This window comes from Mauremys reevesii, linkage group 10 (assembly GCF_016161935.1).
Source record: "Mauremys reevesii isolate NIE-2019 linkage group 10, ASM1616193v1, whole genome shotgun sequence".
Lineage (NCBI taxonomy): Eukaryota > Metazoa > Chordata > Testudines > Geoemydidae > Mauremys > Mauremys reevesii.
This window is the reverse complement of record NC_052632.1, coordinates 3,736,651-3,788,688: the sequence shown is the minus strand read 5'-3', so window position 1 is coordinate 3,788,688 and position 52,038 is coordinate 3,736,651. Positions and strand designations below refer to the sequence as shown.

General features: G+C 42.6%; 1 protein-coding gene and 1 long non-coding RNA gene across 4 annotated transcripts; one reads left to right on the top strand and one right to left on the bottom strand.

Moving 5' to 3' along the window:
- Nucleotides 1-2,124: 2,124 nt before the first annotated feature.
- ANP32A (acidic nuclear phosphoprotein 32 family member A) lies at nucleotides 2,125-28,796 on the bottom strand. 3 transcript variants are annotated; one of them, XM_039492050.1, is made up of 7 exons: nucleotides 28,572-28,796; nucleotides 8,926-9,075; nucleotides 8,644-8,766; nucleotides 6,547-6,745; nucleotides 4,878-4,975; nucleotides 3,691-3,751; nucleotides 2,125-3,485 (listed from the first exon to the last, which is right to left on the bottom strand). In XM_039492050.1, exons 1-7 carry the CDS (start codon nucleotides 28,623-28,625, stop codon nucleotides 3,424-3,426), a joined length of 747 nt encoding a protein of 248 aa, XP_039347984.1. In that variant the 5' UTR covers nucleotides 28,626-28,796; the 3' UTR covers nucleotides 2,125-3,423. The 3 variants fall into 3 exon arrangements, with proteins under 3 accessions (XP_039347984.1, XP_039347986.1, XP_039347985.1); XM_039492052.1 differs by lacking the exon at nucleotides 28,572-28,796 and adding an exon at nucleotides 26,302-26,424; XM_039492051.1 differs by lacking the exon at nucleotides 28,572-28,796 and adding an exon at nucleotides 25,666-25,780.
- An 879-nt stretch (nucleotides 28,797-29,675) lies between these two features.
- LOC120374052 lies at nucleotides 29,676-35,306 on the top strand. The gene is made up of 3 exons (XR_005585861.1): nucleotides 29,676-30,057; nucleotides 30,420-30,617; nucleotides 32,330-35,306. It is a non-coding gene; the product is annotated as an uncharacterized LOC120374052 (long non-coding RNA).
- Nucleotides 35,307-52,038: the final 16,732 nt, after the last annotated feature.

Genomic DNA, 52,038 nt, shown 5'->3' with positions numbered 1-52,038 from the left:
GACTCCACCTCCGCCTCTCACGGCGCTGGAGTACAGGAGTTGACAGACCACCCAGGGATCGATTTATCGTGTCTAAACTAGACACGATAAATCGACCCCCGCTGGCTCGATCGCTGCCCGTCGATCCGGTGGGTAGTGTAGACATACCCTAAGTGCGAAGTATTCTCCATATGGTGTGTATGTTTGAGGTACATAAAGAAAAGCAAGTCCATGTAAACTCTTTGAAGACAGAAGATGCACGTGTGACACTCATTTGATGATCTGGAAAGCGTTAGTGTTGGTGAGTTAAAAGATAGTGATGTCCCAACTATGGAGCTGACCCAGCACTCCCTATCTAGGCAACAGTCACTGAAACCAATAGGAACTCTGTCTTGTTCACAGGAACTGCAAGATTGAGACCCATTAAATATAAGTGTTTAGCAGGAAGATTCAACAATTGAAAAACTTAAGATCTGAGTGACATGAAACTGCAGGTCTTATTTCCACCAGTAGAACTTCAGGTACACATGGTATTTCCCTGTTGAAATCGGTTATAGTAAACAAGGGGGAGGAGATTGGGGATGGGAGGGTGAGAATGATCCTGCTAGCAAAGTCTGGTAAAAATCTATTTACTGCAATCATATATACAATATTCAGAAAACAAAAAACACCACAAACATTTTACTAAGTTTGCCAAGATCATACACTAGGATCTGGCTACCAAATGCTCCACTCGCTGGCCAAACTACTGTCTCTTTATAAGATAAGGACACTGCAAGATATAATACAGTGAACTCCAAGACATGTCACAATACTTTTTCAGATAGATCTTCTACCCTTCAACTTTAATGGGTGCAGGCCCAGACTAAGAAAGCGATTGGGTCCCCCTTCCCTCCCCCACTGTTGTGGAAAGCTTTTGTTTTTTTAAAAACAGACCTCAACAAGTAACTGGAAATGCAACATTTGGTGCATAGGAACATTACTTCATGTGCCAAGTAATAACCTCAGTACATGTTTACTTTATGGGTGTATATATGCAATGTACATCCTCTGGCATCACAAATCACTGGGAATTTCTTACCTCTGCAATGATTTCTTAAAAATTAATTTACTTTCCAAGAGAACGAAGTTTGGTAGGTGCACACAGACTACTAGTGGAACAAATAAAACTGTGACTTACGTCCTATCGCCCTTTATAAACTCTGCTTCTGCATAACTCCCACAAGTCTGTTCCATCATGAAACAGCCAAGAGGAAGGCAATTAGCTTTAGAAGAATGGTGTAAAGTTAACAGACCAAATTCTGTTTTACTGGTGTAAGGCCATATCTACACTAGGGAACTTGACACAAGTATCTCCACTGATTGTCTGTCTTGATCTGGTTTTAGACACAGCAGCTGTAGTGGAGATAAGGCTCCGGAGGTGTCTGGTGTTTTGTTAGCTAGACCTAACAACTGCTCTGGTTGGAGGAATCTTTAAGAAACATCTTACAAACAAGTGCTGCAAATAGTGCAGTTGCCTACCTGCAAATATGCAGTTTATGTAAAGCAACTGGCACATTCTTAAAAGGTGACTAGGGTGCGTGTGCTCTTCTGTAGCTTGCATCGTTCTGTGTGTATCCCTTTTATGAACATTGTATGCCATGCATCTATGGTACAGAACCCCTTCCCAACAGAGGAAAACCAGGAGATTTTGCTTTGGATCTTCAATCAAAAAGATGACCTCTAGGAACCGTTATCTCATTCATTAGCAAGCAAAAACCACACCAACGTTGCTAAATAGATGGGCCTAGAGCCCTGGTAACTAAAACAATCAGAAGAAAGCCAAAGGTTCTCTCTGTTGGACTTGGATTAATATGGCTAGGACAGACCACTGATAGGAAGAATTAACATGCTAAAAATGTAAGAGTCACCTTATTGGCAACTTAAAAATAAACAAACATTCTGAAATAAAGCTAGCATACCATCATTTGCATTAAAGCGAAAATATCCCCGTGCTTTCACCCAACCATGGCTTAGAGCAATTTTATAGAAGAAAATGTATGAAGCAACTACTAAAAATACCAGGGAATTCAACAGAATATTATCGTTAAAGGTATGCAGTTCATTCCCAGTGGCCCATTTTACTCAAATAAGCCACAAAAAAAATTGTATAAAAAGATTTATTGAAATTCATCAATGACAAACAGACATAAAACTCAAAAGTTTGGCTCTTCTGGGAAAAAAACTTGCAAATGTATTTATACAGATGAAATATTGACTAGGAAATACAAGTCACTTCTAAAGCTATTTTAAAGAGGGATATGAAAGTAAAACTGTACATTCACTAGGTATTTTCAGTCATTTTACTGACTTCCACTAGGTAAGAAAATACAATTTTGTATTAGTATTTCGTGCTTGAGTGTATGAAAAGAAACCTTCTACACTACATGCTGTACTGTCTCCTGTATTTAGGTTTGTAAAAATTTTCAAAGTATATAGCACAAGTGGAAGTCGTTTCTCATCACTTCAAATTGACTAAGTGTCGTTATATATTACAGACCAAAATAGTACACACCTTATTTAAAAGGGTTGAAACATTTTTTATTACAATTTTCAAATTAATTTCACTAGTAACTCAGGAATTAGGAACACTTTTTTATATATATTTATATATATATTTAAATGCCTGCCATTTTCAGTGTATTGGCTGTACCCCAGGCCAAAAAAACCCAAACAAACAAAAGGGGAAAAAAAAAAAAAAGAACCCCCCCCCCCAAAAAAAAACACAACACACAGAGGGGGATTGCAAAGTAGTCACCCCATAAACCAGATCCAAAGGAACTCAACAAAAGGAAAAACAAAAAGAACACATTTGGTCACTATTTACAAACAGCAAAATAAGAGTTACCTACAGAAGCAGGGAAAGCATTGGCTGAAAATGGCAGTCATTCACAAACAGGCAACAAAGAAATCACTTTATCAATATGCCATTCTCACTCCTGTTGCTGTGGACTGGATGCTTTGCCTAGATCTGCAGCATCCCCCCCCAAAAAATGCTTACAATATGTTTAGTGACTGGCAGAGATGGTAAATCCCAACAACCAGACATATTTAGCTGTCTCAAAACAGACTGTATGCCTACTTTGGATATCCTCTAGTGATCTTAAGTTTAAGATGTCAAACTATCCACTCCAATAATAAGAAACAAATTGCCACTTGGTTTATACTTACTATTGCATTTACAGTCAGGAACTAAAAGGGACAAAAAAAAATTTAAAAATGAAAAGTAGGAGTGGCAGTAAAAATAGTATTTTCCCTCGCCCACCCAAAACACTTTTCCCTCTCATTCCCACAGCAACATTACAATCAGAAAAAAAAATAAGTTGGGGGGGGAGGGAGGGGAGGAGAATACAGGGTAAAAACAGTCAAATCACAATAGGAAACTTTCAGAATAGGTTATTCAGTTTAATCATCTTCATCACCCTCGTCTTCGGGTTCTCGTTTTCTCTTCTGCCCCTTTTCTTCTTCTGAAAAATAAACATGGACTGGGTTAGGTGTGCACCTCGGTGGACTATCCTAGCATGATCGTAAAAACAAAACAATTCACACAAACGGCTACATTAGGAACTGGCTTAGTACCACAGCAATATATATTCAGATACAGTTCTGCTTTTAAAAAAAACAGTACGTTACTACTTTTGTTCTGTACTAAAGTTTGTAGTATTGCCATACCAATTTCTTCTTCTTCTTCATCATCATCTACTTCACCATCATTATAACCTTCTTCATCTTCCTACAGAAAGATTAACAAAGAGTTTTGTTCAACATCTTTCCCAATCAACAACCTTCAACGGTATCTTGAAATTGAGCAAATCCCTTGAAAGGTGTCTTCCCCCCACATAAGTGTGCAAGTTTATTCCCTAAAATACCTTCCTACATTGGATTCTGGCCCACTCTTCACAGCAGGACTCAAGAGTAGCCATTCGGCCTCCTCTCAATCTCAAAGAAGAAACCGATCTTCTCACTATATGGCTTTAAAAGCCAGACTGATATGTAAACACAAAAATTTAAGTCTTGTTCAGTGAAATCAATGGCAAAACTTCCACTAATTTCAATGAGATCAGGGCCCATTTGTGGAAACAAAACACTAAGCTTAGTTCTAAGCATTCCAAAGTTACACACTTAAACACAGGATCTCACCACTTCTGTTACTACTTTAACAGTAGGAGGGAAAGCTGTGTGTGTGTGAGAGAGAGAAGGGGGCGAGGCAGGGGGAAGAGAAGTCAGTTGTTGGAACCACATTGAATTCTGCTTTCCATTTTACCCATTCAACCTCTCTGAGGTTAGACTTAAGGAAGAATCTCTGTACTATAAAAACTGGCACCTTTTTATTTTTAGATAAAGACCATTGACAAACACTCCCACCCCGAGTCTGAAGCCAACAGTACTTTGTTTTCTACTTTCAGGCCAATCTTATTCTCAAACACTGTGACTGAAATCTTATTTAAATCAGTATCATTGTGCAAAAAAGTCTGGGCTCAGTTTTCCTGTAAGCATCTGCTTTTTGAGACATAGGTTCTTTCTCTCAATTGTTCACAGAGACTTCAACTCCAGCTTTTAATAGGCTGTGTGTGAGAAAAGTGGCTAGCTTTGGGAATGTTAAGGACAGAGCTGCTGAAAGTTACATCTGTTTTCAACATGATCCCAAGAAGCTGAATGATTTATCACTGGTCACTAGATGGCAGCTGGCTCACAGGCAGATGCTCTTCAAAACCTGTCCCCATTTATTTTCATTGCATCTTAGATGAAGGGGGGGGGGGGGGAAGTGTGCACTTAAAAAGAAAGGTTGTGATGTGGTTTACGTTTCTATGCAGGTATTCAGACCTGCCACAGATGTTCCCCCTGCCACAAATCCTTACCTCCTCTTCCCCGCTCACATCCTCCTCTTCTCCTTCCTCCTCCTCCTCATCTTCCTCTTCATCTTCTACTACTTGAGCATCTTCATCATACTCCTCTTCTACACAAGCAAGCAAGACTGTTAACTGTCTACGGTAAGCTTAGTTTTCAAACATTACCAGCCAAATCCTGCCTTCCCACTGATGTAAAAGGCACACACACACACACAAGTACTGCTTGAAGGCAGAATCTAGCTTGTTGCCTTTTTCCAGGTGCAAGGTACAAGGCCAGAGTGAATCCTGCACAGAGTGGTGCAATGGTGGCTTAAAGCCACCTGTGTGCCTCCCAGATCCTGAGCTGCTGGAGGAACATGGGTGGCCTGGGCGTAAGTCAGAGCAGACCGGGGGCTGCTCTATTTTATAGCAACTTCCTACTACTGGCAGTGGGGTTCCCAGCATCATGGAATGAGAGAACACCTGGTGGTGGCAGGGAGGAAGGGGAGGGAAAGAGCTGCATATAGCCACCCTGTCCAGTCCCCGGTGATGGGAAAGTTCCCCCAGAGGCTGCTCAATCCTTGCTAGGCTGCGAGAGCAATGTGAAGGGGGACATAATCCAGCGACTTGTATGGATTTTTGAGAAGAAAGTTAAAGCATTTTCACTCAGGTCTGCATTTATACTGTGCTCGAGAGAGATTTTTGTCCCCACTGAACCCTCTGCCTTGTTCTGTCAGTGCACCCTTCTGCCAGGCAGTGCTGCAGTGTTTACTGTATCACAACACAACAAATTCTGCACTCGAGGAGAAAGTGCATGTCCAGCTATTCTGTGTGCTTTGCTTTTCAGCTTGGTTTGAAGAGTCTAGCAAATTCCCAAAACCCAGCCTGACATTGGTCCAACTGGTAAGCCAGATGCCTCTGAATGCAGGCTGTCGGGGTGAAGCAGAATGGCACAATAGACCCCAAGAGAACTGGCATGTTAGTTTTCCTAACATTCATAAAGTTACTCCCTGCTTCTGCAGTGCCTTTGACAGCGCTGGCCCCAAGCAAACTTCAGCATGTGCCTTCTCTGCTCCTTTGATCTATCTCAGCCGTTGTTTACTTTGTTACTGATAATTCAATCTCACACTTCCCTATTAACCAACCCTTCATCCTCACTCACTGTCCCCTAATCTGGTTGCTATCTTCCATTCTCAGTCTCCCTTCCCCTCCCCCTTTAGGAAGGTCTGTCCTATCAATCTTTAATAGCTACATGTGCTTTGCTTCTGTCCCTGCACTTTTCATTCCCTGCCACAGCTTTCTCCACTGGAAATAGGGAAAATGCCTTGTTACCTCCATCTTCCAAGCCTCTTACAGTTAGGAGAGCAATACGCATGTCCTTTCAGTTTCTCCCTTCTGTCGCCTTCCCCATTCACTGCCCTTGTGCTTGTCTTGTTCCCTCTCCTGGCCAGGCCTCGCAGCACTCTCTGACTGAAGCTAAGAGTGCGCGTCTCTTTTAGGCCCTGCCTGGGCTACCCAAGTCTAGCTTTTCCTCAGTCTATGGAGGAGCCACAGGTACATACGTAAGCCAGGGAACTGGGTGCTGGGAGAACCCTTCTCTCACCAGCAGGTCAGGTGAATGGGTTGCTTTTGGAGAAGAAAGGAGCATGCACATCAGTTGGCTATAATCTAAATATGCTAAATGGAGCTAGTAACATACCATCTTCATCCTCCTCTTCATCATCTAGGCCCTCCACATAACCCTCTGCATCGGAATCGGGGGCTTCTTTGTCATCCCGGTCATAACCGTCGAGATACGTGAGTTGTGGGAGGAGCTTGAACACATTTTCTCTGTAGTCGTTCAAGTTGGTTACCTCGCAATTGAAAAGATCTAAACTCTTCAAGTTTTCTAATTTTTTCTGTAAGTAAAAATGGAGGCTCCATCAGAGACCTGTCTTGGGAGGACTTTAAAAACGGAAGGGCAGCCAGTTAACACCCAAAAGGTACATATCGCGGCACGTAACTTCTAAGGATAAAATGGAGTGTTTTAAATCAGTACTCTTTGTTCACAGATCTCAAAGCACTTTACAAAGCTCTGTATCAATACTGCCATGTTACAAATGGGAAACTGAGGCATAGAACGGGGTAGTGTCTGACCCAACGTCACACAGGGGCCAGTGCCTACATAACCACCAACAGCCAGATGAAAACCAGGGGGGAGGGGTTCCAGCTTATGTTCAGCTGCACAGAATTTTTAGGTGGGAAAAGGAAGCAATGGCACTTATAAACTAAACGCAATAAAAGAGAAGTGTGGTGGCTTAAGGGTTTGCCTTGGATGCACTGAAAGGTTTCCCTTTAAGAGCTTAGTCTGAAGGCTGTAGAGCAATGGTCTCCTATGAAATTGTGAAGGTTTATTAGTTTAGAGCCCTGAGATTGCAAGCAGGTGGCAGAGGCTCATGGCCACCCTGCCCGTCGGGTATAGCTAGCGATGGATCCCAGCGACATAGGAGAAGCCTCAGGAGCATGAGATTTTCATGGAAAAATATTAACGGGGTAAAAAGAGTGAAGGTAAAAAGGTGATAAGGGCTATGAGCAGGCTTTAATTCCTAAGCACAACAGTACTATCGGGCAAGAAGTGAAGGGCACGGGGCTGTGTTCTGAAACTGTAATCTGATCCACTTTTAACCCAATGGTTGAGATGTCATGAAAAGAAGAGATTTAAAGGGGTCCAACAGGAAAAGAGGGGGTAGTTATGAGCTCATGCTGCCAGGGCTATGCACCAGCTGTGCCAACGGGACAGCTCAGGGGGAGTAGGTGCTTCTGTTAGTAGAAGCCAGCCATGAACAGGGGTAGAAAATGGAAGAGTCGGGAATGGCCCACAGGTTTCCAAACCAGGGACCTGTTAGCAGAACTTTGTCCGGTGGAGGAGTGGGGCTGAGGGACAAGGTCCATGGCACCAAATACTGTAAAATAAAATGTGTCTTAGTTCTTCTGTCCTGACGAGCTACGCTGAAGAGTCAGCTTGTTCCCACTTTTAAAGTATACAGAAATGACTGGCAGCTGCCTTTCACGCTTCCAGAGCAGAAGTGGGACATTGATAGGTGCCCGGCTAATGTGAGGACACCCTTACGGTAAGTCTCAGGGCTCTTGATTAATTCCAGATGGGCAGTCCTGGAGACTGCAGCCCCTTCTCTCGTCTCAGGACAAGCGGAGTATAGTGAGCCACCTGTGTGTACATCCCCCCCATCCAATCTCAGCCATTTCTTGACGGTATCATTTTTGGGGCAGAGAACGTAGCAATGGTAACCTTGGCCCTTCCAGTTCTTGGGTTTTCTTTACACAACAGGTGTGCTAATTAGTATCAAACACAAATGGGGAGGGAAGAGGACTGTGAGGTCACCAAATTCCCACCAGAAACTGGACTGAGCCCACCAACACCACTCATGGAGTAGCCCAATGAACAGCCACCACAGAGCAACTTTCGATTGCAACTGTCTGCACTAGACTTGCACTATCACCTTCAGGACTAAGGACTCCATATCCCACTACAAATTCCCCTAAGCCACACCCATTCTCCACCCCTTCTGCCTCCGCCCCACCTCACTCTATGGATGTGTACTGACTATCTGGTGAGCACTGGCCACTAGAGGGAGGCGTTATCACAGACACACAGCCAATATATTACAGCCTGCCTCAGTTAGATGTGGACAACCTCGCATTCTATTTGGGGTGTCAGCTTGTAAGGGACCTGTGGTCACATACAGATCTAGGGGTTTTAACTACACTTAAAGCACTTTTTGCTGACACATTAACTCACCAGAGGTTCTATTGTACTGAGATCTTTTATTTTGTTGCCGCTTAGGTTTAGATGTGTGAGGTTTGGACACTTTTCTGCCAATACTTCCAGTCCTCCTGAGATTCTGTTATCGCTTAGTTCGAGCTAGAAGTCAGACAAAGAAATAAAAATTAAAGAGATTTTAAAACAAACGCAACTGAGCTGGTTAGAGGAAGTTCTTATGTGAACGTCTGTTTCGCACTTAATATATTGCAAGAAAAAAAGATAGAGAAATACAACAACATGTGGCACTTCTTTATTTACCTTCTTAAGTTTGTTTAACTTTGGTAAGTTTGCAACTGAGCTTAGGCCTACGTTGATTGTACTTAAGAATTCCAGCTCTTCAAACTCATCTGTGAGTCCTTCAATTTTGCCTTCATTTGACCTACAGTTGTCAAGAACGAGTTCTTTAACCTGGAAAAGACAAAATTCAAATGTGTTAAAATGTTCGTCCTACAGTCAGATACATATAAATGTTTAAACAGTTCGTTAATTCACAAGCAAAGCACAATAAAAAAAACTTAAGCTATGGAACTGAATACAACAGCGTGTTGTTCTACTTTGCAACTGTGCCGGATAATGGTTATTTCCAGCTTCTGCCATGCAGTGTTGTTTACAATGCTAGCTTAACGTCTCACGATGGATTTTAGCTACATCTCTCAAACACGATTATTAGAGAAAGACAAATGAAGCAAACCCGAACATAGATGGCATTCTGCAACTGGCTTAGAATCAGTTCTATTGCATTAAAGCTAGTTTACATGATTTACTAGTAGTTCCTAACAACTGTTCATCAAAGTTACTGCTAAAGACATTTTAACAATAGCTTGGAATATTCAAGACTTCATTAAAAAGAGCCTACAGCTCTGATAACTTCTTGCCTGTCAATGCAATACATCAGTCATTTAAAATACCATTTTCTGCATTAAGAAATGATCTCAATTTATTTAACAACCTATTCAAAGAAGTAAACTTTAATTTTAGACCGCTGGCTGCAGAGATATTTTCTGAGAAGTGAAACAGGCTGACTAATACTATGGACAGCTACATTTTAGGGAGCGCCTCACTTTCCATGGCACTTTTAATCCTAACTCCACTACGTACTCTCGGAAGTCTCCCTCTCAGTATTCTGCGGGCTTCAGAATTCTAAGGCGAGGTTTTCCCCACAGAGGTGGGTTTTTCTTGAAGAGTTTATAAGGCAGGCTTCAGATGTTTCTGGAATGGGAAGGGGTAGTGGATATAGCCTGATTCTCCTGCGCTCACCTGAGCATATATGGATCCTGTCCCTTCTGTCTCACCCTCCCCTTCCCCCCATACTGTAGAGAAAGAGCGGGCATGGAGGGGAACAGAGGGGGGAGGAAAAGGAGGATGCAGGATTTGCCCATGTGGTTGACCCTGCCCCATTCAGCAAAAGCTGGGATAAATTACTGTATGGGAGCTCCTTGTTGATAATCAGACCTTAGGAAGGTGCCACCTTCAAATGACACAGCTCAATGCTCAAGGAAGGATGCAGCCCTTTAAGACGAAAAAGCCCCACTACAGCGATTAAAGAATAAAAACAGTTCATTTTTAACCAAAATCCTCATGCAGTCTTACAACACTTAGTACATCCCTGGTAGAAACATGAGCAGGATACACAGCATGAACAGTGACCCACTACAGTTAGGAATCTACAGTAAATCCTCCCCCATTTTGCCAGAATAAAGAGTGCAAAAACTCCCCTATCAACGGGCAAGTTATGAGAGCAAGTTCTCCCACACTGAGAGACGAATACACCCCTATGACTGCATTACAGAGCCCTGCATGATATAGGTTGTCAAGGGGTACCACAGACCATTGACACTCAGGGTGGGGGAAAGGCTGGAGGCAGAGCAATGTTCCAAAACTCAGGAATAGTCAGGTCCCCCTACTGTGACACAGAGCCTGAGAAATCTGGAGAATCTTTTGTTTTAAAAGCAAAGGGGATAGGACCCAAGAGAGTTTGCAAGAACCACAGAGTTAGCAAGATGATGAAACCTTCCTTTGCATACATGAGGCAGTTAATATGCAAATGTTTCTTTTTTTGAAAATGGCTATTGCCGTAATCTCATAGCAGGAGATTCAAGTCAATGTGATGTGATTTGATGGGTGCATCAAACAGCTATCCTAGATATTTAACTCCATTTTATGTTGAATCACTTAGTCGCCATTCTTGCAATGAAATCCATGTGCTGAATTCAAGGGGGCTCCGTTCAGGTGAAGGGAGATCCGAGATGGTATAGGTTCACAAGTGATGCACGTAATCAGAGTTTCAACAGGAAATGCAATTTCCAGGTTTCTTTTCCCCAATATCTTCCCCAGAAGAATGATGGTAAGCAAGTGTCCTTGTACAAGTTTTGCAAAAGAATCCACACACAGACCAGAAGACTCTATTAAGTTTTATGTATTATTTCCTATATAAATGTATCACTTTAATTTTTATTTTTTTTTAAATTAAGGCAGGAGCAACAAACAAACCCAGAAGTATTCAATAGGCAGATCCTTTTGCCACAATACTTCAAGATACTAGGTGGAGCCTGGTTAGTACCTGGATGAGACCAATCCAGGGGTAGAAAACTCCCAAACAACCAGACTCCCGCATAAGGCAGTGACGGAAGCTCTGCTCCAACACAGGTCTAGGGTACTGGTCAGGACAGACTCTGAACGGTTTGACGTGCTAACTTGCAGATGAGAAGTAAAAAACAGGAGGTTGTAGTCAACTGTGCTCATTTACAAATAATCACATAAGCACTTTCAAAAAGAATTCACCCCAGTGACTGGTTCAAATTCGAATCTGAGTAGCTACATCCTTCCAGCCTACCTAGTTCCTCCTGCAGTTTCAAACTAATCTTACAAATCTTCACTTCCTGTCCTAAACTAAATAAGTTTCTACATTTAGTTCACAAATGCACACACTTTTCAAACGGCTCTTCTTACTCAAGCCCAAGCAAGAAACTCTTACATTCACACCCCTCGATTTTCCCTTTATCGGATCATGTCCTTGCTGAGCAGGGCCTTTGCCTGCCCCATTTATCCCCTGCAGCCTGCCCACCCACCGGGCACTAAGTGGTTTTGGAATCCACCTTTAAAAGGAATCTCTCCTACCCCTCTAACCGCGAGAGCAAAGGAAAGGTCTAATGTGCTGAGCATGGGGCTCCTTTTCCCATCCCCCCCTCAGCTGGGTGAGCTGGCCCATCTCCCCCGAACTGTTTGTAGATTGCAGCCTCGGGCTTCGCCACTGCAAAGCGCACCAAGGGTAAAGACTCTCCATGAGGTCCATTTGGATCCAGTTATCGGAAGGCTATTCAACTGCAGGGGGTGACAGGGACGACACAGCCTTGCACTCCAAGGTGAGAGTCCAGGCAGAGAGAGAGAGTGCCCACCAAGGTTAGGGGTAAGATCTGGCCTGCAACCCACTTAAAGGGAAAATGGTGTTTAAGTCTGAAGCTGAGCGGGGAGGGCAGACACGGGACTCTAGAGTCTCTTCCCTCAGCAGTGAAGGGAGGGGATAGGGGAGTGAAGTGGCAGCAGAGGAGCCGGCCTGCCTCTGGCTTAGTTGGGGATCTTGGTCCTTTTCTCTGTGAGAGAAATTTCATTCAACGAATTTTGTTAGTGCAACATTACAGTGGCAAAGTTAAAAATCATTCTGAAATTCAAAAGTGAAGGATCCCACAGCAGGGCTGGCTTCACCACAAATATACAGGAATAGAAAATACCACAGGTGGACAATGGGACCAAGGTAACATGGCTGCATGACACCATACACTGTGAACTTCCTGACTTTTTTGTTTTCAGTGCATTAGTTTTTCATCTGCACTTTTACACACAGCAGCTGACGCAACCAGCCTGCAAATTTTCCCACAGGTGCTTTATACCCCGTGGTCGTTTACCCTCCTCCTGCCCACGTATACTTCCTCCTCTCTTCCCCTTTCCATTCCTTTCTCTCTTACTCTGCCTCTCCTTTTATCTTTCCCTTCTCCAGAGCTTATCCCTTTTTGTTAAGGCCTTGGCTACACTGGCGCTTTACAGCGCTGCAACTTTCTCGCTCAGGGGTGTGAAAAAACACCCCCGAGTGCAGCAAGTTACAGCGCTGCAAAGTGCCAGTGTAACCAGTGCCCCAGCGCCAGGAGCTGCCAATCCCCTCGGGGAGGTGGAGGACCTGCAGCGCCGGGAGCCGCCAATCCCCTCGGGGAGGTGGAGGACCTGCAGCGCCGGGAGCCGCCAATCCCCTCGGGGAGGTGGAGGACCTGCAGCGCCGGGAGCACTCCCGCGGCAGCGCTTTGGAGGTTTGAGTGTAGCCAAGCCCTAAGAGTCCACACAGCTGAGGTGGTCTGACAGTGACCTCCCATCCCTGTTTGGGAAGACACACATATCTAGCATATCCTATTGCCCAACTAGACCAAAAAAGACAATCACCATTGGAGCCCCAAGATGTTGGGCACTGCAGACTCCCACCCCCCCAGGCTAATGGGAGTTACATGTGGACTAGGGCAGGGTGTAAGATTTGACACTGTATAGATAGTTACATACAGTGACAAAAAAGGCAGGTTTACTGAGAAGGTTCATGGAAGGCCAAATAAGACCCCACTCCCATTAAAAGTATCTGACTAGACTAACTATCTACAGGCATGACGGAGATTTGCAGTCTTTTTGCACTGGATTATTTTCTAAATGAATCTGGGTAGTTTTGTGCAAACTGGTCTCAGACAGAGCGCGCCTACCATACTTCCCACTGACCAGGCCGAGTGTGTCACTGAGCTCTTTGTTTTCACACGCAGGACTTCTCCTCTTTTGTTTCACCCCATTAAAAACACACCAGATAAGCATTTCTGGATGGATGTAGTATTCACCACTCAGACCCTAACCCCCTTTACAGGGCTCGTTATACACGTCAGAACGTGATGAATGGGCTCTAACCATTATGAATGAAGAGCGTGGGAGTCTGCCGTATCATATTTGAACCAATACTGTCTTACTAGAGCCCTGCAGTTCAGTCAAGCTAAGGAAGACACTATCACAGATGAGAGGTACAAGCTACCCAGCGCTTCTCGAAATGTGGCTACCAGGGGCTTTTTGTGTGGCCACATCCTCCTGGGCAGTAACGGGGGGGAGGGGAGGGGAAGAAGCGTCAAACATACAAATATCACTTTTCACAGAAACAGAAAAAAAAAAAAAAAGCAGCAGCAGCAACAACAACAAAACAGAGACAAGAACATGCAAAGCACATTATTTGTTTCTATTCTGTTTAGGTCCAGTAATGAAGAGAGAAAACTGTACATTATTTATTTTTGAGTCTCCAATAAAAATGTACATAAATAAATTATAATGATTTGAACGTGTATATGTGCATATGTTTGTTTTTCCTAACAGTTAATTATTTTAGGAAAAACCTGTCAGCAGCCACCAGGAAGAGTTGGTGGCCACAGTCTGAGGCCACCAGAAATTTTCTTGTGAGACCCCCTGAGCTAGACTATGGAAGTAAGTTTCCAGAAATCATTTTTACATGGTTGTGTAAAAGGATGGGAGACCCCCAGTGCTCAAAGTCATCTAGGCTCCAACTGTTCTGTTCACTGCATGATGCACAAGCAAAGCAAACTACTGGTGGTAGTGGGCTCCACAAGAATCTAGACAGAAGGAAAGGTACAAGTTGTGATCTCTTAGAACAATATTGCACATCACATTTCCCCCCTCCTAAGCGTCCCATAACGGCAGTATAGCAAGGCGGCATACCACCATGCACCGCACAGAAAAGTGAGCATGCCACATGCTCTCTGCCCAAAAATAGTTGATGTGTTCTGGGAAACAATGCAAGAACAGCACGCTGCAGGCAGGTTTAACCACCGAAGAGAACACTATCCTTCACCATCTCTATATCGAAGAGGGTTCCTGTCCATGAGCCAGCCTCATATGGCCACTCAACTGCCAGAGCAGATGGGTCACACACCTGAACTGTGGCAAAGGAACATGCAATAAGCCCAGTGGAGAGGCGGACAGACAGACTGGTTCACTGGGATCTATGGTGTGGATTGTTAAAGCCTCTGCCTGCAATGCAACGTGGTGCATTTGGGGGGCGGGACAATGACTGCTGCATGGTTGGGACTGTCTGCGTATCTGGTCAAGGTATGCAGAGCCCTAATTGGTTCTGAGGCTCCATCTCGTCTCTATGTCCCAGGGGTCTGCTCTGGGTGTTCCATTTCCCCATTCTTCCACTCTGTGGCCCGCCAAACTGCCACCTGCTGTGCCAGGTGCTTCCTGGTGGTACACACACTGCTGCTTTTGTGTTATTCTGTGGTTTGCTAGTGTCAAGGCTTGCTTTTGTGTGGTGTTCCAAGAACCAGAAATAGGTCACTGCTCCCTCCTCACCTGACTCCTTATTTCAGTGGCCGCTCCAGTTTCTATCTCTGGTGTTGGCAGACTCTTCCAGACTGACATCACCTTGATGTCTGTCCACTTTGCATGCCTAACTATGGATTACAGTGTGTCCTGTATCTCTCCGTGCCTTGGATTACATCACCCCTTGCAGTACTCCATGTTTGATAACCAACAGAATCCAGAGTTTTCTCATACAGATACTGCTGAGCTGGAATTGATATACAAACTAGATACAATCAACTTAGGTTTGAATAGGGACTGGGAATGGCTGAGCCATTACAAACATTGACTCTATCTCCCCTTGTAAGTATTCTCACACTTCTTATCAAACTGTCTGTACTGGGCTATCTTGATCACTTCAAAAGTTTTTTCTTACTTAATTGGCCTCTCAGAGTTGGTAAGACAACTCCCACCTTTTCATGCTCTCTGTACATGTATATATATCTCCTCAATATATGTTCCATTCCGTAGCCCAAGAAAGCTTATGCTCAAATAAATTTGTTAGTCTCTAAGGTGCCACAAGTACTCCTGTTCTTTTTGCGGATACAGACTAACATGGCTGCTACTCTGAAACCTCTCACACAGATACTGTATTAAGCTGTATTCGTCACTGCTTATGCGGCATTCTTAATGTACCCGTGGTTTGCACTGATGCTCATTTCTCAGTTAACGGCAGCCCGTTGTATGCACACAGGCACTGTATTCCATGGGGACACTCATACTCAACTTTCATTACACATTCTCTGCACAGTTTATCTGGCACAATTTTTCTCCTTGCTTTTCTGCATAGGTGACAGAGACCCTAACACAGGTCAGTTTACTTTTCTGAAAAACGAATATACTTTGTCATACTAATTTACACACATGCTATAGAATACAGACATGTACATCAGTATTTTCCAATGGGTTTGTACTATTGTACTATATAGTACAATAAGTACAAAGTTACTGCTCCAAAGAGCCTACAGTTTCACTCCTGCAAGCACAGAGCAATGGTTCAAAGGCAACTAGGCACTGCCAGTGATTAAATCCCTGACCTGTAATCCATGACAGATCATCAAGACTAGAAGAGCGACATAAAAGATATTACAAAAACCACACCGTTAAGGCTCCGTTTTTAACAGGTTAAATAGCAAGTTTACTAGTAGAAAGCCAAGGATCAAATGCCACACCGCTCCACTGACATTGAAGGTAGGGACCTCATAGATTATCAGGTCATCACACACGTAAATCCCACCCTGTATATTTGTCTCCTTTGGGACAGAAAACGGCTCCCATTCCACATGGCCACGCTACCCACAGAGCAAGGGGAAGCACACTCACTCGGTACCACAAAGCTCTTGGCCAGTGTCTGGTCTACTGGAATTAGCAATTGCGTTATGTCCCTTCCTGTCTCCCACTGCCTCATCTCAGTGCCAGGTGCTCCCTTCTCTCCATCCATAAGGAGAGGGGAAAAGGTCTGTGACAAATGGGAGCCTGCTCAGTTCTTTAGATACATCTGCAGAAACTCTATTTCTCCTCCAAATGCGGGAGCACATCCCTCTGAGCTTTTGGGCCTGGCAGGAAGTCCTGCCCCTGCATCACTCATAATTAATGATGGACACCCATCCTTTTAGGCTGTCAAATCAGATTTCTTTCTACCTCCAGCACTTAATTCCAGAGCAGTGATCCTGTGGGCTGGGGATCCTCTGGCAGAAACCTACCAGTTTGTTCACCCCAACTGCAATAAACTGTTCTCTGGCACAATCTGTCATCGCAAGCAAGAGCAATTATCCTTTAACATATTCTATGAAAAGGACACAATACATTCCACACTGAAAGTTTTGGTGTGTTGGGGAAGGGTGAATCCTGTTAAACTGTCCGTAAGTGTAATGAAAGTAGGACAGCCCATCAAAGGCACTTCACAGAAAAATCAGGGGAAAGAAAAAAAAACTGATGGTGAAGAGCTTTACATTCTCAGTGTTTACAAGACGATCTTCTCCCTCCAAGTTACTTTTGCCACACCCTGGCAGAAAGGATTAAATTCTTATGGATGTTCACTTCAGATACTATCTGGAATGTGGCATCAGGACAAGCTTGAGTGCTCAGCCTATTAAACAGGCTGCACTAAAGCTGCAGCTGCTGTGAAGCTTTGCAAACTCTTGGTGCAATTATGCAAACCTCTGCACTTCCTGCTCTAAACCAGCAACCAAAATGAAACCAAGCGAGGTCTGGAAAGGTTGTTTTCTCTTTTAATCAGTAACTGTAAGCGGCATACATGCCATTTGGAAAATACTGGGCATTCAGAGGTGGATCCTCAGAGGTGCATTAGCTCTGCTTGGCACACCTAAGGAGGGGTGGCAGAGGGGCATTATACCACCTTTATACACCGTTAGGGGCAGCCAGGACCCTGTGTGGCCCCCAGGTCAAGTTAGAGTAGCTACTGGGCTATTAGAATATATGCCAACTAGGACACACCTCCTAGGGACTGTTCTGCCATTCCAGGATTGCCAGAGCTCAGCAAACGCTGGCCATGTTCCTCTCCCATCTCTGGCATTCCACCTACATGGAGGGAGTAGGGGTGGGGGGAGAATGGGTCGCCTGGCATACAGTGTGCTGGTGTTATGCCACTAGGGATTCCCCTATAATGGGGTAATCCTCAACTATTCCTTTAGCACTGCTCTGTGTCTCAAAGGAGACACAGCCTAGGCTGGACTAAATCTGAGATTTTTCTAACCTACATTTCAACAGATACAGGAAGGGTTCTGATACTTGGAACCTCCCCCAAAACACAGACTTTTTAAATATAACCACTCTCCTCCACCACCCCCCACCCCCAAACATGAGCATGTTACTAAAGATGTGTTTTTTATCTGAGTCAGGATAAAACTAGTAATTTTGATATTTCAACCACCAGGCCTTTGACAAGATGAAACAAAACTGGTTTCACTCACCTACTTATCAGCAAATATCATAAGCGTTTTAAACAAACGATTAAGAAAATTGGCTGTAGGAGTGCCACTTACCTAGCACGGAGCCTGGTCAATGTTATGCAACACAAACGCAGAGAACGCCACATATCAGGATGGGACACTTCCCTTCTGGGAAACCACACAGCACATACCCCTCCCATCCTGAGCAACGAACAGGACACCTAGCAGCTGAGGCAGCGACTCCTGGACTCAGTAAGAGGGGACACTCTGAATGGGCCTAATGTATATACTTTAGAACAGGGCGTGGCAACCTTTCACAAGTGCTGTGCCGAGTCTTCATTTATTCACTCTAATTTAAGGTTTCACGTGCCAGTAATACATTTTAACATTTTTAGAAGGTCTTTCTATAAGTCTATAATATATAACTAAAACTATTGTTGTATGTAAAGTAAATAAGGTTTTTAAAATGTTTAAGAAGCTTCATTTAAAATTAAATTAAAATGCAGAGTCCCCTGGACACGGCCAGGACCCGGGCAGTGTGAGTGCCACTGAAAAAATCAGCTCGCGTGCCGCCTTCGGCACCCAAGCCATAGGTTGCCTACCCCGCTTTAGAACTTTGGGAGGCATTCAGCTACCACATTATGGAAACTGTATGAACAGAGAGAACATCCCAAAGACATCTTCACTATGGTTAATGTCCTACTGACTTCAAAGGTGCTCTTTAAAAAGACAGATTCAAATCCTATCCAAGATGGAGATCACCAACACACTAGGACTAATTTAATATATGGACTTTTGGTGCTGCCAAGTTCATGAATGCTGAACAAATGAAATCACAGACAACACTGTAAATAAAAATGACCCATTCACATCTCAAGTTATTTTATTCACTTGGCACCTGTATTCATTGAGTTGGAATTCTGAATCTTTGCACAAATGTCATATGAAACATAACACTGGACTTTAAAAGCTTCTATCTGGGGTGGTCTTTGAATGGTGCAGCCCCATCAAACTTCAATATGCTAACACTTACACATCCTTTTGCTTGGAAGCTCCCTGTACTATTTACTTAATCCCAAACTACTACAACCAACAATTTCAGTATGTGCATATTTCAAGAGCTCACTAACTTTCGTATCATGTTGGCATAGTTCTCTGCTTACTTCACTCAAGTTGTGAGTACGTATGTGTGCACAAAGACCCCAACATTACCCTCTAGTGCACTTACGTCTTTTTTTATAATACCATAATGTTACGCCACAATGAAATATTTGAGCATTACAAGTTCATTAGTAAGAAAAAGCAGTTTCAGTTACTAGATCAACTAAAATAAAAATACAATATACCAACACCTTAGCTCTAAACAATTATCTCAAATCTTAACCAGCCTAGCATTTTGTTTTTGAATTATGCATTGTGAATACGGAAGGAAGGCCCATAGAAAGTGAGTTAAGGATTCAGATTGAATGACTAGTCAGCAGGCGTAGGATTCACAGGTTACCATTTTCTGTTGCCTGCGAACAGCCTGCAGGGGCATCCAGGCAAAGCCCACTCTTCCCTGGCCACACCCAATGCACGGGGGCCAGCAGAGTGTGTGGAGGAAGAGCCACTTGATCAACTCTACCAAACTGTTCCTATACATAGGGGAAAATAATTCTCCACTAGCCAGTTGAACTGGGTTAAAGGTTGTGCCATCACTCTGGTTCATTAGCAGTAAATTTCCACTCTATAACATTCTGTACAGTGTGTCACCGTCAGCCCAGAAACCAACATATACATAGAGAGTCAAAGACAAGATGTTAGACCTATGTTCCTATAGTGGAGTTATAAGAAAGTCTGAAGTTTCAAATGAAATAGGAAAATGGTGGGAGGGAGGGAGGAAGAAAGCCAGTGGTATACACCCCATAATCAAAATTGCTGAGACTAACTACATAGCACCTCCAATCCAAAACTTCTAGGGAAAAAATGATGACTTTAGTAAAACATATATTTTTAAGAATCATGTCACATGAGAGCATGCTTCCACTTGAAACATCTCAGTAACTACCTGTATATACACAAGAATATGCACCATGCTAGTCAATAAGTCAAAGAATACTGATAAAAATGTAGCAAGCCCCTTTATTCAAGGGCATATAGGCAGGTTTTTCTAGTCTGGTTGTTTCTTTTATAAAATTACTTATAGACCAGCACAAAAGCCTTAGAACAATGATACTGAGACTGAGCCTTATGAGCCACAAGTGGCTCTTTAATCCCTCTCCTGCAGCTCTTTGCAGAACATGATATTAAAACTCTGTGTGATTTAATTATTAATCTAATCAGGAAGCTTTTACTATGTTATTAACCAATTGTAGAATACTTGGTCAGTCATTTTGCTGTGAAAATTACATATATATGTAAATGAAACAATGAATTCACAGGACTGTGGCCCTTTTGGGGAATACTGATCGCTGATTTAGCTCCTGAACCACTGAGGTCTGAACACACTTAGTTTGAGGGGGCCTGGCCTAAACAGTGATAGGGAAGTGATTAAATTGATTGACTTTCAAAACAAATGCCCCCCCTCCCCCCGCCTTTTTTTTTTTTTTTTGGTGCTCCACTTTGAGGTTTGCTTCCATCTCCATTTCCTGGACGCAAGATGTCCTAGCGGATAGAGCACTGACTGGGCCACAGGAGACCTCATCTCTCTCTCTGGCTCTGCCGATGGCCTGCTGGGTGACCTTGGGAAAGTCACTTCTCCTATCTGTAAGATAGGGATAATGATGCTTACCTCCTTTGTAAAGCATTTTGAGATCTACCAGTGGAAAATGCTATAGAAAAGCTAGATATTATTAAATGACCTCAGCGCCACACAGTAAACACACATTCAAATACCTTGTGCACATCATAGCTAATTTTAAAATAGTTTAATTCCAAGTTAACGTTTAGCTAGACTGCTGTACACATTCTGTGGTCATTCAGTACTGGAGCAATCATATCTGCTACTCTCATAAACTTGGCATGAAATTTATTTCCTGCCTTAAGTCAAAGAAAAGTTTCCTAAGAATGTTAGCATACTAATCACTAATATTAAATCAATATCTTGTCTGAAAAGTTGTAGGTACTGAGTACCATGCAAGTGAAATGTCCCACTAGATTTACTGGGACATGCTGTTTCCAACCTTTTTAATACCTGGAAGTGCCCGATAGGCCAGTTTGACTGAAAAATTAATGCTCCAATAATGAGTCTGCCCTGTGACTCTTGTTATACAGGTCGAAGTGAAGACATGAAGATTGACAGTAGGTTCAAATCCTGAACCTTGTTTAGTTTTCTCTCGGACTACTCATGTAGGTAAGGGCTGCAAGATTGAGCCCAAAGAGTTATTAATTAAAAAAAAAAAAAGAGGGAGAGAAGAGAAGAAACACAATATATTTGCAGAGAAGCATGCAGGAAATGAATCCTATAGTTAAGGGAAAAATCTAGCAGGAAAGAAAGAAAAGCAAGGTTACTGAGTTAGGCAAGAGGCAGAAAATATGAGTTTACAAATGTTGTCTGAAGAATGGTGGGGTGAAAGGATGGCAGAGGAAGAAAATGAAAATGGTTTGTATGTTATTATTGTAACAAGTTAATAGTCAAGTAACAACCAGCAACTCCAGCTAGGCCCATCAGCAGAGAGTAACTGCTAACTGTTCTCATTAGGGATCAACCATACCTGACTACAGACATTTCATTTTACCTGGCCAAGGTGTTTATCCCCCAGTCTACTGAGACCTGCCACAGCAAGAAAAGTCTCAATGTTAGCGTCAAGTTATGCCAGCTCTGTTACCTCCCAGTCCGTTCACATGGAATTCCAAACACGCTTCTTCCCACACCAGAGATTCTGGCTGGGGAACCAGTTGAGTTCATCGCACCACTCATATCTAAAGCTTTACATTGGTTAAATCATTTGAAAGTGGTTCACACTTGAAACGTAAGTGGTTACATTTTTATGGGCCCAATTCTTACCTTTCTCCGGCCTATACGGTTCCATTAGAAATGTACTTACTTATCCAAAGAGGTGGAATTAGTAAATCTTGTCCATGTCTATGATTATTCCTAACTGAGGTGAACTACATACAGTATATCTGTTTTTAAAAGGCGGCCATCATCCTTTACGCTACAAATTCAATACCTTTAAAGATGTACGTATCTGTAGACAATACAGTCCTTAGGAATTCAAGATGAATGAAGAGGGGAAGAATAATGTACAGTAGGCCCTGAACTATTACCTCTAATGTTGCATTTTGAAGGTCCATATGGTTAAGCTCAAAATATTGGCACATCTTGGTGCACAAGTAGGGCAGCGCAGCAGACAACAGATTCTGCCCATTGATTTCCAAGATTCTGTGTGTGCAGATCTGACTGTAGGACAAGTTATCAGATTCAGGCTTAAGTCAATTATATCACGTAGGCCTTCAAGAGTCCATACTAGTGAGCTGTTCTTCCCGCTGTGTGTCTTTTTTTCAGCTTCTGGTGTCTTTTTTTTTCCCCCTAATAATTATTTCTTCATGTGACATAATGCAATTCTTTATACCATTATATGGAGGCTTGTTAACTAAAGCGCACTATTTTTGTTCTGATAACTTTATCAAGAGAACCATTTTTCAAGTTGATGTTTTCTTGTTCTGTACACACATGAATCATCCTACACCTTACATAAGTATGACTGCATTTGAGATACTGATAGCCGCAGGGGAATTTTGAACAGTTGAGGGTGAAATGTCAGGATTAAGCCACACAATAAAAATCTAGAAAATCCATCAGATAATGGCAACACTATGGACAGATTAGAAAACTTGCTGCCTAGCTTTCATCTTGTACGTACATAGATCCCTTCACATGCTTACAACCTGGTCAAGTTTAAAAAGGAAAAAAAAAAAATAATAATGTCTAGACCACTCACTATGAATCGCACACACAAATTCTGTACCTGTGCATGTTTATTCTCATCCATGATTCTAGATCAAATGAGGTACATATTTGCCTCACTATGTTTCCTTCATACCTACCTGTTTCCAATATAAGTTGTTCCAACACAAACAATGTATTCACTTTACTAAAACACCCCTTCTGGGGATCCAGCAGTACAGATGCAGAGATATATAGCCCCAATATAAACTTTTGAGAACTTCGCAGAATACCAACAGGTCACAAATTCAGAGAGGCTGCTAGTAACTGCGTAAAATAGAGTACCTTTCATTTTTTATTACGCATAAGAGAGAGAAAATTTAAATGAAGACACTAACTTGGATTATTACAATGCTTTTACAAGAATGCAAATCTTTAAAGAGACACCAACTTAAGCCAGTTACTATTATTGCAATTAACATAGTAACCATAAAGGACTAGAAGGGAAAGTTATATTTTAGTTTACCGTCTGTATTTCATAGGACTTTATAAGTAGTCATTTTCACTGTTCTCCCTTTTGTTTGTGTAGGTTTTCCACACAACAGAAGAGAATGGACATAAATAAAACTAAACACAAGTTTTTGGCAGGGGAATCAGAAGCATGTGAAAAAACTGAAGTAACCTTCAACATTTATTTTAATTGACTAAATTTCAAGTGAATAGTGTCCCATTTAGAACAAGCATTAAGTCTTTGGACTAAAGTAATCAACAACATATCTCTAAAGCATAAAAAAGACATTTTAGCACAATTTCAAACACACATGTAAGATCTGTGTTGCATAGCCAGACAGAACATTAAACTGATAATCTGCTTTACAGCCTTTGTATTTAGCTACTGAATTAGGCTATATATAATACAAATAAACAAGAGTGCCCAAAAATCTGCCCACAAAAGCTTCTTCTATGTAGTTCAGTAGTTACATTGCCACCTGATGGCTCTCTAGTAACCTGTGTGAAATAATCTGTTCTAATTCCAAGTGGACAGGTGTTTACATCAGAAAATGACTATCATAAGTAAGATAAGCTTAGATGTGTATGTGTATAGCATATGAACTACTTTCTCAATATTAAACACAGTGGATTCAGAAGAAAAGGAGAAAATTCCAGTAGGAAAAACTGCATAACCACAGACTGTACAATACATAGAAAAATATAATTTCAGGTACTATCCATCTGGCACCTTTCATTAATACTAAATTCATGTTAAAAAAAAAGGGGGGGAGGAAATGGGGCTCCTATGCATTCCACCATATTTAATACATTTGCATTATATATTTTTGTTAATTAATATGTATACTAAACCTACAGAATTATAAGATTTAACATCTCAAAGTAACCAGCTCTGTTACACAGTATTAAGCAGTATTCCAAACAAGAATTATACTACATCTCTCTACAGCCAAAAGAATATTAACATAAACCCACAAAGGTAATGAAATTCTGATATAATGCTTCACTACTCCCCTTGATTTGCAAAATCTCAACCCTGGCAAGGGGCTGATGTAAGCTAAATACCACATGGACTGCAATACCAAGGCACAAATGGCTCAAAAGCTTCAGTTAAATCTACTTTGGTTTTGTAAAGTGAAGGCCAATTTTTCAGAGTATATTTCTTTTAATGGTACTTTTAAAAAATACACCTCTACCCCGATATAACATGAATTCAGATATAACGCAGTAAAGCGGGGGGGGGGGGGGGGCGGTGCACTCCGGCAGATCAAAGCAAGTTCGATATAACACGGTTTCACCTATAACGCGGTAAGATTTTTTGGCTCCTGAGGACAGTGTTATATCGGGGTAGAGGTGTAATAATAATCCCAATGGAACAATATGACCAGATACTGGTAAAATATGGATTATAGTGCAAATATGTACTGGAAACCATTAACCTGCCAGAGAGATACTGAAGATACTGCATCATCTTTACCTATGTAAACAAGAGCTCACAGACTAATACAATATCAAATTTAATGTCATTGTTCTGTCTATATTGAAACATGCACAATCTACATGAAGTAGTGGACGGGCCCAAGCAATAATCACTTTTAAAATTTAGTCACCACTTTATCTAGTGCCCAAAGGCACAGATTCACTCAATTTGATTTCAAAGGGTTTTTTGAAAAGTGGCAGGCCCCAAATTGTACACTTGATTTCTCCATGGCATGAGGACATATATGCACATGAACTGGCCACATTCTAATGGGTGCCTTTGGATTTGGTTGGTAAAACAGCAGTGCTCACAAGCATTATTCCCCCTAGTTATCTTTAAAATAAATATGCATAATGAAATTTAGAACAATTTTAACTCTAGCATTTGCTACATGAGTTTATTCTCAGAGTCAAAAGACTTTAAACAGGTGACAAAGTAGCACGTTAGATAACTAACATTGTATGACTGGCAGGGTTTCTTTACCCACGAAATCTCTGAGTTATACAAGTGCAAAAACAACAAGGAGTCTGGTGGCACCTTAGAGACTAACAGATTTATTTGAGCATAAGCTTTCGTGGGTAAAAAAGCCACTTCTTCAGATGCAACATTGTCCCAATCAAAGGCCTATTAATGTTACTCTCCACTAAATCAAAAGCACAGTGAGAAAAGTAAACCAAAATTTGGTTTAAAAAACTACTGCAGCTAAAACGTCCCACTTAGCAGTCTGGAGAAAATCTTTATAGTTAACCCTTGTTAAAAACGGGGCGCATGAAGAAAAGTGCAGATAAGCCTCAAGCGGCGCTCGCTGTTACTGCTACATAATCCATGAAAAAACCGAGACCTACCTTCCCGCAGGGCCCTGCCCAGGAAGAAGGCATATTCCCAACTCATCAATAATGCGCTCCCCTCCCTTTGGAAGCTGCTGCAGGCATTTTAAAGCCATCACAAAAAACCACTATGCAAACGACCGTCTACGTCTGCTTGCTTCTTCCAGCTCCGGGGAAGCCACAACTATCGGGATTTGGACCACGAACAACAACAAACGGGCATTATTAGCGCCCGCGCTGACGACGGGTGTGAAGGGGAGACGCAGCCAGGTGCTGCTGGCGAGAGCGCGACTGACTTTCCAGTCTCCTCCGAACGTTAGTCCCCGCGCCGCAGAACGCTGGCGAACACAACGTTCCATTTCAGGCTACCAACGCTCCATTTAAAGAGACAGGCTCCTCCACGCTGCCGAGACGCCTTTGCAGGGAAACAAACAAGCACCGGGATTCTCCCCTCTGCAGGCCGACACACACACCCGGCCTCCCTCCCTGAAGACCCCCGCCACATCGGCCACTCTGTAGCAGTTATTCGCTTGGAATAGACCGTTGGTACCTTGCTGGGAATCGCGCTAAAAGATTTTTATCTTCTTTAAAAACATCCTCCTCCTCCTCCCCCCCCCCCCACTCAGTGACAACAACAGTGACAAAATGGCAGACCTGAATGCTGGCAGTCATGTTACACACACACACAGAGCGAGCCCTGAATGCGCCCTCCCTGCTTCAGCCGCTTAATCGTTATGATTCTACATCCACGACCTGCCCTGTAACAAACCATTAAACTTTTCTCCCCCCCCCCAAATAATCACCATTATTAGGAAACTGCAGATCTATATAAGCTTCTCATTTTATAGTTTGTTACAAATACTAACATTTAAAGCACCTCCCCCCGCCCCGCACACACACTCCCTCCAGAATGTAACAAACAAGGAATGTTTGCTAACTGCATCAATGGTGGCTTTAAGAATTCCCTCCTTTAGTGTATTCGCACGGACCCTAAAGAATAAATCGCCTTGGTTTCATACCCCAGCCTTTTTCTCCTTTGCAGCTCGATGGAAAAAAACATGGCGTCTTGTCCTACTTCAGGTTTACTGTGGTGCTGCCAACGCGAGGATACAAAGTTGGGAATGATTTCATGGGGTGGAGGGAGGGAAGGAGGGAGGAATATTTCATCTCCCCGGCAGAGATGTAGGGACGGAGGCCCCTCATTAGGAAGCGCCTCCGTTTGCTCTTTGTCCCCTTTGCACAGCTCTCACAAACAACAAGCCCTCGTGTGCTGAGCTAGGGGCACATACACACACACAGTGCAACACAAGGGAGCACTGGCAGCCCCGCTCACGCAGCAACCTGCACACACACACACATACACACCACTTTTTATTAATAGGTGTTGCTGCTCAAGGCAAGGTGTCTGACCCACTAGCCAGCTCAATACAACGGAACCACCCTCCTCATGTTGCATCCCCAATACTTTTTTAAGTTTAAAAAGAAGGTTACGTAAATCTGCCCAGCTTTGTCCGTCAGACATTTTAGTAGCGATAGGAAACCGTGGGGGCAGTTCCCCCCTCCCCCGGAGACGTACACTTTTTGATTTCTGGAGAGGTATGTTTTCATTCGGTCCTATCTACGCCCAGCGCCTTCCAACCAAAGCAGCCTAGAGGTCTGTAGGAGGGAGGCGAATCGTTTGGCGAACACCTCCCCTTCCCCCCAAATACCAAACTATATTAGTATTTAAGCCATTATGTAATGACCTCTTCTGCCTTGGCTTCTAAAAAATCCTTGGCCAGATTGGGGGGTGTCATTTTTTGGGGGGGAGGGTTCCCCCCAGAGACTGGCTATTTACTCCGTGTGTTACACGAAAGTTCCCAAGACGCCCAGGCTGGGAAAAGCCGCTTGCAATGATCCCATACACCGATGATTACATAGGAGAGACGAGACCGGTCACCTTTGCGCAGCACAAAACACCACATTCCCGTCACAGGGGATCTAACACACACATACACGCACAAACACAGAGGCAACCTTAATTTCTCCTTGGGTGCATCTGGCAAGAGGTTAGGGGTCTTCCCAAGTTGGGTTTCCCCCACCCCTCTCGCCTTTCTGTTGCAATCGCTGCAGGATCAGTAAGAGACAAGCAGAAAAACGAGGAGAGGTAACTAGGTTTTCTCGTGTCTGCATAATTTGTACCCAACCAGCCATGGACTATTTTTGTCCTGACAAACTTTCTTGTTCTCGTTTATTCAGTCAGACGCTGAACAACAACCTAAGTCCAGCCCCAAGGAAAAAAAAAACATCCAGTCTTTTTGTGTGTGTGGATGGAGAGGGGGTGGAGAGTGGATTTATTTTGGCAATTTTTTTTATTAAAAGCTTGCGATACTGTCAGCTGGATCAGATTTTAAAAACCCGTGAACATTTGTTTTAAAATCCTATTTTTTGTCTTCTCAGCATCTGGAGAGGGAGAGAGAGAGAAAGGGCGCGTTCATGAGGACTACAAAGTTACAAATATGGCTCCCCAGTCTCTCTTGCCTGATCACTGCAAAGAAATGAAGACGCACTTTAAACTAAACCATTTTCAACTCACTCACAGTCCCTCCCTGCCCAACACCCAGTGCAAATATTTGCAAACTAAACCAGCCAGAGAGAACCACCAACTTATTTTCATTTAATGCACTGCAAGCCCCTTTAATGCATTTCACACCAGCAGACTCAGGAGCAGCTTATAGTTTTCCCCTAGACCATAACGCGTGCGCCTTTGGGCACCCCAAATTGGGTGCACAGAGACATACACACACCGGTAGGCACCTCAAGGGCAACAGCGGCTTCAGCAGCAGCTGGCACGGGCGTTACCTATTACAACTGCACCCCTAAATTTTGTAATAATTTTAATACACCCCCCAAAATGTGGGATGGATTTTTTTTGCATTGCTTACATCTGAGGGCGTCCTGTTCCGCAGCTCTAAGTGGATCCTTTTCTTCATGTCCATGTCCCTGGTTAGCAGGAGTCTCTCGCTTTGCTCAGCTCCTCTTTTGTATTGACACCAGTGGAGACCCCCCCAAAGCCAGCGCGGTGAGGGACTTTGAGGGCTCAACCAGCTCCGCTTGGAATCCCGAGCCCCAGCACCGCGGCTAACACTAACCTGATAACAGCGGAGGCGGGCACACTCGGGGGCTCCGCCGTGATTGACACCTGGATCGGCCAACCGCGACGCCGCAGCTGGCCGCCGGAGCCAATGGGGCGGGCAAGGGGCGGCGGGAGCCAATAGGGGAGCGGCGGAGCCGGCCAGGGGACAGCCCGAGTCCGAGCGAAGGATCATTCGGTGCTGGTGGCTGATGGGGAAGGAGCGGCGGCGGCTCCATGGTGGGGACGGGGTGCGCAGCGCTCTGCCCCCGGGCCTGGGGGAGGTGCTGTGGGGGCCGTGGGGTGGGAGGCGCGGCGCGGCGTGGGGCCAGAGGGGAGGGGCGCGGCGCGGGGCCCTGGGGCGCGGCGGGGTGGCGAGGGAAATGGCGCGCGGGCCGCCGGGGAGGGCTGTGGGGAGATGGGGGCGCGACGGGGTGGGGAGGCGCTGGGAAGGGGCGGGCGGCTGAGGGACAACGGCGCGCGGGGCCGAGGGCTGGGGGCGGTGGGTTCTGCGGTTAGGGCACGTGTGGGGGCAGTTTGGGGGCTGTAGGGGTGTGTGGGTGAGGTCGGGGCGTGTGTGGAGGACTGAGGTTGGGGGAGCTGTGGCTCAGGGCGTGTGGGGACTGAGGGTGGGGAGCTGTGGGCGTATGGGGGCTGTGGCTTGGGGGTGTGGGGGACTGAGGGTGGGGAGCTGTGGCTCAGGGTGTGTGGGGACTGAGGGTGGGGGAGCTGTGGCTTGGGGGTGTGTGGGGGGACTGAGGGTGGGGAGCTGTGGCTTGGGGGTGTGGGGGACTGAGGTGGGGGAGCTGTGGCTCGGGGTGTGTGTGTGGGGAGCTGTGGCTTAGGGGGTTGTGGAAGGAAACCCGGGGGTGGGAGGTGGCGCAGGAGGGAGAATGAGTGGAGAAAGGGTGGCGGTTGGAGGCCAAGCCCTATCAGAGGGGGTTGGGTATGGAGGCCAGCAGGGAATGGTGCGGGAGGCGAGGGGCGCTACTCACTGGATGTATGGGCTGCAGCCCTGGCATGGTCAGGCTCAGCTCTCTATCCCCTTAGCTTGGTGGGGAGCTGTGCAGAGGAGCACAGTCTTGGTGCTGCCAGAGAGCTAGAAGGGCCTTTTTCTGTGGTTCCCCTAGCCGGACGGGGTGCCTGTGCCTGCTGCATCAGCTTTAGATAGGCTGCCCTAGCCCATCCTCGTGCTTCCCAAGATGCCTCTTACTGTACCCTCTCATCCCTGCTGCCCCGGCTTTCTCCATACCACCCCATACACTGAGCCAAGGCAGAGACACCTGCTAAACACAAAGGTACTATAGTTAAGGCATGTGGCTCCCACATACATCTACCTGGATGAGACTCTTGTCTGTGCAAGCCACAGAAGCTGCTAGTTCTGAAGGCAGCGTTGGTGACTGAGGTGTCAGACACTGAAAAAACACATAGGGGAAGAACATGTTGTTTGTAAATCAAACATCCCAAAAGGGGCAGTGTTCTCTTTGGACAGCTCTGGGTCACTGGAGACAGTCTAGTCTTACAAATGAAGGATTGTCACAAGGAAGACCTTGCAGTCTTATTTCATAATGCTTTGTTGATTGTAGTATGTCCTGTTGTCAGATTCAGAGGCGGAGGAGGTCCTAGGGTGCCAATAAAGTATTTCTTTACCTTTTGCCAGGCACATTTCTGAAGTGAAGTCCTAAGTATGTGTTGGCAAGGCTAACTCTCTGCGTCAAATATTGGCTCCACTGGTATTTAGCTTGTGAAACCCCACACTCACTTGCCTCTGCGTATGAATGGACTTATCAGAGATGGGCCATTTTCACTTGGATCAGTGTGCAAGACTCAGTCTGGCACTTCATGCCTCAATCACCTGGTGAGATTCCAGCTTGTCCATTGGTTAATCACCTTTTACCATTCATTGCTTCAGTAGACTCTTGTTTTATTTCCCCCTCCCCCCCCTCCCTCCCAAGGTAGGAAGAAGCCCTATTCCCATGGACTAGTTTTAAAAGTTCAGCACCAACAAAAATGACAGTCTAGTGGTGTTGCCATCTGTTGCCTGGCTGAAGGCTGTTTCAGCCTCAATTTTCGTAGCTTGGAGATGATTTTGTGTTGATCAAAGCAAAAGTGTGCTGAGCTCCAGGGCAAGGATGGTCTGTAATAACCACCACATAATGACTTTTAGAGATTATCAGTGCACCTGCTAAATGAGTTGCTTGGCTCTCCTAACTGGAGGAAAACTGCAGCAAGACCCAGTTAGGAGGGGACTGGTCTTTCATCAAAGCTCAGGAGGGTTGTTTTTATTCCTGCGCTTCATAGGCTCAGAAATAATTCGTATTTAACTAGATTGACCTGAAAAAGATCTGGGGAGGGCCACATGTTTAAATTATAACTTTAAACAAAACAAAACAAATTCATAGTTAATAAAATTGTCTTGAGGTGGTCAGAACTATTTTTTCCCTCTTTTGAGAGTTTTTGTAATGATTATATCACAAGACTAAGAGCCTCTACTCCTGATTTTTTTTTTTTCTGTTTTATGACTTGATCCGACCTTGGAAAAGTCATTTTATTTACCTTTATAGCATAGTTTCCACAATGACTAAAGTTATGTACATTAAAAAAAAAAAGTTAATGTTTGTAAAGAATTTTAGGCTTATTGGATAACGGATACATGAATTTTATTTTAAAAGTGGCCAAATACCCTCTTCAGACATTGTGAACAAAACTGTCTCTTAGTCTGGGACTTTGTGCAAAGTTTTGTCGTAGTGAATTTTAATCGCTAAATTATATGCCTCTGTAAAGCAGAGTTGCTCATGGAAATAAAATATTTTAGAACCTTAATTAGAGCTGTACCATATAAATATTTTTTGAAAGAGTACAAATATATTTTCCTTTACCTAGCTTTTGTGAAAGTGCTATGATGAAAATTGCTTCATAAAAGCTAGGTGCTATTACTTCCAGATGATAAAATCATATAAGAAAGTACAAACTTCCTTTCTGTACATTTGAATAAAGTTGTTTCAAATGTTTAAAATCAACAAAAAAAATTAACTGCTATGTAAGTGTGATCACACAAAAATTCAATGAGAAACACATGAAATTCCTTGAGGGTTTTTTTCCCCCACCCTTCCTCCTATTACAAAGATTTCATATGTTTTGAAAAGCAGAGCACAGAGTTTAATTTTTGACAGTTTCTCCCAGCACAGAACAAGGACCCAAACCTGAAAAAAACACACTTTCACAACTGTTAATGCATTTCAGATAACAGTGGAAGATCGAGGTTTGTAAACAGAAGCTGATTTCTGATGTCATGCCTCAGTATGGTCACGGAAAGGTTTTTATTAGTTTTAAAACAAGAAGAAACCAAAGTAAAACCATTAAAAATATTATAGCCTTAATTCGCTTAAATAATTCAGGGCTTAATTGTGTGGCCCTTTTAATAGTAAAACTTCAACTGAAGCAAAATTTCACCCTAATTGAGTTATTTCCTTGTGCATTTTCGAATATACCTATTATATGTTGTGTTTTTATTTTAATCAATTCAGAGATATTACTTACTGGTGAAGTTTATGGGATTCTATCTTGCAGGGTTTTTAGAGAAACTAAGAAGCATAAATGACCAGAGTCTTCATCTTGTAATGGCAGGAAATTGATCTTGTGATCTCTGGGTAATCTTTTGGAAGGTGTAAATACTCCAAAGGTCCTACCAATATGTTCTTGTTTTCCAGCCCAAAATACAGCAAGCAGTTAATACTATGGGTATGAGTAAGAATCACAGCAATTAAACATCTAACCTTGTGCTATTGCTGGAGTCCATGTAATTGTCCATTCATTGTTTTTTTTCCCATTAATCTTAGAGGAACCTACTAGTAGAGTCCTAGCAGAGAATACCAAACACTCAGTAGCATGATAAAAGATCTCCAGATAATTCACACATACCTAGCACAAACCATAGCATCCAGTGAGCTTTGCAAAATGAAGTTTTAAATCACAACATATGTAGGAGGTAGGTCAATCTCATTTTATCAATAAAACTTTTCTGTGCCTTGATTTACTCAGGTGAATTCCTCATTATACAGTGAGTCAATGATAAAGCTGAGAACAGATCTTGAGAAGCCTGATTTCTAGTCCCATGCTGCAAACACCAAAATGCACTCTCCATTAACGTTTTATAATTCCAAAAAGTATCTGGTTTTTCAGTTACTACTCTGACCAAATAGAAACTTACCCAAGTCTGTGTGGTGCTTCTGTAGACACAGGCTTGTGCTCCTCATTTTACTAGCTAAACACCTCTAGCTTTGACCAATTAGCTATTTTAACCTGGAGTTTGTCTATTTCTAAAGGAAAAGTATACAGTACAGGACTGGGAATCTGGAGTACTGCATTCCAAAGTCACCAGGCGGTTTGCTTGAGGGGCTGCCTATACAAATGTTTCAGTGCACAATTAGTCTTAATCAGTTCAGTTGGACTTCTCATGTCAATAAAGTTATGTTGGTGCTTGAGCATTTGCTGGATTGAGCTCTTGGTGGGAATTTTCTTGTTTATAATATTCCTTTGGAGACCAACTAGTATCTTATTGGTCTCTGCGACAATTGGACAGTGCATTTCCTCCTTCACTTCACTGCTAACATCTTTTCTTCATTCACTGGTAGTGCATGTAGATATGGTAATTGGAATGAAAATAATCCGTTTCTGAGCCAAACCCCTTATAGTTAAACAGATGCTATATCTGAGATTTGTACGGAGGGATTGTTATAAAAGTCTCTGTATCTTGGACTTAAAAGTTCCAGTGCTTAAAATCATTTAAAAAACTGGATTGTTAGATACTTGTACTAATAACTAGGCACTAGTTAGGTTACATCTGGAGCCAAAGTTCAGGGATATTCTGATCTGATGTTATTTACCTAAAATTGTGTATTTTAATTTGTTCTATGCGGGTTAGATTATTCCAAAACAATATGAAATATAATTGTTTTTCTAGTGCAGAAACTTCCAGGACTTGATAATATATGGTAGATATTGCACATAACCAATTTCCAATGACTTCAGTGGAAGTTGTTTGCAAACACTGGTTGCATAATCAGACTCCTAGTATTCAAAATGACTATTTTTAAATTATATTTAAAGTAAGAATGGCTAGTGTATAACAGTGAAACTCAAATGATGGAGCAGCTTGATCAAAGCAGCAAAACCAAGATAACAAGAAACTTGCTTTATGCCTTTTTTTTTTGGTAGGGAAACAAATGGAAACAGGAATATTCATATACAAAATTACAACATCATGATTGGTAATGAATTAGTGGGCTGTTTAAGGCATATTCAGTACATGTGCAGAATCATAGATTGAATCGAGAAAGATAAGTGTGCATGCCATAGGAGGGCAGCATACTAAATCTGAGCAGGGGAATAGGAAATGGTCAGGTCAGGAAAAAACTTCCAGAGCAGTCCATGAAAAGAGGGTCTCACAGTAAAGGGAAACAATGAAATCCAAATCCATCAGTCAAGAAGTGAGCAATCTCTGATTTAAAGTTTGAGTGTAAGTATATATACAGGAATGACAGGAAGTGTGACACTATGTCACTTCTATTCTTGATTCTGCCACAGGCTCTCTGTGCTCTTGGGAGAGTCAACTTCTGTGTGCCTCAGTTTTCCCCCTTTGTGAAATGGGGGAAATCTACATGATAGGAGAGTTGGAAGGCTGAATTCAGTAATGTATGCAAAGCACTTTGAGATCCTTGGAAGGCTGTTTATAAATACCAAATATTAAATGTAGCATCATAATAAGTGGTATTTCTCTTTAATGAGAGGAGGTAGCTCAGTAAGTGCTATTTGGAGTGTCACTGATGGTGATCAGGAGTGTTTCCTGTGAAAATGATGCACTACAAGCTAGGTATGTACTTGGCATGGCTAAACTGCTACCATTGCTACAATGCTATTTATGCTTGTGCCAACTCAGTGGTACTCAGACTGAGGCTCGTGAGTCGCAAGTGACTCTTTAATGTGTCTCCTGTGGGTCTTTGCAGCACAGGATATTAAAATGTGATTTAATTAGTAACCAGTCAGGATGATTTTACTATATAGAGAGAGAGAGTGAAACAAATTCATATATATAGAGAGAGAGAAACTGTGAATTCACACTATTGTGGCTTTTGGGTAATGGTCACTAATTTGGCTCCTGAACCACTGAGGTCTGAGTATTACTGCCTTAGCTCATAGCATAGATGTACCGGTAGATCAGATCATTTTCATCTTTGGCATTGTTTTTAGTAATGTGTGTGCAACTGAGTGTGTACATGCCTATATGCAGTGTAGTATCCTATGGTGAAATGAAAAGGTGGTGAAAGACATACCTAAACCCCTCTGGACAAGGGTGACAGGATTAAGGAAACTCCCTTAGCCTCATTTGCATAAAAAAGATGAGATGGGGAGGCATCTCCCTTAGCATACAGAATGGAGAACAGAGATTCCAAGGCAAAAACTGCACTGAACTCTGGGACCAGAACAGCAGGAAAGCCCTGCATGATGGGGGATCTCTGCTCCAGATGTTAATGAACCCATGTCTGCACACCCCCAGCTCAGTAGTTATCAGACCAATTCTAGTAATAAATCCTTTATTGGTATCCAAAATACTGAAGCTGCCTAATTGCATTGTGAGCTCCCTCGAAGGAACGCCGCCCATAGCCAGGAATGAGCAGTTCCTATTGTCTAGCCTGAACAAAACAACTTGGGTATTCTCCCTTGAGCCATCAATTTACCCATAAACAAATCTAGTTTTCTCCCTTGAATCATTGTTCTTTCCCTACAAAAACCCCTACCCATGCTCAAGTAAGTGCTCTGATGCCTGGAGTCAAAATCTACATCAATTCCACTGGGACTTACCTTCTCCTGACTGATCGTGCTGGGGGCTCTGCCTGACTCCAGCACTCTGGACTCTCAGCTACCACCACCACCTGGGAACCCTGATGGATTCAAGCTTCATGGAGTGGTGAGAACCTAACTCTCTCTCTCAGTAAAGCCTTCTGACTCTGACTTGTGTGATCAATTATAGTTTTCTAAACCTGGCTTTTATAATAAAATTTAAGTTAGATTTAATATTATCACTGTTTTGTTTGGCTCCCCATGTATGGTTACTACTTGGTAATAAATAACTTTCATGGTTAAGCTGGTTGCTTCTCTGTCTCTCTTCAGCAACGCTCCTCGTACCTAAGCTAAAGATCCCTGCAGCGCCCAAAAATCCTGTGGGGTTTGCTCATCAAGTGGGTTACTACTAGAATAATTATAACGTGAAAGTGGGGATAGGAATGTGCTGAACCTGGGACATATGAGGGTGGCAGCTTGAAAGTGCTGCTCGACCCACCCTGCTCAGTTGTACTCTATTCTGGTGTGGTGCCCAGGGAATATGAGGGTGAGAGCTTGGAGGTGGTGCTCAACCCAGCCTGCTGACCCAGGCACATTTAAGGGGTCAGCTTGGGAGTGCTGATTAACGCAGTCTTTTTGGACACTCTCTGTTAATGTGTGTGTGTGTGTGCACCTGATTCTGGAGCTGGAAGAACCCAGCTCTCGGAAACCTAGGTCCTGCAGGATAGCTCCGCTGGGAGGGGACTTGCAGTAGGGAGGAGTAGAGCTCCGTATGAGAACACAAGTGACGCAAGCAGTACGTTGATAGAATTACAGAACCCTTCTCCCCCAAAGAGTAACCCTAATAAATGAGTGTATCCCAAGGTAATGGGCAAATCTGGTAACGTGAGCACGTGGTTTATAAGTGCAATGTATTCTGATGGTGTTTGGGTACCTGTGCCGCCTCCAATGGATGTTCAGCTGTGGGGGGTTAACATTCATTTTTCTTTGGGACATGAATACTGTGCTGGGCTCTGTGTAGAGCATGAGTGCTTTCTTTATACCATGTCAAACCAGGAGTAAGGACTATGCCCTGACTCCAGTGTTTGAATGCTGTTTGGCATGCCTTACGTAATAGTATCTCAGCCTCTGGCCAAGAGAAAAGCCCTCTTTTCTGTTAACTGTTTCTCATTTATGCTGGTCTGGACACACAGTACATAGAAGGCATAAAACTGTAGCGTAATTATATGTACTACTCAGAATTTCATACTGCTCTCATTGTCTGTAGTGCACAACTTATGCTACTTCTGGCCACAGTACATGGTGTGAGTGAATTGATTTCTGTGGCAAGAGACTAAGTGTTTCTAGTGTAGACTGGACCTTGTCTTTTCATTTGTACAATATCTCAAACACACTAGTAGTGCTTAGAAAATACATAACCTCAGGAGAACAAGGGAAGGAATCAAATACCACCAATTTTTTTCCAGTCTGCCAAAGCAATCAACCAATATCTCATAAATCCCCATAGTCTGTTTCAGTTTTTAAACAGCCTGAGAGTTCATTTTTATATATTTAAATATATGGCAGTCTTTCCTGCAGAAGCTGATTATTCTAAATACATTATAGTACGTGTATTACAGATTTTACTTAGCAGATGCAAGATAGTGGGCTTTTTTGTTCAAAACTCTTCAAAGCATAAAGCTAAGGAATACTCTTAAAGTCCCTTTAGCAGTCAAGCCTGTCTTAACTATTAGATGGCAAATATCCAAGCGACTTTGTTCTGAAGTGATCACAGATGAGTGTGTTTTCTGTAGCAGTGATCACAGATAATTCATGTAATGACTATAAACACATTTCTGTACAAAGATTAACAAATAATTAAATAGCTTCTTGGTTAGCCAATGGAGTCCTAGCTTTTACCACATCAAGCATATATTTTTGTAGCTAGCCTCTGATCATTCACACCATTCAGACCATTGCTTTACCAGTAGTCCCCCCTCTTACTAAGTTGTCACGCCCCAGGATCCACCTGTTTCTTTATAAAACATTAAAGATTGCAATGGTGAAAGAGTAGGAAGTAGTTTAACTGCTATATTTAAATTCAGAGCTGCACCAGACTCTGCCAGAACAACAGATATCAAACCTGCAGACATATCTCCACTACTATGGTGATTAATACCCCAACCCCATAACATATCTTTCAAGATCGATGGGTCTTACACATTCCTATGACAACATGTGGTGTACCTCATCAAGTGCCCCAACAAAAATTATGCTCTTGAATGAACTCATACAGAAAAATGATAAAATATAAAAACACCCTATCTATCCCCCATGGATGAACACTTTTCACAAAACTAACTCCATATCTAACTTCTCAGTCCTTGTCCTGAAGCCTACACAACAGCTTCAAAAGGCAAGCTGGGAACTTAAATTCATAACTCTGCTGGACACTAAAAATCCTGGACTTAGAGACACTGCTTTTCATTACAATTTATAACACACTCTGCTGTCTACTAACCTTCCTTTGTCCTGCAAAAGTGTTAAGTGCCCATTTCATTTTAAGTGGTCTACCATGTGTGAACCCCTTCTGCTTAACAATCTGTCCCACCTTGTATTTAGCTGTGACACTGGGGTTACCTTCTCCAGACTTGAGGAAGAGCTCTGTGAAGCTTGCGAGCTTGTCTCTGTCAGCAACAGAAGTTACTCCAAAAAAAGATATTACCTCACCCACCTTGTGTGTGTCTCAGATTTATATATATATCATATTTAGTTATTAAATGGGTATTGTAAGGTTAAAATATTTACACAATTCCTTTTTTATTGGTAAGATTAAATGAGAAAAACAATAATAGATTTTTAAGGACTACTGCAATCATCTAGGCTGACCTGTGGAACCCAAGCTGCGCAACCTCTCTGGTGGTTTCTGTATCAAGACCATAACTTTCTTCTAGCAGTGTCCCTAGGGACTCTTCACTTGAGGTGTGCATGCATCTCATGTACCTTCAATCAGAGATTTTTGAGCAGCAGTGTTCATTTGGTCTGGGCATGTGCCCTAGCCACCTTGATGTTCCATACTGAGGGTATATAAGGTTGTGACAGATGGACTGCCCTAAATTCCTTCTCAACCACCTCTCCCTGAGACAAAGTACTTTGGAGTGCTTGCCTGCAGAGTTATTCATCTTAGCTAGTCTCTGGTACTTAATTTTAAATGTATTTTACTTTTATTCTTTATAGTTTGTGTAGTAAGTGTTTAATTTTTGAGGGTTCTTTCTCCTTTTGGCTGGGGCTGTCTCTCTCATGCACCCTCACCTCCATAGAGAGGGGCTGTCTCTAGAGAAGCCTGTTTTTTCTTTGGGCATGTCTAAGTAATCAGGCTTCAAACATTGCCTCCCGTGCTGGGAATCCTTTCCAGTTAGTGATGGCTGCTAGCATTGTATCTGCTGCTTTGGGGATATGCACATCCATTTGAAGTGCAAGACCTGTGCAAGCTTCAAGAGTCACTCCAGAAGGGACAGGGAGAGAAAACTTCAGCTTTTTGCAATGGAGTGCTCACTTTGTCCTGCTTCAGATCCAGGCCCAGAGACCCATCTGGAACATCGGCCTCTGAACGACCATATTGCTCTGTCAGTGTCTGCAGCTCATTTGCCTTCTAGGTCATGGAGAGAAAGACTTTCAAGTGACATGAGGAAAGTCTCTTGCTAGATCTTCTCAGAGACACCATATTCTTAAGATGTCTGCTTAAAGGAGACACCACGCCCCAGAAGGTTTCTCCAGGTGCAAGCCTTCATCAAAGTCACACAGTGCTGAAGCCCTTGGTACCACAGAAGCCTGAATGAGGTGCTTCTGAAACACTTGGTACCACCCTCATCTGCTGCTGCCTCTTCACTACCGAGAGCATCAGTACAGCAAGAGGCAGAGCATCCCTTGGTACCGCATACTTCAGTGTCTAGGATTCATCAAATGGTTGTGCAGATTCATGCAGTACCACAGGACCTATTTTTCTCCAATGAACCTGAGTCGTCTTTGCTGAGCTTAAGACTCCTGGTACCAAAACCTGAGTTATCCCTAGTACCTCACCTTTCACCCATATTGCCTGCCTCCAGAAGTGATTCGGTCTGACATACAGCCAAATACTCCTCCTTTGGGTGCTCTGTTGGAATACAAAGAAGAGAGTTCTTCAGACTCTCTCTAATCTCAGTACAGGGCTACACTGACTGACTGCCGACCTTTGATTATGAAGCACCTGGAACATCAAAAGACACTTCCAGGCTTTTACTACCACGACCTGCCAGTCATCTTCCCTGGTATGACTAGAACTGGCTGCCTCCCCTATCCCCCTACAGTCCTCCTTAGTGGGCATACTCAGCTGCCTGCCGACAACAGTTTTTTAGGGTACCAACTACTCACGTGGACTGTACCAGACAGCACACTCCAGTTCTCTCTGTCCCACCACATCATTCTTCTCTACAGGAGGGGACATTTGAAAAACAAGAAAGGAGAGCTGATGAGAGGACAACTCCGCAGACTAATATAGCCTCATCTTCCCCAGATGAGGCTGTCATGCCCCTACCAACTCACGTGGACAACTTCAAGCCATTTCAGGAGTTGATGAAAAGAATGGCAGATGCTCTCAAGATTCCATTAGAAGTAGTTCAAGAGACCAGCATAAATCGCCTGATATTGTACGTACACCATCGTCAGCATGGGTGGCCTTGCTTATAAATGAGGTGCAAAATGATCTGGCAGAGTCCTGCTACTGCTCCCCACTCTTATCTGCTCTTTTAGCGGTCAGACTATATTATGTTCTACTAGGGGTTTGGAAGTTCTAGTTTTTTGTCCTGCCCCTAATTCCTTGGTCACGGATACCGTGAATGAACATAGTAGGCAACAGCACTGAAAGGTATCCCCACGTGATAAAGACCAGAACCACTTAAACCTTTTTGGCCATAAAAGTTATTTATCCCTAACCCTGTAATACCAGATAGACAATTATCGGGTGATTCTGGCAAAATACAACCACATCAATTGGACAAAATGTCTTCGCTAATATGGCTGCTTACACCTAGCTACAGCTATGGAAATGGAGCAAAGTCTCATGACTCTTGTCCTCAGGATTTCCACAAGAAGTCCAAAGCACAGTAGAGGACCTTCCCTTTGTTGGTTTGAAATTGTTTAGTGATTCCACGAACAACTCTGCATTTTCTGAAGGACTCTTGGGTGACCCTTCTTTTGTTGGGCATAAATACACCTGTGAATAAAAAGAGATTTAGTCTGTCTCAGACACACAGAGATCAAGTCCATCCCAGTTATCCAGCTACTGTAGGTCATTGGAGCCACATTTAAAAAAAAAAAAAAAACAACAGGATGCAGAAGGGAGAGTTCACAATTATTCCTGCTACTCTGATGCAGCAGTCAGCTGCGAAGTGCTCATGTTGCTGCTGTGGTCAAATCCCATAAATACACCCATGAACCAGATCTGATGCTTTACCATCCTGCCCCTTCTGTCCGCCCACCTTTTGGGGATTGTCTCTCTCATTTTCTCATTGCATGGGAGCAGGTTATCACTGCAGATGGATTTTGGAGGTTATAACATCAGAGTACTCTATATTGCCTTCTTAACCTCTTCCCCATTTTTTTCCAAGGATCCATCTCATGAACGTCTTCTGAACCAAGAGGTTTTATCCTTTTGCATTGGAGTTGTGGAACTACTTCCCACTCAGTACAGGTGAAGAAGATTTTAATCCAAGTACTTGGTTTCTAAAAAGAAGGGTGGGTGGAGACCAATTCCAGAATTAAGAATGCTAAATACTTTTGTCAAGGTACAGAAATTCAAGATGGTGACACTTGGAGCTATATTTCCACTCCTGGATTTGGGGAACTATTTTGTGACCCTCAGCCTTCAAGAGGCGTACTTTCATGTCAATACGCTCTTCTCCCAAAAGGTTCTAATGCTTGGCAAAACTCTCACTGACTTCAGACAGAGCAGGAATGTGGGTCCCAGAGCAAAGGTCCTAGAAATGCGGCTCCAATGTAGTGTGTCATGATTCTGCATAAGAAAATCTCTCCAAACTCTTTGTGCTTCATTATAAGAAGGGTGGTGATGAGCTATTACACTAGTCTGAAACTGCGACATGTCTGAGTATTGTTTGTACTTACATTTGGGTTCTGCCTTAATTGCACCAAGTTCTGTATTCTGCATCTCTTCTTTGTCACTGGTACGGTTGGAATCATTCTTTGCACAGAATGACCAGCGAGGATCAACCGAAACATCAGTTCTTCAAGTGGATCCCGCTCATGGTGCATGTGTGGGTCAGGAAACTTTAGTGTCTGTTGGGGCCCCACATGCACCCTGTATGTCCTCAGACCCCTGCTATCTGAGGGCATGAAAAGGAGAAGAGCAGGGCTGGTCAACATTGTCATATGATTTTTTAATTTAAAAGCTTTTGAAAAATGCTGATGTTTCCACAAAATGCATATTTTCCAAAATATATATATTTTTAAATAAAATTCCAAATGAGAAGAAAATCTTTTTTGTTTTTCTTTTTTTCTCTTCCCTTCCCCTTTTCAAGGAAGAGAAGTGGATGAGAGGGAAGTCTTTTAACTGAATATTTTCAATAAAAGTTTTTTTTTTTTTAAATCCAGTAAGTGAAAAATAATTCCATCTTGAAGCCTGCAGAGCAAAAATAATTCCCAACTCTTTTGTGAAACTCATTTTCCAGCTATCTCTAACATGCAGACCCAAACACCTCCCTCTGCTTTCTGGCAGTGTGTCAGGATGCAATGGTTGTTCCTTTGAAATAGTTTTCTCAAAAAACCCCACAATGGTTAGATTTTAGTTCTAGGAGTTGTTTAAATAGTTTCTACCCTGTTGGCCATTTTTTCTCTCGTCGCCCAACCTTTTGGTTGATGTAAGACTTTGGGGCTTAAACCTTGCCTCTGTGATGACAGCCTGATGTCAGTCACTGACGACCTCACAAAGTGCAGCCTCTATTTTGGAAAAAGTCATGTCCCTAGAGATGTTTGCTAATCCTTTTCCAACAGGACCCGATTGAGCCAGGGACAACTGCTTGAAGCTCCATCTCCTGTAGCAATCACGTTGTAAACAATTTTCACAAGACCTGTGAGTAGGGAAGTAATATTTCATCCATTTTATGGATAGGATATTGAGGGGTGAGAGGTTGAATGACTTGACGAACGTCATACAGAAGCCAGGGGCAGAGAGGGGAATGGAGCCCAAGAAACTTAACTTTCTGCTCTGCTAGGTAGAATGTCTCCCTCGATAATATTGAATCTTACAAATAAATTTGCATGCTAGCTGATTTTACTTATTTTGTGAACATGTGGTTTTATTTCCATTGACTATATTACATCTCATCTCCCATCTGAATGCTTGTTTATTAAGTAAATGCAGCCACTTTTTCAGGAGATTGGGAAGGAAACAACTAAAGAGAGGAGCTACTTCTATAGACAAACTGAAATCCTGACTAACTAGTGCTAAAGGATGAAGATAGTTTCTAGCTGAAGTAAGGGAATCCATGAAAAAAGTGCAAGCTGTAGCTGAGAGGTTGCTGTTAAAAACAGACTGAAGAATGAAAAATATAATGAAGGGCTGAAAAAAAGGTGAAAAGATAGTAGGTATTGAGAGAGAAATACAGGAGAAGCAATTCATTCTAGTTAGAATCTGACAAGGCAGGGATCCCAATGTGTCTGCACCATTAATGTCATAGTAATGAAAGCAGAATATTATCTAGGGCAGAGGTGGGCAAACTACAGCCCGTGGGCCACATCCAGCCCTCAGGACGGTCCTGCCCGGCCCTTGAGCTCCCGGCCAGGGAGGCTGGCCCCCAGCCCCTCCCCTGCTGTCCCCCCTCCCCCACAGCCTCACCTTGCCATGCCACCAGCGCTCTGGGCAGCGGGACTGTGGGCTCCTGCTGGGCAGCGCGGCTGCGAGAGCCGCCAGCCTGCCCCAGTGCTCTAGACTGTGCAGCAGTGTGGCTGGCTCTGGCCGGGTGGCACAGCTGCCAGTCCTGGTGCTCTGAGTGGCATGGTAAGGGAGCAGGGAGCAGGGGGGTTGGATAAGGGGCAGAGGGTCCTGGGGGGCAGACAGAGGACAGGGAGAAGGGGGTGGTTGGATGGAGCAGAGGTTTGGGGAGGGTTGGATAGCGGTGGGAGTTCCGGTGTGCCTGTCAGGGGTCGGGGCAGTCAGGGGACAGAGAGCAGGGGGGGTTGGATGGGTCGGTGGTTCTGAGGGGGGCAGTCAGGGGGCAGGAAGTGGGAGGGGGCAGATAGGAGGCAGGGGCCAGGCTGTTTGGGGAGGCACAGCCTTCCCTACCCGGCCCTCCATCCAGTTTCAGAATCCCGATGTGGCCCTCAGGCCAAAAAGTTTGCTCACCCTGATCTAGGGATAAATACAGTGGGCTGATGCCAAAGAGGAATGAGCATATACCAACCCCCCCTCCTACTCTCACTGAAGTTAATGGCAGTTTTTCTATTGGCTTCATCAGGAGCAGACATAGGTCCCAACTCTTTAGAAATCATGTAACTATAATTCAGATTTCACAGTAAAGGTAAAGAATGCTTGGTTAGACGCGTTTCCTGGTCGTTATAGGCCAGATCTATTGCAGCCAGATCTAGGTCACATCTCTGATTAAGCTGTATTACAATAAAAGTGTTTGAGGACCTTAACAGAGCTGGGTTCTTAGGTGCACTTCCCCCTCCACTGTGGGAGCAAGATGGGAAGTCCTACAAGGTGCCCACACCCGGCATATCATAACGCCGTGTTTCACAAGTGTTCCAAGTGTACTAGTGCAGAGACCGCTTTAGGCAGGAGGGAAGGACTTAATTCTGAGCAGTCACGGGTGTTACAGTCGCTTAAGGCTGCAGCAGTGACCATTGGGGAAAGGATTCTGATGTCTGTGGCATTCTCCATTTACTCAGGCTGTGTGTGAAGACCTTGATTTGTAACATCTGTTCTATATACATCACTCTAGCGGAAAGTACCACAGAAATGTTTTGTTTACAAGGCCATAATTGGGCAATTATTTTATTTGGTCACATTTATAAAGCATGTATCCAGTGCACTGGGTATTGTACAAAAATGTTTAAAAACAACCGAAGTAACTTTGACTGATATAAACTGGAAAAAATCCGGGATGTATTTTTACTGTGTAGGAATATATTGAAGCTGAGGTGATTTACCTGCTTGGTTTTTTTTCCTAGGTACATGTATTGCATTGTAAAGTTGTCTCGTAAATGTCACATTCCACCCCCCCACCCTCCCATGGCTTAAGTGCGAGTTAAGTGGTATGTAAGTCTTTTGCTAGACTTCAGCACAGGGGTGAATTTCATAAGACCATTGTGAGCTCCATTTTCTTATTCTTCTGTTTCCTTAGGGCAAGTCTGCTGGGTTAGCAAAGTGGTAACAGCGTGTACCCTACTAAATTTGATACAGAGCCAGTCTTTATTCTGGAGTGGTTGGGCTTGCAACATCCATACCCAAAAGATTCTCTTGGTAAGTAATTTCAGACACAGGGATTTAATACAGCACTCAATTGTAGTACTGTTCAAGTCAAAGGTAAAACTGTCGTCATCTTCAATGAGTGTGATTGGGCCCTTCATCTAGACCAAAGTCAAGTGTATGATTTGTGTAGCTGGTTTTAAGAAAATCCAGTCTCTGACATATATCTGGGTTACAAAGCCAAAATAAAATGTTCACAACAAAAATGTATTTATGTAATGGTCTAAAGAGAAGTCCCAAGAGGGTGTCTTGCAGTTAAAAAGCAAAACTGTCTTTAGCTTTAAAAATGAGGATGGACTTGGCTCCAGCATTCAACTGGAAACCGATTCAACCATCACGCAGCAAATTATTGAAAGCTCTTTCTGCCATTATTTCGATAGATTGTTTAGTGCATCCCACCTAATCAGCAGATTCAGATCTCAGTGAAGAAGTAGGGACGTGATGAAAGAAGCTATATCTTGCTAATACAGAGGGCTTTGTAACTGAATAAGAAAACTTGCAAAAGAATCAATACAAAATTTTTTTGGAAGCCAATGAAAGACCTTTAAAACAGGGGCAATGTGCTGAAACAACTTAGTAAGAGCTGCGGACAGTTCTATCCTGTTAGTACTGTAGCCTGTGAATAAAGATATGAAATAAGCTTTGAAGCAACAATAGTATTAACCAGCAGTTGAACCTGCTGAATGGGGGTATCCATCTGGCAGTTTCAAAGATGCCAGTCTGAAGCTCTCATGACAGAGGCAAGACACTTACCAAAATACACAAAGTCCGTCTACCACCCGGGCTTTCTACAAAGGATGTGGTAAAAGGGAATTATTGAAACTGTTGCCAGAGAAGGAGCAAATACCTAAGAGTGGCTGACAGTTTGTTTTGCCTTAATTCAGTATCCTAGTTTTGTCATATGCAAGACTGATCGTCGTGAAGGAGGTTGGTCAGGACTGGCACAGCACTGTGGTATATCTGTGTCAAACTGGGGTAATTCACAACAGTGGAAATTCAGGTTCTACTGCTGAATGATAAACCTCAAAGGGAACATAAAGACACTGAAGAGTAAGTGTCTCAGAATGGCTCATTGAGGCATGAAAGTACACAGGCCAAATGGCTGGGATCCAAACTCTCCCATCAGCAGCATCACAGATTGTTGTGACAGGTCAGAGTCAAGGAGTGGCAAGGTTGTGCCCAGCAGAGCCGCACAATGGCTTGTTATCAAATTAAAAGAATTCCAGGGTGGACATTACCACGTGATTGTAGAAAGGTCCAAACAGACAGAGACCTTCACTCTATTTATTAAATCATTAGCCATGGCAAGTACAGTTGTTCTGCTGTAGTCCAATCCCTGGAAAATGAAAAGGAGGAATATTATTATATCTTGTCCCTTTAGACCTGACAAAACCAGAACCCAGAATTGAATTTTGGATGTTAAATACAGAATTTTAAATATTCAAAAAGGCTTTGTCACTTGCTAAGCCTAAAGAAAATATAACCAAAAAAGAAAGACCTATCAACAAGTTGATTTGACTCTTAATATGTATTTCCTAACATAAATGTAGTACTTTACTTGGGATTTTCCCTCAATAAAGATCCTTTGCACCTATTTCAATTTAAATTTATATTAGTGAAGGTCTGACTACTTTTACTTACTTCAAAGAAATGCTATGACAAAATTTAGGAAACTGACCAAGTCAAATCCCTTTTACAGACCGTTCACAGCATGCCTTCACTTATGCAGCATGCAAATAAGACACCAGCATTGCACAATCACAATTTGAAATTCGTTGCTTACCTAGCTAGAAATTGGGCTTAATTAGGCATGCAAAACACATTGTTGCACACATAATAATGATACAGAGTTTTGATAAGTTAGCCCTTTGTGTTTATAGTGTCAGTTTCTGGATGAGACTTTTTAGATAACAGCTGTTCAGAATATCTGCATTTACTCAGCATTCAATATGCACTCTGAGCGAAACTTAATATGCAAACTTTTACACTGCAGTGTCTGCTTGGATATAAGCTAGGGAAATGTTCAGAGGCTCAAAAATATCCTTGCTTCTTTTTTGCTGCATTGCTCTGACTTTGAAAATTCTTAGAGGTTATAACATCCTGTGTATATTTAAAAGCCAAACAATAAAAAGGGAATTGAATGAAACACATTCCCCATCCTTTCCTCTATAGTCTGTGAATATCACATTAGACATTCTGGAAATAAGCTGTAATAATATTTTGATCTGATGTCTTCATTACAGATAATTTTCCTGTTTTTACTGAACTCGTTAAAATATCTTCTCTCCCAGTTCTTGTTATACATATTTGGCTTCTTTTCACCTTAATTATGGGGCTGAAGGTCTAAAACTAAAATAATGGAAATATATAAAGAATGGATGTTCATGATTTATTAAAATACAGTCTTAAAAGTTCTTCTGGTAGTTTGTTTAATTCTAGAAATCATGCACAGTTAGGGAAAATAACTAGAACTGCAGTTTCAAACGCTGCTTCTGAAATTGCCCACAGAAATGTTGCCTGCATCCTCCTCTTTAAACACCTCACTACCTTGAAAATCTGGCGGTCTGTGTTTAAAACAGAACCATTCGTTTTTTCCTCTCCCCCCCCTCTAAACATATAATAATCCTAGCAGAGTAAACAGACTGTGTACAGGGGTGCTCTAAAAGTGTTGGGAGACGGAACACTCCCTTACAGGCGATGGAATGCCATCTGCTACAGCTTCTAGGCTATGGTGGTTTCCATGGCTGATGCTCCATGGGGAGGGTCTTACTAGTTCTGGTTCCACTGTGTTCAGGGCCTTCTGCACGTATGATTGGGTCTGGGAGATGCCATCGTTTGCCCCCGAGTCACTATAGGACTCCAGATATCTTCGTAACTAAGTAACAGTTTATTTGGGTTGGAATCAGATTGATGTTGGTTGTACTACCACCTGATATAAGTTATTTCATGCTTGTTAGCTCCATAGCAACATTTGGCTTTTGATATTGTCACAGCAATTATTGCTGGATTTCTACAGTTAACTATATTTAGGGTTGACTATATTTTTTTAATGTCAGTTGTTAATATTGCTGTTTATTTTTAAGCATTTTTTTATTTTTATACATTTTAAATGTTCACGGTTGTGCAAAATTTTGGGGTTTAAGCATTTGCTATTTTAAATGTTACAGTATGGTAAAATGGGCAAGAGGGGGAGTAGACAATAATGACAGTAGACTTCGAGATTCAAAAAGTTGAAACTTTATAACTGTTAAAACACATCACAGATCAAAATATACAAAGTAAAAAACCTTACATTAAACTCCAAAAAATTCTCAAAAAACATTTTTCTTTCTTTGCCTATCTGTACCTTTTGATTAGTTATCAAGAGAGTAGTTATCAGTAGTTCACAGTCATGTTGGAAGGACATAACAAGTGGGGTCCTGCAGGGATCAGCTCTGGAGCCAGTTCTGTTCAAAATCTTCATCAATGATTTAGATAATGGTATACAGAGTACACTTATAAAGTTTGTGGACAATACCAAGCTGGGAGGGGTTGCAAGTGTTTTGGAGGATATGATTAAAATTAAAAATTATCTGGACAAGCTGGAGAAATGGTATGAAATTCAATAAGGACAAATGCAAAGTACTCCACTTGCATCCGAAGAAGTGGGTATTCACCCACGAAAGCTCATGCTGCAAAACGTCTGTTAGTCTATAAGGTGCCACAGGATTCTTTGCTGCTTCTACAGAACCAGACTAACACGGCTACCCCTCTGACACTTAGGAAGGAACAATCAGTTGCACACATACAAAATGAAGAAATGACTGCCTAGGAAGGAGTACTGCGGAAAGGGATCTGGGGGTCATAGTGGACCACAAGCTAAATACCAATCAACAATGTAATGCTCTTGCAAAAAAGGCGAACATCATTCTGGGATGTATTAGCAGGAGCATTGTAAGCAAGACACAAGAAGTAATTCTTCCACTCTATGCTGTGCTGATTAGGCCTCAACTGGAGTATTGTGTCCAGTTCTGGGTGCCACATTGCAGGAAAGATGTGGACAAATTGGAGAAAGTCCAGAGAAGAGCAACCAAAATGATTAAAGGTCTAGAAAATATGACCTATAAGAGAAGATTGAACAAATTGGGTTTGTTTAGTCTGGAAAAGAGAAGACTGAGAGGGGACATAACAGTTTTCAAGTACATAAAAGGTTGTTACAAGGAGGAGGGAGAAAAATTGTTTTTCTTAACCTCTGAAGATAGGACAAGAAGCAATGGGCTTAAATTGCAGCAAGGGTAGTTTAGGTTGGACATCAGAAAAAACTTCCTAATTGTCAGAGTGGTTAAGCACTGGAATAAATGGCCTAGGGAGGTTGTGGAATCTCCATCACTGGAGATTTTTAAGAGGAGGTTAGAGAAACACCTGTCAGGGATGGTCTAGATAATACTTAGTCCTGCCATGAGTATAGGGGACTGGACTAGATGACCTCTCGAGGTCCCTTCCAGTCCTATGATTCTGATTACCACCTCGGAAATAATTTCTGTTAATTTGGGTGTGTACAGTGAAATCAACACTTACTGATTTTAAAAATCAAATCATTCCAAGCTTAACTATATTTCAGAGGATGTTCTGCATCTGTATAGTACCTGCCCTTGTGGACTCAGAGTTGCTAAAGATTGTCATTTGAGAGATAATATCTTATCTTTGGGTATGCATTTTATAAGTTAGAAAGATAGTAATTTTGACATATTGGAATGGTAGTCATTACCTACAGGTGGGGTACAGAAGCTAGCTGGTTGGTCCTACCAAGTGGAGACTTTGGTCACCAGTAAGTATTGGGTTTCCACAAGAACCAGTGACCCATCCTTTTTGGCTTACTCTTGGCTTCAGTTGTTTTAATTCTTCATCTTCCTTTTAGGAATGCCCACTGTAAATCTTTACCCAGCTTCTGCATCTCTGAGCCAAAGCCTGGGAGCAGGTTTAGAGATTTGTAAAACTAAGATTAATGGGATCAATTTCAGCAAAGGAAAATGTAGTCTGAAAATCAGGAAAACTGTCATATAAGTGAGGCCTCTTCAACCATCCATGAGTTACAGAGATCTAATAGTCCATTTAATGCTTGATATATTTAAAATTAAAGACATCAACACTGTATTGGCAGGGGGATGGAATAGGGGCCAATCCAACTTCCACTGGAGTCAACAGAAAAGTTTCCCCTTGATGAATAAATAGAGATGGTTCCACTGCATTCAGGGCCTTCTGCATGTATTATTGGGTGTGGGAGGTCTGCAAGTCACTATAGGACTCTCCACATATCTTCACAATTAAGTAGCAGTTTATTTGAGTTGGAATCAGATTGATGTGGGTGGTACTACCACTTGATGGAACTTATTTCATGCTTGTTAGCTCTATGGTGACATTTGGCTGTTGATATTGGAGATGGGGAAAAAATCTGGTTTCTATGGTTCTGTGATAATATGGCAACAGACTCTCACTAGGTTTTTTTTTTTTAATTTTATTTTTTTTGCTAAAGGATTAAATATGTACTTGTTTGCTTTTTGATATGACCTTTTTATCAAGGCAGCAGATTGAAAATTAAATGTGTATCTAGACAGTGCCGAACTTTCAAATAACAACCACAAAACCATACGGCTTGTTTTCCTTTCTCTCTTATTTACTTTACTTTGTTTCAAGGTAAAGCATATGTGACTTGGCTGTCAGTGCAGCTGTAACTTAGCAATGAAATAAAATCAGTGCAGAATATTTTTTATATATAGTCAGACCTTCCACAAAACAATAAAAATCACCTTTTCTTTGTGTAGAGGAATGTGACTGTGTATTGACTGTAGCTTGTATTATTAAAATGACATTAACTTGTGCTCAATGTGATGAGGGAGATCATTGCTTGTATATGACATTGTTACTATTAGCCTTAAGATGATGATTCTAATATTATAGATCCCTACTTTCATGGTCTTATAATTCCATGTCTTTGATTTTGGAACTCCCTCCCTCTGGTTTGCTAGAGCCCAGATTTAGTCATTTTCCAGGCAGGCTTCAAAACAAATCTTCTCTCAGGCCATTGGGCTGAGCTTTGGGTGATGATATTGAGCAGACCTTTTGTATTACTTTGTGTCTTAATCCATAGCATAGGTGCCCAGAGCACAGGATGGGTGCTATATTTGGCTATATTTTATTATAAATTCAAAGAAGTAAAAATAATAAAAAATGTTTGGTGTAATGACTCAGAGTGGGAGGGATTATTTTTTTCACCAAATCTTGGCTGATGGAAGAGTACTTCACCTGTTTTTCAATGATCAGAATGTTTAAAAAACAATCTTTATAGCACTTTCACAGCTTTTTGGAACTCATTTCTTCATTTTAGCAAATCATTCGTGGCAGATGAGTTGTTCCTCATCAGAACTTATTAATTTGTCTATTTTCAAATGTTTTATTATTAGAAACCCCCAAGGTATCATTATTTTCTTGGCTATTTCTTGAAAAGCTGCTTTTTCTGGTTGTGACTTGAAAAGGTAGAAAATAGGTTTGCAATGTTTCTCTTCCATATGATGTATAAAAGAGGCCTAAAAGCTGAGCTTAGAAAGAAATCACCTTGTTTTATTCCATTGAAATATCAAAACTGTAAAGTCTTGAATTTCCTTGTTTCTACTGGAAGTCTTCTTTTTCGGCCCTTAATTGAAGGGGCAAGGATTTTGAAGTCTCATATAGATCTGTGCCAGTAACTCTTCCTGTCTCGTGAAAATGTTAAAGATTTTCAAAGTGTTCCTAATCTTTATCAGGACAAAATTGACCTTTTGAAATTTTTTGCAAGAGTGAGAGAGAGACACACACGCACCTAGAATAGCCAATAGCCTGGTGGTTAGGACATTCACAAGGGAAACCCATGTTCAGACCAGGGACTTGAACCTGGGTCTCCCACATCCCAGTTGATTGGTGTCAC

Bases quoted from the DNA above. Each gene is read 5' to 3' on its own strand.
- ANP32A (XM_039492050.1), bottom strand. From the start codon at position 28,625: ATGGACATGAAGAAAAGGATCCACTTAGAGCTGCGGAACAGGACGCCC. The intron at 8,767-8,925 runs GTAAATAAAGAA...TCTGACTTCTAG, and splicing joins AGTTAAACAAACTTAAGAAG to CTCGAACTAAGCGATAACAG. The intron at 3,752-4,877 runs GTAAGGATTTGT...ATCTTTCTGTAG, and splicing joins ATGTGAGCGGGGAAGAGGAG to GAAGATGAAGAAGGTTATAA.